General features: G+C 40.2%; 4 protein-coding genes and 1 long non-coding RNA gene across 16 annotated transcripts in view; 3 read left to right on the forward strand and 2 right to left on the reverse strand.

Annotated features, from left to right (window-relative positions):
* Positions 1 to 5648, forward strand: part of PLEK (pleckstrin) — a 56733-nt gene extending 51085 nt beyond the window's left edge. For all 4 annotated transcript variants that reach the window (XM_042816708.1, XM_042816699.1, XM_042816717.1 and 1 more), the window contains 4 exons: positions 1032 to 1136; positions 2222 to 2305; positions 3531 to 3600; positions 4296 to 5648. In XM_042816708.1, coding sequence (XP_042672642.1) covers positions 1032 to 1136; positions 2222 to 2305; positions 3531 to 3600; positions 4296 to 4435 — 399 coding nt within the window. In that variant the 3' untranslated portion in view covers positions 4436 to 5648. The remainder of the gene's footprint in view (positions 1 to 1031; positions 1137 to 2221; positions 2306 to 3530; positions 3601 to 4295) is intronic.
* A 10197-nt stretch (positions 5649 to 15845) lies between these two features.
* FBXO48 (F-box protein 48) lies at positions 15846 to 18857 on the reverse strand. 7 transcript variants are annotated; one of them, XR_006170539.1, is made up of 5 exons: positions 18781 to 18857; positions 18161 to 18497; positions 17172 to 17221; positions 16918 to 17049; positions 16706 to 16793 (listed from the first exon to the last, which is right to left on the reverse strand). XR_006170539.1 is itself a non-coding variant. In XM_042828614.1 (4 exons), the coding sequence occupies exons 2-4, from the start codon at positions 18464 to 18466 to the stop codon at positions 16986 to 16988; spliced, it is 420 nt and encodes a 139-aa protein (XP_042684548.1). In that variant the 5' UTR covers positions 18467 to 18497; positions 18781 to 18857; the 3' UTR covers positions 16701 to 16985. The 7 variants fall into 7 exon arrangements, 4 of the variants coding, with proteins under 4 accessions (XP_042684522.1, XP_042684533.1, XP_042684548.1 ...); XR_006170537.1 differs by lacking the exons at positions 16918 to 17049; positions 17172 to 17221 and adding an exon at positions 15846 to 16223 and having other exon boundaries at positions 16528 to 16793; XR_006170538.1 differs by lacking the exons at positions 16918 to 17049; positions 17172 to 17221 and adding an exon at positions 15846 to 16226 and having other exon boundaries at positions 16528 to 16793.
* Positions 18858 to 19067: 210 nt separating this feature from the next.
* APLF (aprataxin and PNKP like factor) lies at positions 19068 to 40342 on the forward strand. Of its 2 annotated transcripts, none has more exons than XM_042822788.1 (11): positions 19068 to 19167; positions 20654 to 20725; positions 22005 to 22168; positions 23469 to 23613; positions 24868 to 24994; positions 25299 to 25468; positions 28015 to 28400; positions 32255 to 32380; positions 35333 to 35379; positions 36224 to 36262; positions 38777 to 40342. In XM_042822788.1, exons 1-11 carry the CDS (start codon positions 19075 to 19077, stop codon positions 38974 to 38976), a joined length of 1569 nt encoding a protein of 522 aa, XP_042678722.1. In that variant the 5' UTR covers positions 19068 to 19074; the 3' UTR covers positions 38977 to 40342. The 2 variants fall into 2 exon arrangements, with proteins under 2 accessions (XP_042678722.1, XP_042678733.1); XM_042822799.1 differs by having other exon boundaries at positions 20654 to 20710.
* Positions 40343 to 40786: 444 nt separating this feature from the next.
* On the forward strand, positions 40787 to 55761 carry LOC122162494. The gene is made up of 3 exons (XR_006169569.1): positions 40787 to 40889; positions 50110 to 50278; positions 55628 to 55761. It is a non-coding gene; the product is annotated as an uncharacterized LOC122162494 (long non-coding RNA).
* Positions 47451 to 56057, reverse strand: PROKR1 (prokineticin receptor 1). 2 transcript variants are annotated; one of them, XM_042822814.1, is made up of 4 exons: positions 55907 to 56057; positions 53760 to 54436; positions 49063 to 49755; positions 47451 to 47979 (listed from the first exon to the last, which is right to left on the reverse strand). In XM_042822814.1, the coding sequence occupies exons 2-4, from the start codon at positions 54254 to 54256 to the stop codon at positions 47916 to 47918; spliced, it is 1254 nt and encodes a 417-aa protein (XP_042678748.1). In that variant the 5' UTR covers positions 54257 to 54436; positions 55907 to 56057; the 3' UTR covers positions 47451 to 47915. The 2 variants fall into 2 exon arrangements, with proteins under 2 accessions (XP_042678748.1, XP_042678756.1); XM_042822822.1 differs by lacking the exon at positions 47451 to 47979 and having other exon boundaries at positions 49059 to 49755.
* Between the last annotated feature and the right edge of the window lie 13838 nt (positions 56058 to 69895).

Here is a 69895-nt window from a genome sequence, read left to right on the forward strand (position 1 = left end):
GCGACTCAGTTCACACGCATGCAAGCAGAGTTTGCCTATGAGCCAAGAAGCAAAAGTTTTCAATATCTACCTTGTAACCCCTGTCCTGGGTAGCTTACCCAGTCTTTTCAGTTTATTTCTTCAAATCAGTCCACAAAATATGAAGAATTTGCAATACTGCAATCACAGCCAAATACTGCGTTTAAAAATGCTTGCCTTATGAACTTATGCTTGCAAAAAGTATTCTTACTGTCGTGTAAAATTGCTTCAGTTTTACAGTTCTGTTTATACTTACTGCATAGAATCACCCTACTTCACTGAAATGAATTTCCCATTGCTTGCTTTGTTTTCCTAGAGTATCTCTATGGTACCTGGGCAGAAACAGAAGCACTGGCAGTGCTAGTGAAGGAACCATGTAGCCGTTATGGTTCCTGGCTACCCATGACACTTCTGATAGCCATTGTGCATTCTGCTTGCTTTCAACTTGTTTTTAGTTTGCTTCAGTGATCTGGGGGAGGAAACTCCAGGTCAGCACCTGGCTTGTTTTCACATGAGTTGGAAGTACAAAAGCTTACTATATGCAGTACAAATGGTTACCTTCATTCATACCATTTGAACTACATAGTTTCACTAAGCAGCATCACAAATTGTCTGGTGTGGACAAGACAGCCTGGATGGAAACATTTTTTTCTTCTTCCCAAATTTTAGATGCTATGCTCGATGTAGGAAGAGGAGAGGTACATTGGGTTGGGAATGGGCAGCCCAAAATGTATTGGCTGTGCCAGCTTTGCTTCATGTAAACTGTGATGCGTGGAGGTGCTCCAGCTCTCTTCAGAAGCCCGAAGACCTGTTTTCATAGTCCTCAATCTGAAATGCTTCCAGTGTGACATGGAGAGGTCCTCAACTTTACTGGAGTGTTTTTCAGTAAAAGAGTTGGGTTTTTTTAGGTATCAGAAACAGAGTGGAAGGAAGGCAAAGAAGCCACACTCATACATCATGTATAAATATGTACCATTTGTGTAACTACTTCATGTTCTCTTGTGATCATGCAGCCTGACAGTGGATTTTTCTGTGAGGGGAATTCTAGTGATGATGATGTGGTCCTGAAAGAAGAATTCAGAGGCATGATAGTCAAACAAGGATGTTTGCTAAAACAGGTTGGTACCACGCACCTTCTACCCTTTCTAGCCTAGGATACAGGATTACTCTTTTCCTCTTAAAAGCTTTAAAGAAGAGAAAAATAAGCCTTGTATTTCTCTTGTTCAACCAAGTTACTCAAAAGCAACAGAAGAAATTAGGTATGAGTCTTTCTGCTAACACTTACCCTGTCACATTTACCTCAGCTTGGTTAGTAGGAACTTTTGCAAGCAGCAATAGTTAGTTGAGAAACCAATATTTTGAAATGCCAAGAGGAAATGATTCATGATGTTCTTTACTACTTAATCTGGATTTGGTCACCCTCAGTGAACTGTGGCTCACTGTAGGCACCACTGCTTCTGCTGATTATGTCTGTTTTCAAGACTGGAGTGATGGATGGGGGAAAATGTAGTCCTGCTGTGTAATGGCATTACTGCAGTTACATTGTGAGTGCTGTAAAATGAGTCAGTGTTTCAGCTTCCTGAAATGCTTCCAGATCTGATGCCCTGGGATGTCACCCAGTCTGTCTTCCCTGCAGCTTTTCTGGTGACTCATCGTGTTCAGGCTGAGAAGGTCAGGAAGGGAAATTTCCCATCTTCCAGGAAGAACAAAGGGCAGAACCAGATGAGCTGGATGTAGTCCATGCATGCCTAGGGTCCTTGTGACCAGCAGGAGTCCCTGAGGTGACCAGCTGGGCCAAACTGAGCTTTAGGATGAGATCTCCCAGAGCCAGAATGCACTTAAACAATACTGATTGATTGGAGGTGATGGACTAAAGGCTGGGGCAACTTTTATTAATATTTGGATGCCTGCACTGTTTGGAGCTAAATCTACATGCTGATATTATGCTCTGAGGGCAGCCCCTAGAAGTCGGGTGCAGTGCCTGGAGCCCTAGGAGGGCTGAGTGTCTCAGAATGGCATTGCTGTGAATTGGCATGAAAGCTTCCTCAGCCATCCAGCCAGGGATGCTGTGGAGAAATGTTAGGATCTGAGCCTGGCTGCTAAAAGCAATGATTATATATATGTGCAATTATAACTGCACCATTGGCCATAAGCATTTGCAGGGAGGGCAGTTCATGACATTTGTGTTTTTGAATTTTTCTAGGGGCATCGGAGGAAAAACTGGAAAGTGAGAAAGTTTGTTTTAAGAGAGGACCCTGCATATCTTCACTACTATGATCCTGCTGGAGTAAGACACGTTTGGTCAACTTTGAATTATTTTTCTGTTTGTTTGGCAGTTTTGCTTTGGGGTTGTTTTTTGCTGTTGTTGCTGAAGTTTGGTTGGTTTTTTGTTTGTTTGATTTTCAGGCTGCCCTCCTCTAGAAATATGAGTGAAGTATTTGCTTAGGAATATGTGATTAAAAAAAGCCAGGCAGGACAATGGGGCAATTTATGTTCACACTGCCTGGTCACTCTGGAAGAGTAAGAGGGAATGATGTTTTTGGGGGCTGGCATGTCAGGGTGGCAAGTGACATCCAGACCTGGGAGCAGTCAGTACTGAACTGTGCTCTCACCTTGTCTCTGTGGTCAATTAGAAGTGAACAAATTGAAAAGAGCAAATTAAGGCAATACAGTCACTTTGCAGTTCATAATTTTCCATGTCAGACTGAGACATGGCACTTTATTTTGCATGTAATTGTAATAGGCCAAATACTGTTCTGAGAAAGGAAGGAGCATCACTGCAGAAAAAACCTACCCTAAAAGCAGGCGTCCATATGGGTTCAGCCCATTATGTCAGACATCTGCAGGAGCAGTGCTGTTGTTGTGGGTTGCAGGTTCTGTGCCTGTCCTGCTTGGCAGAAGCAGCTTAGACACAATGGGGACTCAACACTGAAGAGTTTGACCTCCATTTCTGGTGTGTTTTCCCCACTCCTGGCTTTTCCTCCCAAAATACTGAAGTGTCAGCTCACAGGAAATGCATGTTTCAGGCTTAAGCTAATAGAAGTGCTTCTCCATGCATTCTTTGCCTATCACAGTCTAGAAGCATGAAAGAAGGAAAAATAGTCAAAGTTATAACAGCTCCTGCTGTTTTTGTTTTTTGTTTTTTTTCCTCTAATTAAGCAAACAAAAACTTTCTAAGATCTGCTCTTCTTTCTAATTAACCTTCTTTTCACCATGAAAAGGAAAGCCTGTAGTTGGCACAAGGTGGTTTATATTCTTTCCATGCCATTATTCAGGACATGCAAAATACTCTGCAGATCCTGAATTCCAAATTCCAAAAGGCTTCTTATTTATTTACAGATCTGTGAACGCCCTTACCCTTCATATTACACTGGCTGAGGATCCCTGGTTTTCTAAGGTGACGCCCTTAGTCGCCAAATGTTTTTGTTTCCACTGTGGAGCTGTAGTCAGTTACAGAGATGTGAACAGTTTCAGGAGTGTTGTATTTTATGCTGACTTTGTGTCTGTCTCAGGGAGAAGATCCACTAGGAGCAATCCACTTGAGGGGCTGCGTGGTGACTGCAGTGGAAGATATGCCAGACTGTAAGGAACCATAGTGGAAGAGCTGTTACAGGGTTTTGGTGCATTCTTTCAATCTGCCAAAAAATCACAAGTGTTTTTTTTTTTTTTTTTTTTAAATTTTTTTATTTTTACTCAAAAACAATTTGCACCAATTCATTAATTGTTCTAATTACTAATAATTCTAATTACTCGGTTATCTTTATCACAGTACCTTCCTCTAGTAACTAAAGGTAGCAACAGGGTATCTTGTGCTTTGTCAGTTGTTTAGACTAGTCAAAATGATGACCTGGCATCCCTATGTTAAGATAACTGGCCAGAGAAATAAGCTGAGTTCTCTTTTTAGTTTGTTTTTTTGGATGGTAACTTTAGGTTACAAATGGCAGTGCCAATGAATTTGCTGCTCTACAAATTCTTCTCCTTCCCAAAACTAGAAGCTGTGGGAAGAGCAATGGTTAGCATTGCTGCAGGAACAAGAAACATTCACTCTATGCATTCTCTTCTCCATCGAAGCAGTGGTGAAATGTGCAGAATTCATATTTTTTTACTCCAAAACAATGACAGATTTCATGGGCCTAATTTTGCAAACTGCTTACAAAGGTATGGCCAGGCACAGCTATAGAAAGGGGGCAAATCCCTTCACAGAATGTAAAGGAAGAAACATTTTAAATGCAAGACTTTGATCACTCATAGCTGACTTCCTTATTTCTTTCCTGTAGCCAAGAAGCATGACGTTGAAAACAACCTGTTTGAAATAATCACAGCAAGTGAAGTCCACTATTACTTGCAAGCAGCTTCATCTGCAGAGCGTACAGAGTGGATCAAAGCAATTCAGACAGTTGCTAGGACTGGGAAGTGAAGATGATCCACCAGCAATAAGGACAACTGAAACTGATTGCTCAAAACAAAACAGGAATTTTAGCTTTTCACTGAGATAAAGTCATGTCAACCAGAAAAACCTCCTAAGGCTTGTGGGTTGGGAGGGGGGAATAAGTTTCAGTTCTGTAGTGGGCACAACCACAACACAAGTGGAAAGTATCTTACTAAATTATAGCATAGAATGTTACGTTAGTGTGTGCTTCTTGTAGTATTCAGTATGCCTTGGGAAGGTTATACCTTATGCCTTTCCCTGCTGCCACTGCTGATAGCGAGGATTTCACCATTAAGAGTGGACAGGATCTTGTTGCTGTCTGTACACAAGGAAAAGCCAGTATGACTCAGCCTTTACTGTTTGATTATCCTCTAATAACTCAAGGGATTCCCAAGACAAACTTTACCCTTTCTTCTTTACTAGCCCATCTTTCTGCTGCCGTGTTCAGCTATCCAAGTAATGCAATAGAGCTAAGGAAATAAATATTTTTTGGAAATGTGATCCACACCTTTATAATCCTTCAGTGTCAAGGAAAGGAAGAGTACAGACAACTGTGGTAGCACTATGCAGAAAGCATAGTGTACAAATGTACAAATCAATGACAGCTGTATGAGTATCCATGCAGGAAAATTCTTTGCCCGTGATTCTTCCGAAGCAATCTCAGTTTTTCTGTACCAACTTAATTTTGACCTTCACTATATTTCTCCAGAAGAATCTGCTCCAGGATCATTGTTTTGCTTCATTTAGATGCCAGTGCAGCTGCTGGAGTGTTGTGCACTGCTGATTTGACCTGTATTTGAATTAAGAATCTTTCAGGAAGAGGAAAAGGATCCATATGTTGATACTTGAATTCCCAGCTGAGGTGCTGTTGATTAGGGTCTGTCTTAACCTACAGAAATGTACTCAATGCTTGGCTCTGTGCTTTAAGTCATATTAGAGGAGCCTTATTAGTTCTGCAATAAGTGTTGTTTGATGGTGTCAAGTTGCCTGATCAATCTTTGGTTTTTTTTGTCATACTTACGCCTCCAACCTTCAAGTCTTCAAACTTTAACTGGAGGTCATCATATGACATTCTGCACGTAGCCTTTTCTTAAAAAAAGAACTTAAAAAGAAACTTAAAAAGATAAATTAGATTTCTTATCCTTAAGAACTCTTATTCAGGTTTCTTGAAACTAAGAAATAAATATGGTTCTAAAGCTTATCTTTAGTTCTGTTTTCATTATATGTGTATTTACCCTGTTCACACATATGCCATGCAAACAGAGCCAGGAAAAGCTGCTACTTAAGCTTAGGGTAACCAGATTGATGTTCAGGAAGAAACTTCATCTGGTCCATGGAAGCTGTATTATCACAAAAGCTGTTGTTGTTTTGATAAAGCAGTAGTACAAACAGCTTCTGCAGTAACTGGACTGTGCCTTGGTCTATTGGACCAGCTTGGTGATGATAATCTCTCAGGGCATGGTGCTTTCATTTGACATGAAAACAAAACTTTGGTGATCCACTGCATGCATTTGGGTTGATATGGTTATCTGCACAATGGAAAGCTATAAATACAATAACAGATTGCTGATAAGTTTGGTTTTTGGTTTTTTTTTTTCCCCTTTTGGAGGGGAAAGGGTATTTATGTATCATCATCTCGTTCACACAGATAGCAAAGTTAATAGAAAGCAAGTCTGAAGAGATCTAATCTAATGTACCTGAAGGTTGATGGCCTAAGTATGGCTTGTTGCTTTCTAACATGATACCAATACTGTGCCTTTCATTCTTGCCTAAAGAACACTCTGCAGTTATGTTCATGTTATGGAGTTGTGGTTTGATATCAAACCACACCTGCAGAAGAACAGGTACCACTTTTTGCTGGGACTCTCTTGTGTTGGTGAATCTCTGCAGGTAGAAGCCAGCGTAGTCTGATGAGATCTGGACCTCAGAAGACTGTATCAGCCCAAAAGGAAAATATCTTGGGCCTTATGCTAAGCTCAAAGTTCAACCACACTTTCTACTCTGTTTTTATCTCACAGGCATCTCCATTTGTTTATTGATCTCTGGTGTTTTTTTCTTTTTTTAACCCCCAAAGTGCTTGGTTTTTCAGAAATTGCAGGCTTTGGCATATTTGTGACCTCAACAGTAGAGAACAGCGAATACTGGCAGTCAGCAGAGTCTCCATTATCCTAAAGGAAACATGGGTTTGTTCAAGAAGCTGCTTGTACCCTTGAATCTGGGTAATTTTCTACTGTGTGTGGTAGAGCACTCCTGGTGTCTTTCACTTCCTTGAATTACTTCTGGTAAAGGGTCAGATCTCGTTCTTTAATAAGCTGAGTTTCTTCTCAGAAATAACAGAAAATGCAGCTGTGTTGAGGCAGCAGGCTGGCAGACACAGTGTTGTCACATCCATTTAGGACATAGAGGAAATCAGTTTCTAGCAGGCATTTCCTGTATCTCATGCAAGCTGACAGGATCGCTGAAGCCTGGTCTGTTATTCTGAGGAAGGAAGCCTCACAGTGAAGAGAAGATAACTATTTGCTCAGCCCTGCTTTTTTGATAATTGCTTTGTGGTTTCTCAGACCTCACTAACCCCAAAATATCCTATAGCACAGGAAAATGAAAAACAGAAACTCGCCCAGCTTAGCATAGCAAAGGAGGAATGCAACTGTTGGTACAGTGACTACACATGAATGGTATTGTTGGAAAATCTCTTGGGGAAGAGAGCTGGTGTTTGTACCAGACAACGTTCTCTGACCTGCTAGGTGGCTCTTTATGACGTGCACCCCGAGCACTTATCTCAGGGGAAACATATAGACTGCAAGTTTATGTCTCATGCCACCCTGCCCTCTTTTCCTTCTCTGAAGACTTTTGTTTGCCTGAGAAGGTACTACGCAACTCCAAACCGATCTTCCTTTTATTCAGGTTGCCACACATCTTGACACAAATAATTAGCTCCGTGTTCCAGGATGAATGTGTGCTTTAAAAATAGACATGATAAGAAACAAGTACATCTCAGCAAAGCCCAAACTTTTCTTTTTATGGTGAGGCATCTCTGTGATAAGTTTTTCACAAGGGATGACCTGGAGACAAGGGTTAATATGGGGCTGTTATTCAAAGATACTCCATTTTCAAACACGGGGTAGTGCTTCTGAAAATCAAAGTGAGAATTTAAGTGCCACAGGTAATCTGACATTAAGAATTGTGCGTGATAGAATGGGAATTGTCACAACCCTCGAACTGAGTGAAGTTGCTCAGAAAACAGCTGCTGGAGCTGAGACAAGGTGCAAAGGCTACCGTAATGGATGTCTGCAAAGGGAAAAAAAAAAAGGAGGATTAGTTTTATGCCAGTACAATTTCCAGACATACCAAACGGATTTTGTCCAAGGAAATTAAACATTAAAATGCAATTATATCATAGATTATGAGGCAAGTCCAGTTACTCAGAAGATGGGGAAGGGAAGAGGCATACTGAATGCTAGCACTAGAGGAGAGAGCAGGCCTAGTACAAGGCCAAGTAAAAGAGAAAGAAAGGAGAGCAGATGCTTGTGATCCACGCTTCTTCCAACTGTTTTCACCTTCTATTTAAATCATCCTTCCATGCGCTCAGTAAATACTACTTCAACAATAATTGCTTTTTTTTCCTATTAAGATGAATTAGTCTTTTGTTATAGAATACAGGAAAGCAAAAGAAACCACTGAGAATCAGGATTATATTTATAACCTTTGTTTACTGTAAGACATGTACAATGTCATCTACAGTGAAGATCCTCATGTGTTTGATTTGCCATAGTTTTCCCTCCCCTGGCATGCTGCCCATGTACTCATCAGAGCTGGTTTTCAGGGGTGTCTATTAATGATGCACATACAAAAACACGCTTATAGCATGAACCTCCTTCTTCCACAGTTTAAAAGAAAACTGAACAAAACAAACTTGTAAATACATTGAAAAATATAGCATCCATGAGAACTGCAACAGCCTACTAATTGTTCAGCCACAGGTGGTGCTTTTTCCCATTATCCAATAGGGAAGGGACTATTGGATAATACTATTAGATAATACTAAGCAGGGCTGAGCAATAATACTATCGCCTGCCTTCCCCACGTGGAGGCGATTCTGTCTTAACCAGTTTCCAGCAGTGGTTTTCAAAAGATTTTTACTTGTTCTGTGTTCTGGCTTTCCCTTGAAGGGTAAGGTTAGAGTTCTTTGTGGTTCCGTGATATTTGTTTCTGTCTTTGTTTTCAGGGTGAAATAAAAAAGTGTATTTTGTTGATGTAAAGTTTGCTCATAAGGAAGACGGGAAAATACTTAGGACTTCTGAGGTGTAATCAAGTGTGCTGCCATACTTTTCTTCCAGAGAAAGTTGGTAGCTGTGCTTCCTATGCTGTAAATAATGCCTTTGTGCAGTAATCCTGCTTGTGGTTTTAGACTTCATTTTATTGCCAATGTTATATAACAAATATTTTTTGCTGATTTGTTCTCAAAAGCTTTAGAAGGTTGTAGAGATTATTTAAGTGTAAAACACTTATACAGGGGTCTAGGTAACTCTTTGTAATACATCTCTGTTTCTTCTGAGATTCAGGCTTGCACAGCACCAAAACTCCCCTTAGGAATTCTTTTTGAGAATTAAAAAAAATTAGTTTTTCTTTTTTAGAGCTCCGAAGGAACATGGGACTGAGCTTTCAGAGAGTGAGAAAAGTAGGCAAAAGTCCTTTGTTTTTGGAAGTTGGTATTTCTATTCATGTCTTCCATTTACGTTTCAGAAGGCGTGTATATATTCGTTTGTGACCTGTGGTCATAACGTTGCTATGTGGAGATCTAATTGTGCTCAGTATGCACTGTTGTGTGCAGTAGAAAGCCTGAAGCCGGGCTTCTAATTTTCCTCTCTTGTTTGGGTTTCCTGCAGGCTGTGAGGGCGATGCTCTGGGCCTTTCCTCTCACCACGCCGCCTCTCTTTGAGGAGTGTGGGTGTTTGACAGCTTTGGCAGCATGAGAAAGCTGTGTGCAGCACACAGAGAACTGCCACAAGTTCTTTAATAAACCTGTTTGGCTTATACGTAAATAAATGCACTGTGTTGAGTTTGTCTTCAGGTAGGTAAAAGTGGAATAAATGTGTTTGTACATATTGATAACGTGCCTCAATAAGCTAAGTGCTTCTTTTCAAAGGCTGAAATGTGAGGCTGTTCACACAGCCTGCATTTTGAAGGTTTGATTTCAGATTTTATGCAAGTAATTATATTTATACTGTATGCAGTTATTAATGAATAAAGTGCCAGACCTTTTCTAGCAGCAGGGGTCAGGATGGAAAACTCAGTCCTGCTTCTCACGACTGAGAGTTGATAAGCTCCTCTCCCTTGCTTTCTCTCCTACCAGTGTGGTTCCTGAGTAACTATGACCTTTCTAATTTGACTTGCATGATGCTGAGGAGCACAAAGGAGACTTAAAAAGCACGTGATAGAGTCAGGATCAGTGTTCAGAATGATGAAGTGCTGCTGCCTTTCCAGATGACTTTACCTGCCAACCATGCATGGCTTAGCCACTAAAAGAGAGTCTTGCTGCATTGTGGAGCCCTTGGAGTTCTCCTGTTCTCTGCAGTTGGTGGATTGGAGCCTAAAAGCGGAGAGCATCTCTTGCCAACTTAGAAAGTGTTCATTGGTGAACAAGGAAATAGAGATATAGAATATGAGACATAGTTCTGGGTGATTTGCAAAATGAGTGTGAAAGGGAGCCAACGTGCAGCCATGTGTATCTGTCAGGTTTTGGTTGTTGTTGCATGGGATGATAGTATGGCTGAAGTTTGAATCTGATGCATGAAAATAATTTGAATATGGTTGTTTTCATGACCCTTCAATGCTGTAGCTTATTTTAGGAACTCCTTTACATTTTAAAATGGAGGTTGGTAATTTGCAGGCCAACTAAACAGAAAACAGCCTTGATAATCTTTGAAACCAAGCTTCGTCTGTTGTTACTCATGGGACTTCTTGAAATAGAACTTCTGACGAAATAAGTGTTTTTTTTTTTTCCTGGATTAGAACATATAACTTCTTGCTTTGTGTTTAGAAGCAGAACTGTGGCTTTCCCCTCTGTGTTTCTGGCTCTGATTTCTTTTTCTTTTTTTCTTTCCCCTTTCTGTTTAGTTGAAGAGAGAGTAAAACTATATGAAGGCTGAGAAAACTGCTTCTCGTACTTCAGCTGTCTTCCATTTTAAGTGAGGTATAGTCAAGCTCTTCCCCATCCTTGCATAGATTCAGCCTTTAAGATGGCAACGTTTCCCTCTCGTGCTCCATCACGTTATAAGAAGATGACTGAGAACAAGGGAGGAATAGATTTTCATTTGAGCAATTCAAAGAGATGGAATTCATTTGGTTTGTTCGTTTGATTTTTATTCTGTATGTTTATCACTGAAGTCTTCTACCTCTTCTTCCCTGACTCTGGTGTATTAAAGAATTGGAGATGAAACAGTTTAGTTCTGTTTCCCCTTTCTCCTCTGTCCACCAGCTACCTCCCCTGTCTTAAAACTATTTTAAATTAAACTTCCTTCTTTAAAAAGAGTTAAGAGAACTTGTGGCAATTTCTGTAGGTATCATAGAATGCAATTCAGATACATAAATATAAATGTCTGGTGGTATTTTTAGCGTCCTACCACACACCACATGGCCTTTAGTCATCCTTCTAGAAGAGCAGAAATTTCCTCTAACGTCGTCATATCTGTGTGCCATGTATAGACGTCTGGTTACTTCATGGGCTCTCAGTGTCATGGACGTTTCCCTGTTTAAGCATTTGAGTTGCTCTCACTGTGGTTATCTCTAAGGACGTGTGTTGATAGAAGAGTTGTGTATTAGAGTGATTTTAATGAGCAGTACTACTTAGTGATAAAAATGTCCATGGGGCAGTGATCTTCGAGAATAAAGGTTCATTAGAAAAGCCAGTTTGGTCAATACATTAGCAGAAATAGTATAGGCAATTAAAGCCATTTATGGCATATTTCTATTTATAGTATCTTGCAAAATCTTGTCACCAGATCTTCCTAACTAAACTTGCAGAGTATTCTTTCTCTTTAGCATTGTGATGGAAGAATAGTGGAAGCTATTTAAAATACGTCCTCACATGAGTAGATGAACAAAGATTTTAGTGGGAGTATTGTCATACTTCTTTGCATTGGCAGTGTTGTCTTACACAGCTGATAAATGTTTTGCTTTTCTCAGCTTTCCCTCCCTTCCCTTTCACTAGGATTAAAGTGTCTGGTTTGTTAGAAATCTTCCTACTGTTTCCAGCTTGCTCAACCTATACCTTCCATCTGCCTTCAAGTTGAATCCTCGATTAAATACCTGTTACCACAGAATCACATATGGTTTGGGTTGGAAGGGACTTTTAAGACCATCTAATTCCAACTCCCTGCTATAGGCAGGGACACCTCCCCCTAAACCAGGTTGCTCACAGCCCCATCCAGTGGTCACACTTCTTTTGATGCATCCCAGAGGACACTTGGTCTTCTGGGCTGCAAGCACACATTGCCGGATCATGGTGAGTCTTTCATCAACCAACACTCCCAAATCCTTCTCCTCAGTGCTGCTCTCAAGCTGTTCTCTGTTCAATCTGTATCTCTGCTTGGGGTTGCCCTGATCCAGGTGTAGGACCTTGCACTTGGCCTCATTGAACTCCATGAGGTTGGCATGGGCCCACTTCTCAAGCGTGTCCGGGTCCCTCTGCATGGCATCCTTTCCCTCTAATGTATCAACTGCACCACTCAGCTTGGTGTCATCTGCATCTGCAAAACTACAGCTTGTGGTGTTCAGTGTTTGGTGTTCTGAGACATTCAAAAACAGTGTTTAGTACCAGTGCCAATACACTGTAGTGCCTTGTGGCATCTTTGTATTGGCAAACAGCAGGTCCTTTGGCTGCTACAGTTTTTAAGAACTGTGCATTAAAACCAGCACATGCATTTCTATGATTGCAAGGATATTAATGTGAATAATAATAATAAAAAAACAAATATACTACCTGAATTTACACACCCTTACAGGCTGTTTGTTTTTAATTCTTCTCTGTCCTGCTTTGTAAGTCAGTGGTTGCTGAAAATTGATGGCAATGATGAACTGGACAATCCTTATCAGTTAGAGGGGATTGCAAATAACTATTTGATACAGAGAATTATCCTCTTATTTTGCATCTTGGTAGGGCCCCTGAGTTTTCTGTCCCTCACTTCTCTCCTCACACTTCTATCCACAGACCTTGAGGTCTGGGAAAAAAAAAACAAAAACAACCACAAAACATGTTCTTAGGGATGTTCTGATGATCTGAAGCCACTGCTGAGTTTCAGCTTTAAGTGCATAGGGTGATTTCTTCCATGTTTTTTTTGAGACAGGATTTTATGAACGAGCAGTATGCTGAAAAACAACGGCCAAGTGTTGTAACACTCTCAGGAATCTGAGATGCCTTTATCCAAGTTCATCAGAGATAAGTGGTGAGTGCTTGGGACTGAGGTCAGCTGCTTCAGTCTGTAGGATCTCTTAGAAATGTAATGAAGGCACACTGATGGCAGGCTCCCAGCACAAGACAGGCATGGAGCTGTGTGGTCCCAGAGGTGACCACAGGGCTGGAGCACCTCTGCTAAAAGACAGATTGAGGGAGATGATCTTGTTCAGCTTGGAGGAAAGAAAGCTCTGGGGAGACCTCATTGTGGCCTTTTGAGGCTTAATAAAAAAGACGGAGACAAACTTTGTACATATTCTGATGGTGACACAACAAGGGACAAAGCTTTAAACTAAAATCTGTGTTAAACGTAACGGTGCTTTCTTTTTTCATTAGCCTGACTTGTAATGCCAGTGGCCCTAAGCCACATCCTGCACCGTGATAAAGCCAAACTTGCAGTTCCTTCCTCCAAAAATGGAGCTCTGCAGCGGTGAGTAGTTGCTGAGGAGGTTCTAAAAGTCATTTTGGAAATACAAAAATAAAATACGTATCTTGGGGGAACTCTGGTTGAGCTTTGGTGCAGGTTTTGATGCTAAGCTGCACGCAGCAGCTGGGGAAGTTTTTGTGCAGCAGAGAAAGGTCCTTTTCATCACAGAAACCTGGCTGGTTTGAGCTGGGGTGTGGGAGGAGGACAAAGTATTTGCTCTGTACTACACAAGTTTCGTGAACTCAAAGGACCTTTTGTGGGAAAGGGGTGGGAATGGTGAGAGGCAGCAAGGCCACGTAGCTATGGGGAATCCTGGGTGGTGGATGCCTGAGGCATCCATCTGCAGCTGAAAACGGAAGAGTAGCAGGGCCAAAATGGCATGCCAACATCAGGGAACGTAGGTGGAGCATACTGAATAGAACTTTCTGCTTCCTCAGAAGTTACGGGTAAGAGAGCTTGGTACTGAAGCAGAAAAAGGGCTTCACCAGTCACCCAGATGTGAGGATAGCTGGTGTGCATCTAGAGGAGGTAGGTGACTTTTGCATGAGTGGCCTCTGCTGAGGTTGCTCTCTGGGGAGGGATACCAAAGCACTAACAATAATTTAGGTATGTGTATATTGGTATGTTCTTCCTGCTGGAGTCGACTCAGCATTTTTGCTGGAAGCTACGAGGGTGAAGAGGCAGGTGCAAACCACAGATGGTTGGTGTACAAAGTGGTGCTGTTTGCACTATGGATGCTGCTGGGATGATGTTGAAAGCAAGAGGAGAGTACAGTCAGCCTTTAACTGGGCTGCAAGCTGAGTAGGTGGTATAAGGGTAGGGAGGGGAAAGCAAGACCAAAACTGATGAAACCATTTCTGAATGGAATTAAAACCCTCTAATAGGAGCTTGAAGAGAGGAGAGGAATCATGTTGTTTTGGTAATAACTTTAGTCACTGAAAGAAAACGCATGTTGAAAGAGTGAGGCCTTGTCTAATTGCATGGCTGAGCACTTTTAACTCCTAATGTGTTTAAAAAGGCACAGCCACCTGAAGTGGACAGTTAAAGACTGGTAATTCCTGAGCTCATAAGAGAATGGGGGAAGCACTACAGCTAAGTGCATGCTGTACATGAGACAGATACACAGAAACTGATGGCTGATGTGGAGGAAATGGGCAGCAAGAAGTGAAAAACAGCTGAGACATGAGGACTGGAAGTAATAGGAGGAGGCTGGTGAGAAGAAAGGTGAGGGGTTAGATCCATTATTGTGCATTTCTCCTGTATTACAATTAATAATTTGGGCACTCTTGAGGTGATGAGAATAATACTAAAAGCACATTCTTCTCAATTTATGTGTGTCTTTCCAATTTCTGTCTCTCTAAATTAGAGTAGAAAATACAGTGAATAGGGTGTGATGCAGCATCTTCAGTGGAAAAATTTGTTGGTTTTCCTTTATTTTCTTTCATTGGGTAACAGGGTATAATTTTAGGGCAGAATAGCTCATAATAAAGGAAGTGGTGTTTGCAGTTCATTGAAATTCACGCTACACCCACTGTACTTAGCAATATGCTTTGCTCTAAGTTACACTTGAGCCATGTCTGTGGTGGCTGTGTGATAGCATGAGGTTCAGTGAACTTTAAGTGTTGCATCCATTTAAAAAGGTAAAAGATAGGAGGTTGAGGGAAGTGGGTCAGTTCTAGTGGAGTCTGTGGAATGCTCCTAACTAGAAAGGGAATCAACGTATTGTTCTTGAAAGCATTTTAGAACTGTGGTGTTCACCCAGCTGTTCTGTGTTTCCTTGCCTTCCAGATAAAAGCACCTACAACAAAAAAGCAGCTGTGAGCCCAGGCTCTTACAAGGACAGGGGATAAAAGTGTGTCTTCACTGGATATTAAATAACTGTGAAAAAATAAATACACATAAACTGTAAAGAGTTCTGAACTGTTTGTTTAAACTCCAGCACCATCCAACAAACAGTGTCTTAACCCGGGCGACCGTGATACGTGCTTTTCCTGAACAAAGCTGCTCTACTGCTCCATCTTGTGTTACTGGGCACCACTACATGTAAGGGCTGGTCCTCGTTTTACCCAACTTCAGAGGACCTGACCTTGTCCTGAGCCTGGAGCTGTTGACATAACACACCTACCAAAGGGCCTTTTGCCACAGAACACAGTAGTCAATTTGATATGCTTTTGCTTTAAACGTAGTTAATAATAAACTGCGTTTCTAGGCACGGTAGAACTCTTTTTATATTGAATAGATTGAATAGGTTCCAGATCAGTGACTTGTTTTAGGCAATACTAAAAAAAAAATAAAAATAGGGACCTTTCCACCATTTTCCAATTACTCTTTAGTGCAGAAGAGTAGGTAAAGAAAGGTGACACTCAAACCAAATTGTAAAAAAGTGATCTTGCAGTCATTCTTTATGTTGAGTAATGCAATGGGCATCTCTTATTCTAGCAGCAATTTTTCAAGTCACTGCAAAGATTGGTGCAGGTAAATCAGAATCTGTCTGATAGAAGATCACAACACAGAAAAAGTTAAGAGTTTCCAAATGGTATAACTGTGTGAGGTAACTTTATTTTCATAGAGTATCTGAGTTACTTTGTCCAAAGTAATAAATGAAACGTGTTTTACTCCCTGTTTCACTGCCTTCTATAGAAATGAGACGGGCGTAGCTGATCATGGAGAGGCTGTTAGTGAAGTGGCTGCTTCAGCCCTGCTGCGCGAGTCCTCATTCACAAGTCCCAGAGCCGGGCAGTAGAAACGCAGTGCTGCTCAGCACCAACACCTCCAGATGTGCAGGCTCTGTCCCTTGGGGCAGATGTTGGCATGTTGAGCCACCAGGTGGCTGTCTCTTCTTTGCAATGTCTGCATTTGTCCTTGCCCAGTCTCTTTTGGTGAACTCCCACATCATGCTGCTGATACAATACACATTGAATCAAACACTTATACATATTTTTTACAAGTCTTTTTTAAAAAGTGCATATTGAAAGTACAATCAACATCTTTATATAATACAGAAGATTAAATTTACAAGTATGAAATTACTACTGAATACTGAATAAGACTATGAGTCTTATTTAGAATTTCACTCTTTGTATCAGTCAATCTGATCAAGTGCAAGTAAAAAGTTATTTGCATGTTTTGTTTTTTTTTTTCCCTGTGAAGCTTTCTTTGTATGTTTGCAAATATGACTAATTTAAACAGCAAAATATTTACAGGCTGGCAGTCCATGTGTTGACGTAAGGTTCTTGAGTTGCAAGCAGCAGTGGTGTCCATGTATTGTCCAAGGTTCTTGAGTTGCAAGCAGCAGTGGTGGTTTCTCATCTCTCTAGTTCTGCTTCCAGGATTTCTCCCCATGTGTCAACATCCATCGGATACATGCTTTTCTCTGGCAAGTTGTTTTGTGAGTGAACGTTACTGTATTTTCCACTGAGCCATTCTTGTTTTACTTTGCTTTTCCAGTAGTTTCTTAGTAATGTGATCTGATGGAAAAACAGACAGCTAAAATCTTGGAAGTAAACAGAATTAAGCTGCATTCAATACGGTAAGTTTTTTGCACTGGAAGAGTTAGTGCCAGAAAAAGGATTTGGAATGTGTCTTTGATACCTGAATGCCAAGCCCAAAATTGGGTCTACTTCCATCTTTTATAAGTTAGGTTGAGGATCATTTCTTGCCTAAGTTCTTAGAGGTTGAAAATGATGGGGAAATGAAAACCCTAAACAAGAATTCATCTTCCTCCTTATTAAAAAAAAAAAAAAAAAAAAGCCTTTCACTTTCTCTTCCTGTTTAGGTTTTTTATGACCTTTAAGTCTGGCTCATGCTCATAACACAGGCTGGTTGTATTCTTCTATTCAACCAACCTTTTAGTGCATGAAATGCTTGCTTCATCTCTTTGTTGCTCGTTCCCCCTCTAAAATAGAAACAAAATAGAGATCAGGTGCAGAGAGATTTGTAAACTGTTGTGCAAGAGCTGAAAGATGGCTACATTTGGAGGTCAACACCTTCCTGCTTAAGGTAGGGAGTGCAAGTCCAGAATTCTTTTAATTACTATTTTTTATATTTTGCTTGCTCTCTTTTCACACCTCACTGTTTGCAAATGCACCAGCTCAGATAAGGTGGGGATCACCCTCTAGCAAGGTCCGAAGAATAACTGTGAAACCATTCCTTTCCTGATCTGCTTCAGTTTGGAGGCTGGACTGTTCAGCACATCTAGCTGCTCTCTCTTCAGCGCAGCCAGAACCTGGAATGTATCTATGTGTGTGTAGGCTGTTCCAAAACAGCATCTGCAAGCTCCTGTGAGCTCCTTCTTTCTTTTTGCTTACCCCATGTTCTTCCTCCTGGATGCATGTTGCTCATGTATTGAGATAAAGCTATCTGGAATTTTTTCTTCACAGGCAGCATCATTCCAGTGAAGCACAAGAGCTCATACACCATCAGACAGACAGGCTATGCTATTTGGCCACCTGGGTGCTGGGCTGGCTCACATTCAGCCAGCTAATGGCCCCACAGCCTTCACCTCAATCCAGCTTTCCAGCCACTTTGCTTTGGTGATCTTGGGACTAACTAGAAATCAAAGAGCAAGCAAAGGAGGTTCTGTGTAGGAAAGAAGATATCGGAAGTAGAAAAATGATATAGATGTTTCTATAGGGGATATGTTTGTGTGTATTTAACTGGATTCCCAGTTTGGTTTCGCTGCTGAGCCACGCTGGCATTACAGTGGTTCTCCAAGCATCTGGCATTAGCCTCGGACAGATGAGAAACACAGATTTATGCAATCTATTTGCGTATTTCTGCCACGAACCCCAAGAAGCTTCAAAGCTGCCACCACCGTCACTCACGTTCCATTTACCTTCCACGAATATCCACTTCCCCTGTCGCCATCGATCTCCCGCTGGCAGACAGCCCTCACCGTTAAGCAGTGGTTTTTCCACAGCCAGTCGTTGCCGTCAATGGCGAGCCGCCAGCGCCTGCACGTCATGGCAGCGCTGCACAGGCTGCGGGGGTCGAGGGAGCTGAAGATCCGCACGCTGACTTCGGGAGGCAGGAGCGCCACAAAGTCGGCCGGAGCTCCTCTCCTCTTCTTGTCGGGAGGGAGAAGCGTCGGTTCGCCACAAGTCAGCGACTGCTTGTTTCTCTTGGCTGTCTTCTGCATCATTCAGAGCTCTGGCCGAGTCAGGTCGGCAAGCCTGAGTGAGGAAAGCGCGACAGTTAACGAGCATCCCACGTTACTGCCGCCTGTGTGGAGTTATGGATGCCGCACCGGTGGCACGGCAGTGCCATCAGCTGGCCCTCACTGCTGTCTCCTTCCACACCCTTTCAGCCCGCGGCCGCCGCTAGCCGGCCGTGAGCCGAGCACAGGTGCGCTGCGGCGCGGCGCTGACTGGACCGCCCGTTCCCGCCAAGCCGCTGACGGCCGCAGCTCGACCGTGACGGCCGCAGCTCGACCGTTACCGCCGCGCGCCCCCGTACCCGTCCGCCTTTGGAAGCGCTCCGCCATCAGCGCCGCGCCTTGTTGACAAACAGGGCGACCTCCGCGGCGCATCGCGCACGCGCGCGTCCCTTGTCGCAAGCCGTGCCGGGACTCGTAGTTCTCCCAGCCGCGCGTCAGATAGCGGCGAGTCTCGGCGGCAGCGGCGGCGGACTACAATTTCCGGGCTCGTGCTACCGCGCCGGGCGGAGCCGGGAGGGATTTAAACACCAACAGCGGCCGCGCCCTCTTGGTGTGCGGCTGGGGCGGGACGACGTGAGGGAGCTGAGCTCGGCATGGCGGGCGTGCGGCTGGCCCCGTGTGACGGGGGCTGCCCCGTAGCGCTGCCGCCCGGGGAGACTCTGCTGGGACGCGGCCCTTTGCTGGGTGTAAGTGCGGGCGGGGCGCGGCCGGGCCGTGAGCTGAGTGCTGTGCTGAGCCGAACTGCCTGCAGTCGTCGTTTAGTGATGTGGGGTGGAAATGGGTTCGGTGGTGTGGAAGCGATGGCAGCGATGCAGTAAATCAGTTGATTAGGAAGCTCTAGGACTTAAGGTGTCGTGTTAGAAAGCAGGCTTTCTTTATTATCGGTGCTGGGTGCGTGGGGGCTGAGCTCCTCCTATCGTGCACGCCTCGCACGGAAGATCTCCAGTTTATACACATCATACACAGGTTTTCCTGGTGTTTTTGTATTCAGTGTTACCTGTTCAGTCACTGATTCTAAGGAGAACATCCCTATTTTCTTTGTACAGAGGCACTGTAGAACATCCTTATTTACTTGGTCTGGAGTCACAGCTCTCTGTTATCTCAACAAACTGCAGGGCTGTCAACCGGAGAGCTTAACGGAGTCTTTACGACTTCTATCAGAACTGTCGTCTATAAAGACTGTTCCTGCCACGTGCTGAATGGGGTGGGAGTGGTAGGGGGTTTGCAGTGTTCCTGCAAATGCAGGTCGTCATAGAATGGCCTGGGTTGAAAAGGACCACGATGATCATCTGGTTTCAACCCCCAGCTATGTGCAGGGTCACCAGCCAGCAGACCAGGCAGCCCAGGGCCACGTCCAGCCTGGAAGATGTCTTTGCAGCAATGCAAGAGGTGCATTCTAGCAACTCTAATTTGTCCTGAAAGCAGAGTGTTACTGTACTGTTATTTCTCATTTTCTTTTGAAGCAGACTTCTTCTTTCCTGGTCAGAGTGTTTTTTGTGCTGACAGTGATGCTGACATCCCATAGCACATACTGGTAGCTATTTAAAGCCTATACACAACTTGTGTTTTTCTTTGTTGTGAGATGTCAACAGTGACTTCAGCCACTTATGCCTACTGCATGATTGTGCAGTCATACAATGGTTGAGCTTGGAAGAGACCTTAAAGCCTGCCTGGTTCCAACCCCTCCCATGGGCTGGCTGCCCCCCACAAGTTCAGGCTGCCCAGAGCCTGTCCAACCTGATCTTGGGCACCTCCAGGGTCTGGAGTCTGGGGTCTGAGGACCCCACCTCAGGGTCTGTGGGGCACCCACAGCTCTGTGGGCAGTAATGGTGCTTAGCAGTGAATAGAACAGTATTTAGACACCCTGCCCCATCCTGTGTAAATGAATTAACTAATGTAAGAATGAAGTATTCATTAAGAAAAAACAAAACAAAACAAAAAAAGCCACTTGGAGTTTCAGTATGTTCTTGTGAGAAGTATTTAGTCTCTGGAGCATCTGGACTTAGGCTTTTAAAACCAGATCCAAGCAGCTGAGTTTCAGATCAGAGCAGCAGATTTGCAAGCGCTCAAGTGAGAGCTTGCTAAGATGTGCTGGATTCCTTAGGCTTCTGATTCTGAAAATTGGTTCTTAAATATATGCATCTCACATCACTTTTTTTATCTCCTTTTCAGATTACTGATAAGCGAATATCCCGAAAACATGCCATATTGGAAGTGGTGGGTGGCCAGGTTCGCATCAAACCGGTAACTTCAGTCTCTTTATTTACACCTGTAAAGCCAAAATACAGCTGCTGCAGTTTATTTTAGGTTTTCTTGTGATGTTACACTTGTGATTTGAGAACAGTGTTCAGTTTTCCTTGCTCTCATTTCATAACCTTTACTTTCACATTCAGTGTCATTCTCAGGTAATATTACTAATGTTTTCATACAGAATAGTGATTGGGTGAATTAAATAAAACACTGCAGAGGTTTTGTATGTTACTTTATAGTCCTGCTTTTGCTTTTGAGACAGAGATGCATTCCCTTTACTGATTTTCCCCTGATTCTTCTCCATAAAAAAATCTCTGAATTTACAACCTTTGCTCTTCAGCAAATCAGAGAATGATAGAATGGCCTGGCTCAAAAGGGACCACAGTAATCACCTAGTTTCAACCCCCCTGCTATGTGCAGAGTCACCAACCACTAGACCAGGCTGCCCAAAAAAGTCTTCTTTTCTTCTTTTCCAAATAAACCCATTTGTTGTTAGAGGGAAGTTTTAAACTTGCTCAAACGCTTGGCTTTCTAAAAATTGGAGGTGTTTTTGCAGTAATTAACTCATCAAGTCTTCATATAGTTACAGTGAATTGGAGCTTGTGCACAGGCTATGCTAAAACATTTAAGATATGTGTAGATGCTGCTGTTTCTGTTAGAACAGAGTTGTGACTGTTTTGCTCACCAGTGCTGTGAGGGCCAAGAGGAGCTGCTCTGGTGCCACAGGTTTATTTGCTCTGGTATCTCTCAGTTTCAGGCTTCATTATTTCAAAGACTTGGCTGAGTGTTGTAGGAGTTGTGTGCCAATGGCATTTGTATCCTAGTTCTTCAGTCCACGTGCTGCTAACTCTGCAAATGTGAGCTGTGGCCCTCGGTTTTAGGTCTGGAAACCTGCTAAGACCACATTTACTTGTGTTTTCCCCACTAGTTTTGAAGTTTACCTTCCCACCAGTTCACACTTAGTTTTGTTTTACATTGTTTTGTTATATTGGGTTGTGTTTGTTTGTTGTATTTTTTAGAATCCAATTGGATTGAAATGTTAAATATCAATTTTAGATATTAAAATAGCAAACCACCTTTTCACTAACTAGTTCAGTTAATTGTGCTATCTTGTGTATATGCCTATTTTGCCTTTAATGTTTTGCTATTGCAGCTTTGCTGTAGCTATTCCTATGGCGAATCTGCTTTGTATGATAGAGCTTGGTGTGTGTTATCCAGCCATGTTATGTACATGTGTGCTTTTTTAATGCTGGCTATTCTTTCTGTCTCACAGATTCATGTAGATTCATGCTTTTATCAGTCTCCTGAGAACGGCCGTCTGCTACCATTGGAAGCTCATGAATGGCACTCATTGAAATTTGGTGATAGCTTTTCTCTGATGGTTGACAAATACATCTTCAAGGTCCTTTCTGCTCAACCTGTGGAGAGTGCAGACAGGTATCAATATCTGCCAATTATGATCCTGTTCTCAGCGACAGCTTTTTTTTTAACCATTAAATAGAGTCTTTTTCACATAGGGGCCCCACAGGTGATGCCCAGAAACCACTAAGCCTAGGAGGTGTATATGACAAGTGGTCTCAATTCTGGGAATATGGTGTTCTGTATTCTGTGTGCTTCAGTGTTATTTAGTTTAATCCTCTTCTTGGAGAGTGTTAACAGCATTGCATGAAAGTGTTTAAGAGTGAAAGCAGTGGTTTGATATTGCTTGAAAGTAAATTTAAGTACTCCAATAACTATATCTGTGCTCATCTGGTATTATGCTTTGCCTATGTAACGATAAGTTCCCTTTTCTATCACATTAGTTTGAAATGATGTTAATTACTTGCCTGAAGGAAGAAGTCTTAAGTACCACTGCCAAATGCTGAGTGCCTTCCATAGTCATCCCCATGTCCACGTTACGTGATCCCACCATAACTGAAAGTAACTACATTCATGACATTTCGACTTGGTATCAGCTTATCATGAGTACTATTTTCCAACATTTGGAGAGGAAAAATAAAAAGAAATAGTGTCAGAAGCATAGTTCTCATTTTGATATTAATCAGATTTGTTTGCTTGCACGCTCATTAGAATGTTTGATTTATTAGGTTGTGTTATTAGATTATAGTATTAGGATTGAAAACTGGTTAAACTTTTCTTTAAATAAAACTTAAGCAACATCCACATCATTGAAAGCTGTTAACTTCAGAAAAAAAATGGTTTGCTGTGTTCTAATATTTGACCAATGGCAAATAACCTCAATGCAGCATGATATTTACATCAAAAAAACTCAAGTCACTAAGTCTAGAAAGTCAAATACACGTTTTCAGTTCAAAGATGACAGTGAGAAGTAAATGAACATAATTTGAATAAAAATTGTGTTGTTTCTTATGTAGAAACATGGCAATTTACATTTGGGAGGGAGCTAATACTGTAAACAATTCAAAAATGGATTTAGAGCGTAGCAAATTGCAAGCAATGACTTCAAGTTTTGTTGTGGCAATGGCTATTATGTATAATGAACTTAAAAAAAGCTAAAGCACTACAGCAGGGATCAATAATTATTGGAAAATCACTGGTTCAAAATTCAGCAGAAGGTAGAAAGACATCTTTATTTCCTCTAAAAATTGATGTAAGAGCATGTTAGGTTCACTTTGTAAGTTTAATAGCAGAAGTTCAGATTGGCTTCTGTGTAAAAGAAGTGCATGTTCATATTCATGGTGGGTTTGACTACTTAAGAATGATTTTCTTTCCTCAGGAATAATGAAGATGCAGAAGCAGCAGTAAGTGTTCGCCCTGTTGAGATATCTCACAGTCCATCGTTACCTGAGCCAGCATGTTCCACCTCTGAGATGCAAGGTAGCACAGAAATAAGAAGCAGTGACTCTACTTCCACACATCTGGTGAGTGCTTAATTTTTTACAGGAAAATGTGGTATGTGTAAGGATGTGTGTCTTTCTGCTTGTCTTCTTGAGAAGTCAGCTCGGGCAGACCAGGTTATTTGCTCAAAATATATTTGTTTATCGATTGGCTTATATGCTATAGAAGTCTATAAATTGATACTGTAGATTTGTGTTTATGGCAAGTCTGTTACAGTCATTTGTTCTCTGAAATGCACAAAAAATAACATAGCTGTTACTACAGGAATATTTTGAGCTAATATTTTGAGCTCAGTGCTAGAGCTGAATGTGGCACTACAGAGCCGTGCCAGGTTCTAGTCTCTAGTCAGTTACTGCCTGCAAAGGGAATTATTCCTAGGGGAATAAGAGGTAGTTCTTTCAATCAACCTGAAAAACCTCTAAAATTCATATCTGGAGAAATTGTATTGCAGATGCCTTGAGCTGCCTGTTCATTGGAATCATGCAGCAGTGATGGAGTTGTGTTGTCAAAATCTTCACAGGCGCGTGTAGGTAGCTGTGTTTTTAGAGCAAGCATTGTGTGTTGTTTTTACTGTCTGTGAGTAAAATTGCCTTCAGACAGTCTGAAAAATTCCTTTGGCTCCATGAACTGTTTTTCTTAGAGTTTCTGTTGTGTGTAAAGCATCACAGTGCTTGCTAAAAGGGACACTTTGAGTGACATGGTTATATGGTAGGTAGTAACTAAGTACAATGAATGAAATGTTGGCCTTTGTCGGAGTAGGGATTCCTGGATTGTTTACTTACCTTTTAGCAGATAGTGCCAAATTGGTGGTATTTCATTAAACAGGTGCATATTAAACATAACTTTGATGTATTTAACTTCTTACAATGTTCAGAGTGTGATTTCTTTCTGAAGGAAGCAATTGAAAGAATGCTAGCGGAACTTTTTTGACAAAAGTTTTTTGACAAATAGGCATTTGTTGTTTGTTAAACCCATTTACTCCTATTGTTTTTTGGAAACTGCATAGAACAGTTATTTTAGGATCTTGCTATGAAACTTTCAGTCTTCAGTCTTTTACACGTTTATTCCAAAGGTCTGAGGAACTTTGTACTGAATGAAAGCTTTTATAAATGCCATTTCTCTGTGGATAAAAACTATTAGCGTTTTCAGGCAATGGGCACTCCCTGAAAGTTAGTAACCCAGGCTACTTTTGAAGGATCTAACTGATGACAGACTTGTGTTCCAGTTTTACTCTCTTGTAAGTGACAAAAAGTATTAAAGAGTAAGTATTGTTCCAGGTTCCTTTTTGTGATGATAGTGAAGGTGAACAGTCAAAATCTATTCAAAGGAGAAGGGTCCTTCCATCATGGATGCTGGAAAAAAACCTCCTGGTTCCAAGGATTTCTGAGCCTATAATGAAAGGAGGTAAGTTCACAGTGTAGTATGTTTGCATATCAATATTCAGTATATGTTGATGTGTATCTTAAAGCACAAGTATTACTCCTCTAAACAAAGTCCAGTTGGAGTACAGGAAGTGGAAGAAGTTGTTGAAACCATGCTTGCACATCTGCTGATAGTCCTCCTGGCTTTTACCCAGTGTTATACTTAGAGGTAACTTTAGATTTCCACTGCGTTTGGGGTTTTATGTAAAAACCCTCACTTTTACTCACAGCTTTGAGTAAAAGCTGTGTTCCAAAAGTAACTTTTTTTTTTTTTTTCTTCTTTCAAGGTGATAGAAACAAAAAAAGCCAAGGAAGGGGAAAAAGCGATATGGAATCTTTAAAATCAGAAGTAAGTATTCTGCAGGGAAAGAGATCAGCTTCTGAAGAAATTAAAGAGAATTTTGAAGATGAAGAGCAAGATGAGGAGGAAGGGAGACGACTGTCCTCTCCATTACAGGTAACATTTTGCTGTTAGCAAAATGATGGTATTTCAAAAATGTAGTTGGCAATGTCACAGTGTATGGTTGGGTTTAGAATTTAACTATGTGTTCTGCTTGTAGTTTGTGTTCAACACTTGTCCAATGAGCTGGCATTTCAGAAACAGCTCTGTAACAAGGAAGCTTTCAGAGACTTGATAACGAGTGTTTTTTGTGCTTCTTTTTTGAGACCTGGGATCTGGGCTGTGATTGTTCCATAGAAACACCATACTTCCAGCTTTGCAGCAAGAGATCTGGAAGATGGGACAAAGTACTGCTCTAGTAGTCTCACTTCAAGTGGCTTTGGAGCATGGTTTGTTTTTCTGAGAAGTCTTTAGGGGATTAGGTGATGGATGATGATGCTGATACAAGGCAGCTGTGGACTTTACCCAAACTAGTGCCATTCTAGTTGGTTAAATTTTGTGGCTGGAACACTGGTACAAGCCCCATGAAACTGCTACGTTTTGAAGGAAGATAGTGAGGAGTGTAGTAATGGCATTGCAGTAAGAGTCAAAAGTGGAGGGGAGTAAATCATCTGAAATCTAAAATTGTCTGTGATTGTGAGCAAACAGAGTCTTCAGTCCAGCTAGGCAATGAGTCAGTGTGGATTCAAAGTAAAGCTGCATTTTTAGGGAATTATGTGCTTACTGGTAGTATCCTGCTAATAATGAAAAGATGTTTGTTGTTGATAATGACCCTCAAAACTCATTCTGGTGGGAACAAACTAAGGCTTGTACTGATTTTTAAATGAACTAGTTGGTGTTTCAAGCCTCTAACACTAGAACTGCTTGGATCTGTTACAAGATTTGAAAAATAGTTTTCATTTGTACGCTTCATCATTTTTCATGCTGCAAAACGTGTATGTGGATTGTTTTTGAATCTTTCTTATTGAAATTACCTACTTGTGGAGAGTTTGAGCTTAATTGTGGGTAGTTTGAGCTGATTACTTGTGGGTAGCTTTGATATAATGTAGTATCTCTTCATCTGAAAATGTTTTCTTGAGTAACGTTAATGCTAGTGAGTGACTGTATAATAGAAGCCTCATTTCTTTCTGCTATTAAATAATTTCGTAAACGTTTATCTCAAGTACAGTAAAAAAAAATTGACTCCTGAACTCTGTAGGAGGAAATAATGATTACTTTTGCTTGCTCAAACCAGTCACAGAAAACTGAAACATTGAAGTGTTGATATTGCAGGTTAAGAGCAAGACCCTCAACTCAGCTGTCGTGGCAGCCAGCCGCCAGGTGGCAGTGCAGTCACACACATGCCAAAAATGAATGCAACCTGTGCTGCTGTCTCATTTTTTTTCCATGCTAACAGTATTTTTCTTCTTTTAATAACTCATCACAAGATCTGATAACATGTGACTAATTTCCTGTGTTTTATCTAGTGAGGGTAAAGCACGTGGTAGTGGGAGTCCCCACATGGGAGAGGCAAGTTAGGAAAAAGTAATTGAGTCATATTTCTGCATATGAAAGCTCATTTCCTTAATTACTATTGTTTGAGCCTTATGTTGGGTGTCACAGAAGAGTCATTTTTGACCCTGAGTTGACTTATTTAATATGGTGCTGCAAGGATCACTTGAGATTCCTGCAGAGTTTGCCACTTCTTAGTAGTATTGCTGCTCACTTACAGTTGCCTCAGGCTTTGGTGAACTCGTTAGTTTTGCATTGAAAAAAGCAAAATCAAATAGGAAGCAATCAGTCCATTTTCAAAGTGTGCTGAACACATCAGTGCAAACTCAGTATGAATTCACACAAGGTGGCACATCAGGTAATAAACTCTAGAGAGTAGAGACGTTTGAATAGTTACTTTACAGTGTCAGGGTTGTTGAGCTTTTAGTATGGGTATGCTTCCAGGTTACAGCTTAGTTATGTATCTCCTGCCTCTGAAGCACTCTTCTTTTAAGTGTATATTCTACTTTTAAGTGTATATATTCTAAATCTTGAAATGCAGGATTTGTCAAAACTGCAATATTAGCCTGATGAGCTGTTTTATGCTTTAGCTCATGACCTTAAATCATTCCAGGTGCCTTAGAGGTGAGATTAAGCTCAAGGTGTGTACTTATTGATTCCCATATATCTCTTATATATAGATAACCCATGAATCTTGGTACTTAGGTATTAAAATTGGTTCTTGTAAAGTAATGTATGTTCTTCTAGAGTCCGCTGTATCCTGACATGTATAACCCATCTTAATTTTTAAGGAGCAGTACTTTTAAATTTAATTTAAACTAAAATCCTTAGACTACTTAGAGGCCAAGGTGATAGGAGAGAAGCATCTACTTGTGAAGGAACTGAGGCTGAGGATGTAAACTCTAGGATAAGGTTTTCTCTGCATTCTGTGCATGTTCTTAACCTCAACTTTTCATTTGGCAGCTGTATGTAGCAGCTAATTGGACTTTGAGAAGTGGAGAAGATGATTTTGGAAACTGGAATGACAACACAAGGAAGAGTTTGACCTTAATGCTTTTAATTCTGTAGAGTGTAGATTTTCAAGTTGTTCAAAATGTAACTTTGTTCCACAGAATGCATCTGGATTTCCTCTTGAAAGTACCATGGGAAACATGGAAAGAAAAGGCAAGACTGAAACAAAAAAAGCTGGAAGTTCTGTGGAAAAAAGTAACAGGCAGCTGCATAGTAAACGATCTAAACCATCAGGTCAGATGTCCAGTAAGATAAATAGACTTGAGGAATCAGAAAACAAAGGACAGCTTACTTGTTCTACAAGCCAACAAGCTCCCCGGGGCAGGACTTCACCTACTGGTGCCCAGGAAGGTGCTTATGAGCCCAATGCAGATATGGATTACGACACTGAGATTTCTTATACAACCAAAGGTGCTGAGGCTTCAGAAAGCTCCAGAAAGATAAAGCACAAGAGGACGCCTTGCATGTATGGAGCAGCCTGTTACAGGTAAAGTAAACTTAAAACAAACTTAAGCTGGTATATAATTGAGAAGTAATTTATTAGCTGTGGAACAGAAAACAGCGAAATCATCACAAGGTTTGATATTGGGGGGGGGGAATCTTCTGGTAAGCATGGGAGTGATAAAATTCTTTTCATGTGATTTGCTTCTTAAAATACAAAAGGAAGAGCCAGGTGGTCTTGTTAGCTGCTAATACAACCTAGCAGGGGATGAGGTACTTCAGCAAGTTAAAAGATAAAGTGGTAAGGGAAATAAAGGAAATAGGCAACAGAAGTCCATTTTAAAAGAACAAATTAACAAACCTGTGCGTGCCAGCCAGGCACAAGTAGCAGCGAGGAGAAGAGGTGTAAGTGGTACAAACCCAACCTAGACCCTGTGGGCTTGTTTTATTAACAGATAAAAATTTTATAAGAGAGTTTTAGTTGTGGAAGTAATTGCATGCCTTGTGACTTGAACATTCAAAATACTTTTTATCTGTCTTTCCTAAGTAATGAAGAATTATGTTTATTGTAAGTTGACCAGCCAGGTTTCTTATTTAGCTTCCACTCACTGCCTAGAAATACAGCACAGCATACTTAGAAACTCCATGTTAACCCTTATCTGGTTCCCTTCTTTGGTATATTTCAAGTGAAGTGCATTTCTTTTGTTCTCCCTCTCTTTTTGGTGACTGAAGATATGTTGTAAAAGTTTTCTGTGAGATACAGATGTAACAAAGAAGTCCCACAACATCAGGATGGAACATTTGGGTGTATGTTCTGTTGCTAGTTTCTTCTGCCCAGAAAAGATTTGGCATGCCATGTGTTGCTGCATCAAAGAGAAGATGCAAACTCAGTGGTGATCTTGAAGTTAGCTAGTGAGCACTGTAGTAGAAGGTGTCTTTGAGCTCTGAATTCTTCCATGCAGACAGGAATGCGAGAGAAAGCTAATCTAGGAAATAGTCAGTGGGTCCAGTGATGTTCAGGAAGCTTGAATATTAGTGAGAACAATCTAGCAAGAGTGTATGTTTATTGTGTCTAATGCCACAGACAGCAGGGGAAATCAAAAGCTCAAAGATGCAGTGTTAATGATTGTGTCAAATTACCCCTTTTCATATCTTTTTCATGTCTGTTTTTGCCCTTAATCACTATCTTGAAAATATTTTACTAGTCCAGTAAGCTGATCCAGTAATGCAAATGCAGCATCTGCCTTGCTTTTTGTTTTTGTCTCAAACTAGTTTTCCTGCATATGTGAGTTGGGTGGAATTAAACATTAGGAATCCTTCAGTAAATCAGAGGATTAAGAAAACATGTTTTAGTTACAAATAGTATGGAATATTGGTTAGCAATATTGAGGCAAAGTATTGCATCGTAAGGAAAAGGATGGTATGGGACAATGCACAACAAAATCTTACTCAGTCTGGTTGCTAGCAGATCCACTTTCATAAGCTTGTTGGTTAGGGGGATGGGTTTATACCATTTATACCTTCCAGTGTGAAGGTTTTTCTATGTCATTTCTGTAAGCTGGTGGATTCAGAAGAGACTGCCAGATGATGGATAACCAAGGGTGATGGCTGCAGGTGGTGACAGCTGCATTGGAACCTTCACATTCTGGCCATTACATCCTATATGCTTGTTGCTCTTGCTTTGACCTACTGGTGCTTCTCTCAGCATACATCAGGCCCTTGTGTAAGCTGTGGTAGCCAAAACCTGATCAGAAGTGGAGTGAGTAGTTAGAGAAGTACAGCTCACATAGCACATTTAATTGTAACAGGTGTTGTGCTCCTACTGATCAAACCTCTAGTGCCTAGAAAAAATAAAATTCAAAATGTTCAAACGAATGAAAGCCTTTATAAAAGGGAAGAGATGTGCATGTAAGCTTTAGATTTTCTGCAAGGAGGGCTGTTGATACAAGCTATGCACATCTCTGCTTATATTTGTTTTGCTAGATATCATTGGACAGCACCTAGGAGTGGAATAAGCACAAGTTATCCATGTAAAGGTAAGATAAAAGATGTTTGTACTAGTTTGAGCATCTGAAGTACACGTTTAAGATGCTTCACAGACAATGTGTAATTTGAGGAGCATGATCTGCTGGTCCAAAAAGCCCTGAGCATATTGGAAGATACATCAAGAATCTTTCCTTTTTCTTCCTTTTCCATTATTCCTTTGGAGTTTGTTTGATTTGGCTTTGAGGAGGAAGATCAAAGTTCTGTTGCTCAAGTAGGGTTTGAAGAAAAATTTTGGAAGAAAATGTGCATCTTCTAAAATATAATAGCTTGTCTAAATGGCAGCTATTAGGAATTCTTTCCTTGGTAAAAATAATGAAGTACATTTCTTATTCTAGGAAAAAGTAGAAAAATGATTTCGCAGAACACTAGTTGCTTCCAGATCCCCTTGAGGAGATGAATTATGTCTTAAATGATTTTGAATTCTTGCAAATATCGTTAATAAGGTAGTTTTGTGCACTTAGAAAACAGAGCAAGTAAAATGATTTGGTTTCATCTCATTTATTTTTAAATGGGAAAGGAAATGAGCAGCCAGCTCCACGGTGCCTGAATTTCATTTAGGAAGTGATGTTTTCTGAGAACTTGTGGTAGAATAAGTGACAAGTAAATGCAACCCTGCAGTAGTATCTACTGAAATAGTATTTATTTGTCCTACAGCTTGCAAAAATTAGCAGAAAAGACCAGGTCAAGAAGGCTGTCACCTTTGTAAATACACAGAAGGGATGCTGTAACTTCTTATAAGTAGCTCATTGAAGAGCTTATCTGTGGTTCTTGTGTACTCAAAGGAGTTAGCGTGATAAGTCACTGATGTATTTTCTGGGTGTCTTTGGAAAAAGCATTTGTTAACATATCCCATATTCCTTGCTTGTAAGTGTTATATTTGGAAAAAGTATCTCTAAAAAAGAAATCATAGGAAAAAAGTAAATGTGCTTCTGGTAACAGAATGTTAACTGTGTCATTTTTGTAGTGTTTATTTTTTATCTGTGTCCTGAAATCACAACTCATTTTTCTGTTTGTTTTAATATCACTTAGAAGTTTTATAAAGCTTTAAAGTTCTTTAAGTGGTGTTTATAGCTTCCTTGTCTTGCGTTGTGCGCATTCCAACCTATTGACTAGAAGCAGTTACACAGAGGTCAGTTAATAAACCATTTTGTTTGCTACGTCTTGGATCCTTCCTGTGTAAACAGATAAAGCAGAAGGCTGTTTATGCCAGAGATGTGCTCTCACTGCTTGCATTGCTGATTCAGCCACATGCAGAGCTGTTATGTCTTGTAGTACAGCTTCATTTCCTCATTGCTCAGATTGGAATGGGATACTTCAAATAAAATGCCAAGGTAGCCGAGGCAAACTGTACAAACTGTAGTAAGTGAACTATTCAGTAGACATTTGAAGTAAAGTGACAGCATTTAAGTAAGAAGTTGTATGCATAACAGAACTACTAGTTGATACAGATTGCTTGAAGCAAATATATTATCCCCGAGTGTACGTGGAGTCTATTACTGCAGTGCTTTGGTTGCCATGCATTGGGCCTTCCAGCTCAAGCTGAGGCTGCAGTAGTAGTTTCTGTAACTCTTCTAGTGCTCCACAGGGAGCCAAAACTGAGCAAGTCAGGCTATGAGCAGGATTGGTGCTGTGTGATTACTTTAGGAGATGGTACATGGGCTGGAGGTCTTGAACCTTGATATACTGAAGGCAAATAGGAAAATTGATGTTTTAACTGTTGCTGAGACAAAAATATCCTTCTGTTACCCTGAAAGTAGGTCTGATGTGCTGCATAAACATTAAAAAACTGTACTTGTGTACTCACAGAAGAATGAGTGTAAATGGGACCTCCATATATGTATTTGTCTTCTACAGGAGGAATCCCGTTCACTTTCAGCAGTTCAGTCACCCTAATGATGATGATTATTATGAAACACACAGTGTAACTCAAGATGACAACGATAACCGCCCCGAATGTCCATATGGAACTGCTTGCTATAGGTAAGAGGCACTGCATGAAATGGCTTTACTTATTTTATAGCTTAAGACTGTTCTCTGCAATTACAAAGTGACACAAAAGCAAAGAGTGGTATTTGAATTAAATCTTGAGTAGAGCATATCATTGTGGCTCATGTTCTTGTCTTGGTGCCTTTTGAAATTTACTGTGGATAGGCTGCTACCTTCCAAGCACTAAAGTCTGTGCAAAATGTTTGGTAGTGATTTCAGCCTAGCAAACATGGAATCTTAACTTCTGAAACTATTGACTAACATAGATTTTTAACTTTTAACAGTAACACCCTTTTTAACTTCTCGCCATGTAGCAAACTCCTTTTTTACCAACACTAATTTATTGCTACATACGTTGTTCATGCTGAACTTTTAGTTTAAATTTTGATAAAGTGTATTTTGAGTTTTTTTTCAAAATCTCTATGTTAATTATTATCTGACTCCCTAGAAAGCATAATTCAGGTAGCAACAATAACATCCAATTTCTAGTTTACTGCAGTTTAGTTTAAGTGCTGTTGATTTTCTGAAAGATTGTTCTATTTTTTTCTTCAGTGTTTAGATTTTAAGCATTTATTTAGCAGATCTTAGCACAGTTCAGTTGGAAGGGACATACAGAGATCAGGTACTGCTGCCTGACCACTGCAGGGCTAATCAAAACTTAAAGCATATTGTTAAGGGCATTACCCAAATGGCTTTTGAACACTGGCAGGATTGGGGCATCAACCCTTCTGTAGGAAGCCTGTTACAATGCTTGACCTCCCATTTTTTTTTGTTAGTGACTACTGAGTAGTTGACTATATGGACAGAAGAATATATTTTGAGGAAATAGCACTTCTGCTCAGGCATATTGAAACTTACAGCTGCTGTTAATAGAGCGAGTGTATATATAGAGAGCAGAAACATTTTCCACTTTCTCTTTGAGAAAGCATAGGTGACTCTAAAGAATGTGTTCTCTATGAAATACAACAAAGTGTTGTGGATGAGTTTATTACTCAGAACAAGAAATCTGGATTTATACCAGTAGTGAAGTTGCCAAGGTGCATTTCAGCAGTGCAGTGGGTACTGAATACAAAAACAAAACACAGAGCACACAGAGCGTCTTTGTAAGTTAATCAGTTCTTAATCTGTTTAATTATTTTGAGGCAAAGGATATGAGGCACCTGTAAAGCAATGCTAATTCTTTAAACTTACCAACAGATGTGGATTGAAGAGTTTTCAAATAATTTTTGTTGTTGGCTACAGTTTGAAGAGAGCGTAATCAAGAGAATGATCTAAACACTATGTCTTAACTTGTGATCTAATTGTCTGATACTGGTGATAGTAAAGAGTACTGAAATAAGTAATTCCTTCTGTTATTGTAGCAAGTATGTTGTAGGAAGCAGTACTTCCACTTCTCACTCAGATAAATATGACTTTTAATGCATACGTAATGTACTTCAGGATGGCAGTAGCTATGGAATTGTAAATCGAGTTGAAATGCTTGAATTTGTCACAAGTTGTGACATATATATGTATATACATAGCGAAAGTGTGTCTGTATTACTCTGTTCCTTGAAGAATAAAACATAAATAAGCAACTAGTTTTACAAGGCAGTTTTTGTAGCAAAGATAGTTTGTAAAATACGCAGTAGCTGCGGTTGCAGACTCATCCTATAAGTTTCAAGCAGTTCCAAAGGGAGTGTCATAATTGAATAATGGATTTTAATTGTTGTTCAGAAGCAGAAATTAGGATAACTGAACTGGTTTTCCTGAAGTTAGAAACTTCTGTACAGAAAAATGGAAAACAGAGCAGAAAGAATTTAAGCAGGCAGTCCCAAGAAAAGCCTGCAGTATACTAACAAAATAAGCACAATGCCAGCTATACTACACTCAGCTAAAATTTATTAGAGCAGCGTTGCTTAACAGTTTGCAGAGGGATTGTGATGAGGGGGAAAACATTGATGTGTGTTAATTACCTGCGGTAGTCACAGCTTGGAGGAGAGGAACGTGCTGGCAGCCCAACAGTGAGTTAAAATTCTCTTTCGTTGTTCTAAAGCTATTTGTTTATTTATTTCAGAAGATGTGAGAAGTTGTAAATTGAACTGCAGTAACATCCTGCAGAAATGAGTGATTCTTCCTGTGGTCGCTCTGTGTGATCCTTCAAAACAAGCAGTTCTTTCCAATGCTTCAGTTTCCCAAACTATTTTATTTGTATCCATATACTGCAAATCGTGGAAGTTACACCTGGGTGTTTCAGACCTGCACTGTGCTTTAATGCACCACAAGTTATATTCTGTTTTCATTCTTCATTAGAGTAAATAATTGGATCAGGTTTTACTGTGTTGAACCAGTGCATGTTACGTGACTTTGGAGATGCATCTCAATTTTGATCAACCAGCAATTTTCTTAATAAGAAATAGTTCTTATTCAATCTGTTTTTAATCTTCCACCTTCATTCTACAAGCACAAAGACTGCAGTAAGGTACTGATCACCAACTTTTATTTTGATGAATGTTGCTTAATGAAAATGGGTTTTGTGGCCGTAGCTGAGATGTAACATAGAATTTTGTGCAGCAGAACAAATTGCATGATAGAAAAGGTCTGAGGCTCTGCAAGTCTGTAACGATTCCTTGATTTAAGTCTGAAAACTGTATTAAAGAGAACAATAAATTATAGGATTGTATGATTGTATAATTATATCATTCTTGTACAATTATGCAATTTTATGATATTTGATATTTTTTTTTCTTATAGTAAGTTTTCAGATAAAAGGTGAGGGGAATATGGGGAGGAGGCTGCTGCTTAATCTTGTGTTGAGGATTCAACTAACAAATCAGTTCATTTCTTCATTCAGGGTGTTCACCTTTCCCTGATCTGTGTTCATATCCAAAAATACCATGCAGTTCTGGGCTGTTTATATGTTGAGCACAGGGGCAAATCATGCTTTTGTTGTTTTCTTCTTTTCAGGAAGAATCCACAACACAAACTTGAATACAAGCACACTGTACCTCCAGGTAAGCTAAGCTATTCAATGTAATTAAGGCTGTATACATGTATACATAAACCAACAATGGATACAAAAATGTGAATAACCAGACAGTTTGGATCAGACAATTCTTAGCATGTAATATACAGGAGCATAAAAACCAGATAAAAGGTGCCATGTGGCAACTGGGCATTTCCATGAGCATAGTAATTTTTTTAATGAGTATTATATAGATATAAATTTATAAATTAAATACAGTACAAATATGGTATCTTACATTAGCAGATCTTTCCTATCTATTCAGAGCTGTATCAAGAAAATGAAAGCAGGGAATATATTTCAGTAACTGTCAAAAAACTCAGGGAGATGCCCTGCTTATATTTTGTGTGCTCTTAAAGAATTCAAAGAGGTACTTCCTGTTTTTTTGATTATTGGACACTTTTTTTTTTTTTACTTGAAATCCCAGTGCTATGAAGAAGTCATCAGAGCAAATCTATTATGGACACGTAGTGATAATGTACTTCACCTAAAGAATTAGAATTATGACATTATTAAGGAGTAATTTATTGAGGTAACTGTAAAATATTTAAATACTTCAATTTAGGATTTGAAAATATCAATCTTAAAGACATTTTTCTTGGGGAAGGAATGGCTTATAGTTCCAAGAAAAGGTCATCTGGTGAATTTCTCAGCAATCGTTCAATACAAAATAGTTTTTTGGGGGCTGTGTGTCAGGGAGGAATTTTTCTGTTTGTGAGCACTGCATAATCACTGCAGTGTTGAAGAGGTCAGTCACTTATTGTAGCAGCTTCCGTGAATGACACTTCTCCTGGGTTGTACTCTGTCCTCATTAATAACCTTCTTTTCTTTAGTAACTGAAAGACGAACCCGACAACGAACTTCCAAGAATGGTGAGTGTGTTCTAATTCTGTGAACGGATACATCAGCGTGGGCCATAACCTACATGCTTAAGTTTTTAGGCACTTAATAGTGCTGGAGATGCTTGATAAAACCAAGAGAAAGTCATTGTTGTTTCATTTTTAGTGAAAACCTGCTTGCTTTTTCACAGATGAGAGTGCTGAAGTTCAATTTGTGCTAAGCTTCTTGAATGAGCATGTCTATTGCTCTCTGGAAGCAGACAAGAGATCAATCTGATGTTTTACATTTAAAAATGAGGATGGGTTCTGAGTTCATAAGTTAATGGTGTTCTCTCTTGTACACTGTGCGCACACAGCTCAAGTACCTGAAGCTTTGGTCTGAGGCTGCTAAGAAATGCCCATGGTTAATATAAATATTAGTGATCTGGACTGGGGTATACAGTGAGGAAAAAAAGATGTATGACTTCAAATGGAAGATAATGACAAAAATTGCTCAACAGACTTAGTTGTTAGGTTATCTTTAGATGAAATAAAGGAAATGACTGTCTGGGAGGAAGGCTCTGTACTCAGCCCTAGTAAGGGCACACTTGAGGTGGGGGAATCATCATCCCTAGAGGTGTTCATGAAATGTTTAACATGTAGTGAGGGACGTGGTTCAGTGGGAAATATTGGTGATAGGTGGATGGTTGGATGTGACCTAAGGGCACAATAACATGATCAGAATACTAATGCAGTGTAACTAATGAGAAATTGTGGACACACAAGGAAAAGGGAGATAGCGTAAACTTGTAGAGCATGAGTTATGCATGTCTATCAAAATCGGGAAACAAAGAAAATAAACTTGTTGAAGATTTGCAGCTGCTAACAAATGAAAGAAGAATGCACTGCTGCCATGGTAGTGCCAGTACAATGTTGCTGCCAAGACAGAGCTTCACATGGCAGAATTGGTTTAAATGGGTAAATTTGCCAACGCATTTGAGCAATAAAGGAACACTGCAAGACTATCCATCCAAAAGAGCTTGGGAATGTAATGCAAACAGCATCTGTTTCTTATAAAAAGACGCTTTTTGTCTTTGATGCCTGCCATCATTACAGAGTATTGTGAAGTACTAGGAAAGCAGAAGGCAATTTCATCACATAGAGGTAAGTTTTTAAGGTAGATAGAAGACATAGAATTAGAAAATTGCGTAATAAAATAGCCTAAGTGAACTACGGAAAAAACAGGTAGACTACATTCCTCTTGGAAAAGAAGTGTTTAGCATTTCCTTAACCCTTGTTCAGAAAGAAAGCATAAACTATCCAGCATGGATCTTGGTTGAGAGCTTGGGGTGTGTCATCTAGCAGGTTGTTGTCTTTTACTTGACACTTATGAAAGAAGTGAATAGGAAATAAAAGCCATATAAAATTATTGAGGAATTCGAGTATAAAATAGCCAAAGGCAGAAAATGAAATGTAATGTAAATGTAAAAAAGCCATCTACCAGTAGCTAGAGATTAAATGGCAAGGAAGATGCATAGTTTAGATCCAGATGTAGTCTGCAATGTGTATTCTTTTTTTTTTTTTTTTTTGTCTTATTTTGCTTAGATAGTAAATCTGGTTAAATAACTCACATTGTTAATACCAGTGATTTTTTTTTTTTTTTTTTTTTTTTTTTTTTTTAAAAAAAAAAAAAAAAGGTTGGGACTGCATGAAGAGCACAGATTAAGCAACACCAAAAACTTTCAGACCCTGAGATCCAGTCTTGGGTTGTATGTAGTTCTTGAAAATCGTGAATAATTGATATGATCATAGAGACTAGAACCAGAGAAGTTCTTGCTTTCCAAAAAGAAGCTACGGAGCTATATGCTAGTCAGCTTAAATTCTGGTTTGGGAATGGGGAGGTCTGATACTGATAGTGAAGAGGTAGAAGAAAATGTGATTTTTTTTTTTTTGCTTGTAATTGTATGAAACCAGCTTGGCTCTGTGATGTATCATTATGAATTATGGTTAGAGACAACAGGTAAGTCACAGAACCATTGAACAAAACCCTTTGGCTGTGTCCAGCCAAGCAATTCCTAATACACTGAACAGTCCATCCTTCAAACCCACACCTCTTCAATTTAGAGAGAAGGCTGTGGTGAGGGACCATGTCAAAGGCCTCGCAGAAGTCCAGGCAGGTGACACTGATCACCTTTCCCCTGTCCACCGATGCTGTCACTCTATCATAGAAGGCCACCACATTGGTCAGGCATGATCTACCTTTGGTGAAGCCATTTCTGACTTCACTGTAAAAAGGAACTCTGCGTAAACCCAGTAAGCAAAACTTGAGGTGATCAGACACCTTAGTGATAGGTGATAAAGTTCTGCAGTTAAGTGTCAGAGAGAGATAACATGGTTCAACTTGTCACAAGGCTTTTGTAAATCTAACCAGAAATTGTCAGAATTAGGTAGGATGCTTCAGTTTATTCTCTGTCTTCTTGGGACAGATCAATTAAGTAGTCTCTGGATTAAGTTTTTAGTTTTATGGTTGTGATTCATGAATGCATTATTACATTTTTGTCCTTCCAGGAAAAAGAGGTTTAGAGGAAGACAGTGATGATGATGGTGGGCCAAATGAATATGATCTCAATGACAGCTTCATAGATGATGAGGAAGAGGAGTGTGAACCGACTGATGAAGATTCTGACTGGGAACCAAGTTCAGAAGAAAAGGAAGATGTTGAAACACTTGTGAAAGAAGCACAGGGATTTGTTAAGACCAAAAAGTAGCTGCACTGAATAACATTAAGAATGTGCAATCCAGTTGTATTAAAATTTGGGTGTGCAAGAACAGAAATTGCTTTGAAAACTACTTTTTCCTCAGTGATATAGGAACTATGGGGAGAGATTAGCTTAATGGTGGTGAAGGGATTCAGCAATACCTTTCTTTTTGTGTAAATTGCACACTTTAAGTGGTGGAGTTAAATGATTGAGCTCTGGGATTCTACTGTGTGTCAGCTGAAGTAGGACTTTGTGAAACAGAACTTTATCAGCTATTTCTTCTCCAGCATCATTAGTTTGGCTGTACAAAATACAATTTTAAAGGTTTATAATGCTTTATCTCTCTGTCTAAATATTGACATTAGAAAAGCCTTTAGATTTGCTGAAACACAATATATACTGTGTTAAATAAAGAAGAACCAGACTTCGTACCTGTCATGTCACAGGCGGATTCTTGGCCATCACTGAGGAAATCTGTCTAAACCATTTTACTTTTCAGTTATTGAAACTTTACATTCCATTCATCAGCTACTAGCTTTCCTTTTAAGCTTTACTTCAGTTGTCTTGATGTACAGCAGTTAAATACTGGTTGTCTGAATAACTTCAGAATATCTAAGTGTACTGAACGTCTGATGATGTCCCCACACAAATTATGGTGTATTTGCTTTAATTACGGTACCTTTTCAAATACATGTACATCCCTGGAGCTGTTTGGCTCACCAAAAAGCTGAAATAAAATGACCATTTTTGCACAATTAAACTTATAATAAGCCATGAGGGGAAAAAACCTTATAACTGTGTCTCTGTGGATTTTCTTTAAAGGCTCTGTTGGAAGATCCTGCCTTCAGTGTGTTCGCAGCTTTCCTGAGCTTAAATTAAAAAAAAATTTGAATGTGTTTCTGGCAGGTGCTTGAAGCCATGTTAATTTAGGAGGTATTTTTATTATTTTTAATATGGAAATTCAGCAGGGATACTGTTCTTGTGTGACTTCGTGAAATTTTTCCTAATTATGGTTGAATAATAGATATCCAACTGCACTTGGAGCATTGTAGTTGGGTGATGAAATGCTCTCTGCTGGTGAACTTCCAGGAGTACTTCTTCCAGCTGATCACTTTTCTGCAGCATATTCCCAGCATGAAGAAAAACACTGTTTTCTAGGGCTTCAGAAGAAGCAGATATTTGTAGTAATTTCCTGTCTCTTTAATATGCTTTTGCAGTCTTGTGTTTGTTAATCATTTTAATACTGTTATATCTTTGCTTGAAGAGACTGAGTGCCATGGAAGCAAACTGCTGTTCAGATCTGTATTCTGACCATGTAATCTTTCTTGCAAAACCCTCATAAAGTTACTTAGAATAAATTGGATGCTACTGCAAATTGGTTTGAGGCTAATTTTGGATACACAATAGTAACTTGCAAAGTGTGACTGCAGTTTCTCTTAAAAATAATGAAAATACAAATGCTTATGATGGGCAACCGTTCAGTTTCTGTTGGCCGAGGACCTGGGTGATACATACAGTGTAAGATAATTCTGTGACCTTAACATTCCTCAAGTGGAAACATTCATTATTGTAATGTTTTCCTGTGAATGGCTATCTAAGCTGCTCGAAGGAGATATTAGCATTTGGAAAATTGAAATAGCTTTTTGTCACAGGAGGTTCCTGATGAGGTGTGTAATCACAAAAGCACGTGTGCATATGATTCATGGTTTGTGTGATAGTTTAAGATTTACTACTGATCTTTTAGGACTGAAAAAAAAGTGTCAAAGGTATTGTGTAAGGGTAGGATGAAGCTGTCTCTGTTCAAGAGTATTTCCCTCATATTTTCTTTTGACCTCAGTGTATGTTTTTATTCTTCTAGATGGAGAATCTTCTGACTGCAAGATATTTGAATGTTGATTGAAAGTATTCAGTTTGTGATACAGGTAAGATCTCTCAGTTAACAAGAGACTAAATGCCAAGTTCTCCTGTGTTTTCAGTCTGTCAGGTATGCACTGAAATTCAGTGGAGTGAGATACAGTCTAATTCTCTCTGCCTGGGCTTTATTCTGTGAATACACTAGTACTGCTTTGGGAGGAATTTCAAGAATTTAAAAACTAAAATGAAACCAAAGTATGCCATCAAATGTTTTAAGCCGTGGTTGTTAATAGAAAATGTGATAAATTAAGTTTAAAGCTATGGGTTAACACTGTTATGGTTGCTCTGAAACCTCTAACTTTGAGGCTTTGCTTGCCAGTAAGACAATAACACATAAGAAATGAAAGGGGTGCCTACGTTAATGAAAAGTTCCTGTTTCTAAGTGAGCATTTGGAATAGCAAAGAGTGCAAAATACAGCACATGCACTGACTTTGTCTCTTTCACTGTCTGTGTTTCTGCCTCAATTGAAATTAAAAAATAGTTCACTATATCTATGCCTAATGAGGCAAAGATCAAGTGCAAAAAAGCTTTTGACTGAATACTGAAAATTAACGATCCATGGCAGTTAAAGCTATTCAAACTGTGCAACTGGCAGACTTTTCTGTAGAATTATAAATTTTCTGCATATGAAGTGTAGAGTTTTAGGGAATCACCTGGATGAAGCAGCTTAATCAAGGACTGCAATAGAAAATAGTGTGGGTGAAGAAGTAACAGAAAAAATGAATGCAAAAAGTGTTTCTTCCTCCCCATTACCGCACCTGAAACAAAACCAAAATCACAGCAGCAAGTTACAAGAAAAGGTAAAATGGTTATAATAAAACCCAGGAGAGAGAAGTATGGCTAAATGAGATGGTCAGACTTTAACAAGAAACCTATTACTGATGCTTCTACAACTATCATAATTTAAATAAAACAAGTTGTTACTTTAGGCTGATAGCAGTAAACATACATTCCTTCATAAAGTTACTGTATAGAATCTCGTAACAGATTGGATTGTTTCAGTCTTGAGGAAATTACTACAGCTCAGTAACAGGAAAATGTTGTAACTCGTTAGAATTGTCTCAGAGTCACATTGAAGTAGTGGTGTGTTTTGTTTTGCTTTTCTATTGGTGTGTGTGTGTGTGTGTGTGTGTGTGTGTGTGTGTGTGTATTTTTCTTTTCTAAATTGTTCTGTCCTCTGTTTTCTAAGTTTAAGTTCTTCACAAGGCCACCAAAACCAACAGAACTGTGCAAGTCTGCCCTTGGAGAATGTGTGTTCTTTGGTCTCGCTCTGGGAGCGCAGTGTGATTGCGGACTCAGAATGGCTGGGATGGAAGATTTCCTGCCTAAGTAATATGGACATTGTGGGTGTCCTCTGAGTCCATGTGTCACGTTCTCAGAAACAGTAATGTTTGTTGCAAGCACATTGCAATGTTGGCTATATCTGGTCATTGAAATATTCTTCTTTTTTCTTAAGCCAAAACAAGCATGAAGATCATAAAATCATCAAGGGCCAATTTTCCGTTGCTGTTGTCTTTCTGTACACACACTATTAGAATTTGTGAAGAGCTGTTGGTTGTTAGGAGTGCCCCTCTCCTCCTGTCTTAAATTCAGCTGCCACAAAATGTGGTTTGGCTGTGCATTCCTTTAAAAAAGCTGAATGAAAAAGGCCTTTTCTTCTGCCTTTTGCAGTCCTGTTCTCTGCAGTGCTCTACTCCATACTAGGATGATGCTTCCTAAAGTTGAAGGAACTGTGCAGTGCCCATAAGTATAATATATTAAACAAAAAAAATTGCCATCCGTGCTCACTGAAGTAGTTTCACAGATTTTAGCTCATCTAGAATTATCTCTTCCTGGCGCAACTGCTTCTATGTTCGTACTGCACACTGTTTGAGATGGAGCAAATCCTATAACAAAACAGTTAATTTTAATCAGAACTACTTGTCCAGTCCATTTTGCTGTACATGTACAATGAGAACAAGAAGATCTCTCCTAGTCTTGTGTTGCTTTTAGGTTGTTTACACTTACTAGCAATTTTGGTCGTCTTGAGACTTCAGATGAAAGCAAATTCTACCGTGTGTTTCTTTGTTCGTTAGTTAAAAAAACAGAGAAGTTAAGAAAGTGAATGATTCTTGAAGAATCTTATTTTACATGGAAGGATCTTTATATAAGCATTTTGTAAGTATGGGAAAGAAATCCACACAATTTCTTTTGTTCAGGGGCAAATTCCACCTGTCTATTGATAACTACAGTAAAAGAATTACTGCAATCACATGTCCTTTACAATTGTGCAATACAGGCTAAATTTTTTTTTCCAGTAGTGTTGGAATTCTTTTAATTTTTGATTTTGATTGAGCTGAGGAATAAGGAGCATAAGGAATGATAATTTCATTTTTTTTTTTAAAGGACCTGCTGTTGTTGATCTGGTATCTGTCTGAGAGTTGTTTTCAGTAAGAACGATTGATATAAACCCTATGGACTCTTGTTTTTATTCCTGTTGGAATGTTGCTGGTGTACAAAATCCTTCCTATGGTAAAAGAAGAACAAGTCAGAAACTGCCTCATGAGGCTGTGATACGTTACAGGTGGGTCAGGGTGATCCCTGATAGATGTACAGAGTGGGAGAAGAACTCCTTGAGATCAACCCTGCCCGGGAGAACTTAGTGGGTCCTGGTAGATGAAAAACTTAACATGCGCAATTACTGCTGGTCTTCTGGGCTGCATCGGAAGAGATGGAGAAGAGAAGGATTTGAGGAAACTTCGTGGTGGTGTGAGGGGAGTTTATAAGCAGGAAAGAGACAGACTTTGCACAGTCTGATGGCTTTAAACTGAAAGAGGAGAGGTTGAGGTCAGAGGAGCGCTTCATCCTGCGACTTTTGATGTTTTCTTCAGATCACCACTGTTGAGGAGTGCTTCACTGTGCAGTTAGATACTTTCTTCTGATCACCACCCTTAGGAGCTCTGAAGGGTCTTGAGTTGGGCATGTGATGCTGCATAATAGAGGAGGCAGCTGGAGGGTGCTGTTGCCACAGGGAAGGCTGTCACACTCAAAGAAGTGGGTACAGCATTAAAGCTGAGCTCCTGAATGGATCAATTCTCAGAGAAATTTCACATCTTGACTATTGCAACCCACCCCAGCCTGGAATCTTTCAAGGCCATCCTCCTTTGGTAGAGGACAATGGTTGTTGTTCCTTCTCCTGCTATTTCTTTATTGAAATACTTTGTTCTTTTTGCTGGGAGTAGCTGCTGTTTTGTCTCTTAGTCATTCCTGTTAGTTCTTTGGTTTCATCACTTCATTTTCTAATTACAGCAGTTTCTTAGGCTTTTTTTTTTTTTTTTTTTCCTTCAATTTGTTTTTTAATGACCCCGTGTGATGGAGCAGAGTAAACTTTAGGTCAGTTCTTCCTCTCGGAGGGGATGGAGAGTGAAGTGCTGCCTCACTGTTTTCCACAGCCCTCATACTCCTCACTGAGGAGCTGTACCAGAGAAACAGCTGAGCAGGGATCAGCAATGACAGCATCACATCTTTGCCCTTGGAAATAAAAACTGGACAAGTCACAGTGTACTCATGGTTGCATGTGATTTATGAACTGCATGTTTGATCTAAACCCTCCAAGCAGCTGTAACATGGATGCATCACCTCCAACTCTCTCATCATCTTTGGCACGTCCCATAGTTCTTGCTGAAGTCATTCTTGCTGCTGGAGCTACTCAGGGGCAGCCAATGGCTCCTGATGTTGTGCTGCAGTCTTTACTGTCTTCCAGTGGGTGAGAGCTTGTGCTGGAACAGGCTGCTTCTTCTGCATGGCAGATGCTGCCTTCCTTCCAGCTTATGCTTTAAGGCTCTTACAAGCAGAGCTCCAGAACGGTGCAGTCAATTTTCAGTTCCCTCATTGAAGTTTACCATTCAATGCAGATGAGAAAATATTTCTCCAGGGAAATGCAGGAATCCAGAGATTAGGCACAGCCTGACAGAGAAGCAAGGAAGCACCCAACTCTGGAGCACCTGCATGTAGACAGCTGCACTGCCTGGGGCATGGATGCCCAACTTTGGCTTGCTGGGCCCCACTGAGTGAAAAGAAATTATCTAGGGCTGCATATATGTAGGTTGCTCTGAAAGTATCATGTGCTCTTTATTTCCGTGGAAACTACCAACAGATACAAAGAGCACAGTAACACTGATAGAGGAGATGCTCAGCTAAGAGCACTATTTTTCAACGTAGTCACCACCATTAGTTGTGCGTTTTTGCCAGTGATGAATAAGAGCCTGCATGCTGTGCTTGTAAAAATCTGCATGAGCAGAGGTGCCACTGCTGAAATACACTACCTACCACCTCACTGTGCTTATATCCACTGTTTGGTCTCCACAAACATTCAGCAAGCATCAATGTCAGTAGGTGCCATTTTTCCTGTATTCAGGGAGTTCAGTGCCCTCTTTGCTTCATACACACTTCCATCTCAGACACCATTCTGTCAGAATGGGAAGGTTCAGCCTCTACTGCCATCCCATCAACATCTGCCTCTGATGTTGTGGGCCAACATAATAGAATAGGAGGCATTACTTTCAGAGCAGCTCTCATAAGATATATAATTAATGTCTGTAAGTAACAAAACTTATTTTAATGTTTAATATTTTATTATTACAACAAAAAAGAGCAACAAATCTATAAAACCAGTGGGATATGTGACCCTGTTTTTGTGACACTGATGCATCAGTTTGGTTCAGTGGCAGTGGCTGCAATTTTCAGTGAGCTCACAGGTGTTCATCAGAGATTTCTGGTAAAATTTTACACCTCCTTGAAAATAATTGTTTGCAGATATATGCACTGCCAAAAGGCAGTGACATGAATAAGGCTGCAAAGCGAGGGCTGATTTTCTCTGGTGATAAAGAGCTTATATAAGTCTGGTGAAGAGACATGATCAGATTTTTGAGTTGCATGTCTGATTGCAACTTGATACATTTCATTTTAAAATGTGAGGAAATGTGTTTATGTTGACTGAAAATGGAGTTCCAAATATATATAAAAAAAAAGTCTTTTTTTTTTTTTTTTTTTTTTTTTTTTTTTTTTTGCATTCTAGAAACCTATTCTCAAATTTCCTTCTCAAAAGAGAAAGCCTGCATACTTTTCACTGTTTGCAGGACTACGGTTAGTTGATGTATCGCAATGCATACAATTATTTGCCCTAAGTGAGTCGGCACTGCACGGTGCCCTCACCATGCCCTGGATTCAGAAGGAATGGGTTTGGGAAAGCCATGTTTGTTTTTTGTTTTCTGTTTTCCTTTTTTGCTTTCCATTTTCTCTAAGCTTTTGTGCTGGTGAGTTCTGCAGTGAAAGCAAGATCTTTGTGCTGCCAACAAGCACCCATTCTTCTTTGGTCTTTGGACTTTGAGGGATGAGATGGACAGGGCAAGACAGAAGGCTCCAGGAACCGGGGCAGAGAGGGCTGGAACCAGGAAAATGCTCTGAGCTGCCTGCTGACCCTAGCATCTGGGTGCAGAAGTCAGAACTGCTGAGTTTTGCTTGACTTGGAAGGAATGGGACAAGGCTCAGAAGGGACAAGACCAATTGTCCTTGTCCTAGTTGAGGATGAAAAGAGATCTCCCTACATCTAGAAACTCAGGATGTACACAAGAGGTGTTGCGCATGGAAGGCCCCAAGCTGCACAAAGACGTACATCCATCGGGAGTTTGGTGGAGGACTTTCTTTCCTTGCACAGCTCAGGAGAAATCTATCACCATGTGGCCCTGGGGGATGCTTTTGAGAACGTTTCCCTTTGGAATTCAAGGAATTTCCTCTTGTGGGGCAACAGAGCACTCAAAGTGATCTCCAAAATTTTAAAGCGTGTTTTTTCCTGTGACTTTTGCTTGGCATTACTGTTGGAGGTTTATTTATTTTCTAGTAACTCCTCCTGAGGTGAATTCCCAGATGTGGAAATTGTTAGTTGCTTGGCTCTCTGTCACCAAGAATAGTCAAGGAGAAATAGGTGGGAGGAATATGAGGACACTCTAATAGCAGGTAACATTCCTAGCTAATTCCTGATAGCTGCAACTGATTCTAGAAGATATGGGCAGATAGTTTCAGGAGAAATTACAAGATTAAAGCTCTTGATGATGTAATACTACAATATATACTATATATTAGTATACTAATATATATACTATATATATATATATACTATATATATACTATATATAATATATATACTAATATATACTATATATACTATATACCTTGATATTTTTTTGGTAGGACGGGAAAACAGTAGGTTTAGTACTTTTCCCTGTTTCCCTAAAAATGCCATTTAAAAGAATGACTTCATTAATGGTTTTGTCTCAGAGAGGAAATTATGCGATCTCTCCAACACATATTTTTTAAGAGCAGCTAATGGCAAGAGGATTTGAGCACATTAATGGATTTGAATATCCTTTTGCCATTAAAATTAATTGGTCAGCCTGGCAGTTTTTCTTCAACAGACACTGGATAATTCATGTTAATCGCTTGAGTAGAGAAATGATGGCTAAGGGAAAAAATAGAAAAAATAATTCAGAATGCTCATAGTGACTCTGTGTTTGCTGTTTTATTAGCAAGATTTGCTGCTCACTTAATATTCACAAGTAAACAAATTATTTACAAAAGCCGTTTACTCCAAAAGTAGATGCCACCACATACTTTAAAACAGGAAGCATTTGTTGTCACAATAGAAAAGACTTGATTTCAATACACGATAGTCCATGGCATTTTATGTGTAGTTAAATTATGTGCCTTACTCCTATTGTCACCTGTTTTATCACAATTTCCTGTTAAGAAACACTCTTTGTGGAGTTGCACAAAATGAGAATAGTAAAAAGGGCATTGCAGGAGGCAATGCAGAATTTGTGTTGAGTTGTTGCTTCATGTTTGGCCAGACAATGAGCTGCTCAGCTGAAACAATGATCAGCTTGATTAAACCAAAGTCTGTCTCCATTGCTTGCAGGACACATCACCTCAAAAATCCTTGTAATTTTGGCCTTACTTGTATTTTATTTGGAAGGCGTACCCAGACTGGATAAGCTGTTTAGGTATGGTTCAGCAGGGTGGACTTTTTCCCACCAACTTGCTCTTCTTCCCAAAGTGTCCCACTGAAAAAACAAAGTCCTATGAGCACAAATTGAAACACGTGAAATTCCAGCAAAGTAAAAGGAAACAATTGTACTTTGAGGACTGAATACTGTCAGAGGTTGCCCAGAGAGGCTATGGAGTCTCTGTCCTTTGAGTAAGTTACTGTTCAATGGAACACAATGCTGGGCAACCAGCTCAAACTGTGGCCTAGATAATCTGGAGACATTCACCAGCCCCACAGTTTTGTGATTGAGTCTGTGATTCTGTGAAGTGCTCAGTGACTCAAGGCAGCAACAGCTGGCCAGAGGGTGCCTGGAAGTGAGAGAAGGAAACTGTCCCTCTTTAATTTCCAAATACTTAATAAACAGAGTAACACTCTACAGAAAAATACAGGGTGGAATGCTGATAATGCTGATATTCTTAAACCAGATAACACATGAAGAGACTTCAGGTTTTTACCAGACTGAGAAGCAGTGTTCAGCTCTGTAAACTTTGTAGAGAATGTGCCTTTCATAAGAGCATGCTGCACATTGGACAACTGGAGCTGGTGGTCTGTAGGCTTCAAGGAGTTTCTTCATGAGAGGTAAACTGAGAGTAAAGAGTGACACGAAGCAAAATGGGCTTTCTGTGCTATCCTTCCCATCTTGCCCATGAGGAAGCAGAAGGAAAAGGACCCCAAACAGCTTAAAGATAAGAACAAGAAGCTCAAAGAGAGTAGAAGATTTCTGTTCTGAAGAAACGAAGAGACATCATGGCTAGGAGTGATGGTCAACTCTCCTGTCTTTGTAATATGCTTTAATGCATTCACTGATTTTTTTTTGTTGTTGTTCTCTATCAGTTTTAAAGAGCTCTAAAACAAGTGCCTACATTCCAAATTTATAGATGGGTAAACTGACGCACAGCATCAGTCTGAACTGTGGGATTATATAGCAGTCCAGTAGAAGGATTCCAGTGGAAATCCATAGTATGCTGCCTTCTTCAGGCCTCTCAGCAGTAGGTGTTTGCATGGACAAAGGAGAGAATCTTCTGAGGTGGTACTATTTCCTCTTTCCTGCCCTTCCCCCTCCCCCCCAAATAAGAGATTAGAACCACCTAAAACTTACTTCAGTTTTATGCAGTCTACCTCCTCTGTGACTGGCATTGCACTTGTTCTGAGATCTAAGTCTGTACTAGATTTACTTCCGTGGTATGTTGATCTCCATCTGAGCAACATGATCTTCTTGAAATACTTCATGGTGTTATTTTTTACAGTTACAAAACACATTGTGTTTATCATGCTGTTACTCATAGCAATGCATTCAACTATGTAAAAAGCAGTAAGATAATGCTTCTCTTTCACAAAGATTGTGGGGAAAAAGTCACGGACAATGGTGAAGCCATAGAAGGGTGCCCAGCAGAGAACATAGGCGGTCAAGATGCACATCAGTACCATTACAGTTTTTCTTCTGCATCGAAGCCTCTTCCTGATTTGTTCTGTCTGAAATCCTGGTACGGTTTTAAACCAAAGCTCTCGAGAGATTCTGGCATAACATAAGGTCATGGTAATCACAGGTGCAACAAATTCAATGCCAAAGATGAATAGGAAGTAGGATTTGTAGTACATCTGTTGGTCAACTGGCCAAATTTGACCACAGAAAATTTTCTCCTGATTTTTTACTATAAATAATACAGTTTCAGTAGCAAAGTATGCGGATGGGATAGCTACGAGTATGGAGACAATCCAGACCAAGGCGATCAGGATGGTTGCTGTTTGGTAATTCATGCGTGGTTTCAGTGGGTGAACAATGGCCAGGTACCTAGAACAGACAAATACACTCAAAGTGAAGTCTGTAAACAGCATTAACCAGAGCACAGTTCAAAATACATGTGGACAGAATGAAGCAGAAGGGAACTGCTGTGATTGTTGGAGATTGACATAGTCATCTATGAGGAGTTAATAAATTTGGCCAAAGTATCAGCCTAGAATGGAGATCCTAAACCAGGACAGGAGTTCTGGAGCAAGTAGCTGAGGAGTTTGTTAAGATAGCAGGTCTTTGGCAATCTGAAAACCTGACTGCATATTAGGAACCCAGTCTTAAACTCCCACCTGCTCACAAAGTCAAACTGAAAAAGATGTAATGTTGTCTCATAAACCTTTCTGGTTTTAACAGGAATCATGCATTTGGGAGTTATGGATAGACTGGAAGAAAAGAAAGAGAGGGAATATTCCTATTACTGACAAATACGTTAGCAGGAGCTAACACAGTGTGAGGTGACAGTGTGTCCAGGACACAGCATGATACAGCATCTGGAATACTTTGGTGGGCAGCACACCTATAGGTAAGTGTTTAAAAATGTACCTAGTCAGGTCAGGTAAAAGCACAAATACATGGAAGGAGGAGAACAATTTGCCTACGCAGAGAACTATTTGAATCTATATATATATATATTTAACATACATGACAGTGCTTCCATTATTTGCTCTGTTAATCCTTGAAGTGAAAAGAGTTGAAGCTGACACTAGCAATGGTTACAGGTGGTTTTCCAGCCACCAGCAAAGGACTGTATGTCCATTTTCTGCTCACACACATTTTTGTTTAGAGTGCTGGAGGTGATTGTTGCTAATAATTAATCTCAAATATGCTTTGTTAAGTAGTATGTGCCATCCTGTACAAGTTGAGTTAGGTGCTAGCACTTCTTATTACTGTAAAGCTGCACAATGCACTGCAGAGCATCACCAACAAGTATAAAGAAATGGAAGTATGATGCTTGCAAGACCAATCAAGTGCCCTTGATTCAGTTAAAAAAGGGCTTAGGACCAAATTGCATTCACTCTGAGTTGCAGGACTCTGGTTTTTTTTTGTTTTGTTTTTCCTAATATTTGGTAGAAGTTGGGAAGGTTATTTTTTAAGAAGCTGCAGGTATAAGATGAGCTTACATTAGAATGCTCTCTAACCCAGACAGATGAGATATACTGCGAAGAGGAAATTTTTATCAGAGAAATTCCAGAGCTCCCAGTGCAGTTGTATTTGACACAAAGGACTGTTTGAAACAGTGGCATTTCTCATTCATTCAGAGGCTCTTCTGTCCATATATATCATATACACAGATAGCATCCACAGGATTTATTCATTCTAAAATAAAATGGAGAGTCAGTAGGGCTTTTCACAAGACAGATCTTGGAAGCAGATAAATTGCTCATTGCTTTTAACACCACAGGCTAGATGTCAAGGGTCAGCAGAATTATTCAGCTTCATTGTGGAGCTGATAAATGAGTATTTTTAGATCAGGTCTTGTGGAAAGAATATTAACTTGTGGGATAATGTGTATGTAGTCATAGGTGTGCATATCAGCTCAGCACGTTTGGCTGAATGGGGAAATCTCCACGGCAGAATCAGAGGAGAGCTTTTGTGATGGATTTCCTGGTTGCCATTGCTTACCACACTTTGCTGTCACTGTGGAATGGTGCTGGAACACACAAACTGGATTTAGATGAAACTGCACTGGAAGATGTGATCCAAAAGAGCATTTAAAACATGCTAGGTGCTCGTGAGTGTTCAGTCCAGGAAACCCAGCTGCAGCCAACCTCCCCTTCTCCTGAACATTAACAGCATGGACATTAGGCACTTAGCACAACATTCTCCTCTTCTGATCTTCTCCATTCACACTGCATTATTCTTTAAGTTTTTGAAATTCTTGCATGTTTTCTGCAAATAGACATCCAGGTAGATGAAGAGGAGTCAGACCTGTGGCAAGTCCTACAGGTCAGGATTACCCTCTCTATACAGGGAACCTTTTAAAATGGCCTAAATATGTGAAGCGAAATTTAATAGGGGCTAAAGTTCACTACACACACGACATAACTAACATGGCTGTGAAATGAATTGTCTTTATGTTTACTAATTCAAAAGCTCACACATAACAGACAATGAAACCAAAACAAAGTGAATGAAGTTCAATGATTACACAATGAACTTCAGTGATTAATTATTAATTATAGGGTTGTTTTTAAAGATGTGTGGGGAGATATGCTAGAAATCTTATTTCCTTTCAGACATAAGGGCTCAGTGACTTCTATTACTTCCTCAAACTGGGATGCAGTAGAAGGGTTTTTTTAAAAAATAAAAAATAATAATTCAGAAGTAGAAAAAGTAATAGAAAATGGTGATGTGCACATGACAGTGCTAAGAAATTAAAGTTTTATTCCCTAAGATTATGCAAAAGGTACTGTGCTGCAGGCTGATCGAGGATTTGTTTCATAGGAGCTGACTGTCCTTTTCCCCAGAGCAGGCAAAACATTTCAGAACTTCCTCAGAATCTTTCTGCAGATTTTGTGTTGACTTCAACAAAAATTAAACCAGCTGTGCACAAGTCAGCTCTATAACTATCAGCAGGGTTAAACTGATCCTGAGTTATCTTTTGGATCAAGTGCCAAAACCTAGGCAACATTAGGCTAGAATATACAATAGCACATGAGAGAAACTGATCAAAGGCTGGTGGTGGAAATGCTAGTGCAATGAATGGTAAGAAGCTTGAAAGAAATCATACAGCATGTAGATGGATATACAGAGGATATACAGAAATATGTATGATCATACACAAGAGGTGACTTGTAATGGTCTTTGTGTAAACAGTTTACTGTACAGGTCTTTCTGTGAGTTGGTCATGTCAGGCTTATATCAGCATGAAGCTGATCTTCAGCACTTGGGTCTGTCAGAATCCACAGCACACAGGATTAAGAGAATAGGAGTTGTAAGAAAGAGTATAGTTAAATGACTTGTTAAAATTCCTGGAGGGAAAGGCAAGCAGAGAAATATCTCAGGACTACAGCATAAAGCAGGTGTGCTTTATTTTTATTTATGACTACAGCATAAAGCAGCAGTGCATTCAGCTCACACCATTATGAAGGCTGTAAAAAAACCTCTGGAAGGCTGCATTGATGGAGTATTTTATCATTTCCTGGACACTGCAATCACCACTGTTTCATGGGTTCTGTAAATGGCATTTGGATATTTCCTAGCCTGCTGCAATGTCACCCTCAGAGAGCCATGTAAATAGAGAGGAGAGTATTTCAATGAAGAAGGGTGCTAATCATACTTACTGAGCATCCGCTTCTGGGTTGGAGCATCCAGCTAAGACCTCAGTACTATCAAATGTTTAATGTATTGACTATTGAGTTTGCTCAGTAGAGCATGACAGAGAATAACAACCCCATTTTGCAAGCTAGATAGAGGTCTTACCTGTTATTCTCTTTCACACAAAAACTGGGAAAAATACTTTAGAAGTGAGAAAAACATATTCTGTGGAGCAGTAACCCTATTAGGAAACTCACCTGTTAAATTCTGTAGTAACCAGTCAACTATTTCTCTCTCTGAAGAATACTTACTTCACATTTTGTAGTAAAGGTAGGGCAAAAGGAAAAGCTCTGTAGCCCAGTAATGGAAGTTCCTTAGAGATACATAGTTTGGAGCAGGATTTGGTGAAACACCTTCCTTTTTGGTCTATTGACAGTTTCCAGTTTTGCTGTCTCCTCTTTCCTAAATCTGTTTCAACATTTGAGTTAGATATATTTTTATGGGGGGTGGAGGGGAAGGCTTTAATAAATGAACATTCTTTTCACCTGAAAAGTTTAATCAAGAAATTTCCACTTCGTTTTCTTTGAGATGATCTTATGACCTCATGCGATTAAGCTGTTGCGAAACAAGATACCCAGGTCTGTATAGCACCTACCTTAACGTGACCACATCCTACAGAACAGCTGAGCTTGGTAACAATCTAGAAGTCTGGCTTTCTCCTTGTGCAGTTGTAACTCCTCACCTACCTGTCAACAGCGATAGCCAGGAGAGCGTTGGTAGAAACATAGAGAGAGACAGTCCGTAGGTAGTTGACCGAGGCACAGAGGACATGGCCGTGCTCCCAAGACAGCTGCCGTACCACATAGTAGTCCATCTCAAAGGGGCAGCACACGATGGCAACAATGAAGTCTGAGATTGCCAGGTTGGCAATCAGCAGGTTGGTGAGGTTTCGCAGCTTCTTGTAGCGGGCAAGGGCAGCGATGAAGATGAAGTTGCCGATGCCACAGACCAACATGATGCCAACGAGAGCCACCCCGATCACAATCTTGGCTGCAAAGAAGGTGCGCGTTTTGGTCATGTCATCTTCGCTGTCCAGCGGCAGGTCATAATCACTGTAACTGAAATTGAAAGGGAAGGACAAATTTCGCACGGAGGTTAAATCTCCATCATGGAGATTGTAGATTGCAGCAAAGTTGAGACTGACGGTAGCATTTGGGTTATGTTCGTCTTGCTCCAGGACCATGTCTGTCTTCTTTTGACACACGTGGCTTGGCTGACCCTTGGATTTGTGATAAAATTACCCAGGGTGTCAAGGCACAACAGTGGCAGGCAAGAGACCTCATCTAAAGTTTCCTTCTGAGCAGTAAGTCAACGTTCCTTTGTCCCCACGAGATTATAGAGCAACAGCATCATTTATCGTCTTCTGTGGGAACAAAAAGAGGAAAGCATTTCCTGAGAGGAAATTACAGCAAAAATAACGTTCATAGGGGGAAGCAATATCCACCAGATTGTCTCGCAGCTCTATTGCTGTCAGTGCACAGTGGGAAGAAATACTTTGTGAAAGGATGCTTCGGTTATCATAAAATACCTAGAGTTGCATAAGACACTGGTTGTTACACCTGGCAGTTTTATTTACCAAACATGAAATTTTGTTTTTAGCACAGTGTAAAGTGACAGTACAGGAGTGTGCAATCTGCTTCAAATATCTGCCAGCCTTCAAGTCCATGGTGTTGACATCTCTGTGTGAGGTAGAAGAGCTAAAAGGAGATAGCACCTTGGTTTGCTGAGAAGCATCTGATGTCTCTTCAGGGCAAGGCTTTTGCTTTATGCTGGTTGTCTCAGTTAGGGCAATACAATAAACAAGAAAGAAGAGAACTGATGTCCTGGCTTATAAATACATTTCTTAATTAGTAAGAGTTGCCAAGACCCAAGAAAAGAGCAAAGCCAGCACTTTCTTTTTTGGCAGCCATGTAGTGAGTGCTGGGGGAGGGACAACCAGATTTCCAGCCCGCACAATCTATCATTGCTTCTCTCAAACCAGTGTAGTACTGCCAATCTGCATGGACAAGAATTTATCCCATGAACCTTCTTGTAAGGCTTTGCTGCAAAGGCAAACCAGCTGTTCAAAAGGAGTGTGCTTCCACAAACAGTTTCACCCTGAATATTTGAAAAGAGAGAAAGGATACTTCCCTCTTTGCACTGTCTGTTGTACCAAACATTAAAAGCAGGTTTATTTTCCACACTGAGGAAAATATCTAGTCTACTCCTTAATATTGCCTTTCCCTCTGGACCAAAATGCTGAGAAGACTGTATTCTTGCATCCTCCCACATTATGTCTGGGAGTCCCCACACCAGACTCCCAGTTATCAGGACAGTCCTAACCCATCCCAGAAGAGAACTGAGGAGGATTGCTGCTTCTTCTGTATTACAGCAGTGGGTCTTCGGCTCAACAAAGGTACTAAGCAATGCCCACAATGGCTACAAAGGACAGTGTACAGTACAGCTGTTGTTCTCCTTCCCTCCCTAGAGCCACCCTCAGCCCCTCGCGTATTAATGCTTCATAGATTTGAGAGAAACTCTTCTGTACAACTTCTGTCTCCACATTGCTTTTCAGATTGAGAGTTGCAGAACAACTGAACAGCAGAAAGCCAAAGCCTGAAACTAAACAGCATTTCAAACAATTAACTGACATCCCCAAAGCTGACTGGAAGCATGAACCTTCACGAAACACTGGTACTAAACAATTACTTGGACGCAAAATCTGTATATTGGTCATAGCAAGGAGCAACATCTGTTTTAAACAAATGTCTCTGCAAAATATCAGGAAAGATAATTACAATAAATAAAAACAAACACACACAAACTGACATAACACCATCAGGTAACTAACTACCTGCAGTTGCTCTTATCTTCTTCAAGGTCTCTGGGACTCTGGGTGTAGTCTCCTGGATTCTCCCCTGCAAATACGTTGCTGTAACTAAAGCACAGAAGGGATTACTACAAAAGCAGCCAAAGGACTTTGCTGAATGATCATTTCTCTGCCCCGTAGCTCAGAGGGAGGATAGCTCTGCTGTCTCCGTGCATGCATCTAAAGCCTTTTCTCAGTGGGAGGCACCTTGAAGCTGTCCATGCATTTCTAATTTTAAAGAGGCAGTACAATACAGAGACAATACAGCACAGGTCCCCAGCCTTATTTTTCCGCTCTTTAAGTCGCCTGAAAGCAGCGAACAGCAGAGTGTCTTTGTTAATGAATCTGAGCATGGAGGGTATAAAACCCCAGTGTGTGCTTGTTTTTTGAGTTTTGTCTGTGCTGGGAGGCAGCTACCTATACCTGGTGTGAAACAGAAGCAGAATACAAAGCTCTCATTGGGGAGGAGCGGGAGGAAGAAGAGTTTCCCAGGGACCTTTCTCTATGGATATCTCTTGCAGCCATTGTCCTGAAGACTGCTACTGTGGCAGCTTGTGCAGAAAGGAGGGTCAAGAATTGAACAGCCATAAATCAAAGGACTTCTGACAGCTTCCCTTGACCTCTAAGGGAGTTAGTCAGAGTAGCAAAGAGGCAGTGAATCCTTAAGGACATGGTATCCTTTGCTAATGCTGCCTCCACGTTTCTCTGAAGGGTGCTCACCCCAGCAAGAGGTCTTTTTGCTTCCCAGTTCTCCAAAAGAAAAGGAAACACGCTGCAGATCTCCTGTTCTCTTCTGCACCTCTGGTCATCTTCGCCATAGCTGGCATTTTTCAAGGTGTGGAGTTGGAACACACGGCATAGTTCTTGGTATGTGAGACTGTAGGAGGCTATAGGAAGTCTAGAAGAGTGTTAGTTTGCGGAGAACTTATAATTTGATCTGCAGTACACACTTAACGAGACTTAGCTATTGTGAGCTAGTGAGGTCCTACCTCTGAAAGAGGGAATTAGAGCAGTCTGTTAAATGCCTACAGATATGAAATGTCTTTGGATGAGACAGTAATGTGACATTTGTACTAGAAAACCTGTGGAAGGTCAGAGTCTGCACTATCTAGAGCTAGCAGACATCATTGTGAATTTTGCATCCCTTTCACTTGGTTTTATTTTAGCAGTCATTCTAGTAGGTGAAGAGCCTCTGTAGACGTGTTTAATATGCTAAAAAGGTCCAACCAAATGCACAGTGAGCAAATTAGATATGGTCGATTTGTTGAATTCTATCACAAAAAACAATCTTTGAGGAAGAGACAAGGTAGGTCTTGTACATCAGAATCAGGTCTAAAACATTCCTAAAATGGGCCACATATGCTGGAAATAGGCCGTTAGAAAAACTAATGCAAGCTAGCTTTTAATATAGCTCCTGCAAGCTTTACATTAAGAATGCTCGTGTTCTCTTTAAGACTTGTTCAGCTGTCTCACATTAAGTTATCTAGTGGGTCACCCAAGTAACATGATATCTAAATATTTATATTCCTTTAGGCCAGAACCTCAGCTGCTGTAGAACAGTCTATCCCCATTGACTCAAGGCAAGCTGTTGTTGGAGCCCTGTTAACTGCAGCTCCTCCAGATCTGCACTTCATGCTCTATGTGTAGCCGCTGTACAGCTGTTCATCCACCACGGTCCAAATAATTGTGCTATATGTGTCAAGCTGTTTCTTAGAAAATACTGGTAATACCGTGAAATGATGCATTTGGCAAGTACTGTACAAGGCAGTGTTTTGTGGCTGTTGAATTGAAATTGTTGGATAGTGAAACCAAAGGTCCTGAGTGCTGCCTTAAAGATACACAAGTATGCTGAAGCTTAAAAATGGGGCCTAGGGCCCCAATAACTGCCAATAAGGCAACATGCCTTCCTACAGCAAAGGCTAAGGTGGTAGTAGAGGGACTCTAAAGCCACCGGGTGTGTGCAGGATTTCCCAGCTGCAGATGTGGTACAAGAAGTCAAAGGCCACCTTCCAAAAAACCAGAGTCTTTGACATAAATGTGCTCAAAGAGCAGCTCTGTGAGGCATCCAGGCTGCAATATGGGCAGCTATCTGTGCATGGCTGGGACTTCTTCATCCCAGTAGCTTTGTAGCCAGTGAATCTCTTCTAGAGAGAGAGCACTGGGAGGCTTTGGTGTGCCTGAGGGCATTCCTTGCCCACAGCCCATATATGATGATATCCATTTATCTCATGCTTACATTCTATTACGTTGTTTTTCAAAATCTGCATGTAAGTCTGGTGTTGGATTTCTGCATAAGAGTAGGTTTCTCATTCCTAGCTACTTCCCCAATGGTGCCACAACGTTTTAGCAGCACATTTTCTGAGACCAATCAGTTTGACAAATTCAGTCAGAGGAAAAAAAGTCTATTCTTAAAACTATTATGTAAACAACTTGCATTCCTGGGTTTGGTTGGTGTCATTAATATGGTGGCAGTTTGAACAGGGAAATTGTTTGCAGGCTAAATTATGCAAAAAAAAGATTGCAATGCAAAATACTTGTTTAGGGACTTTCAAATAATGAATGTCTAAAGCTAACATTTAGCCTGGTAACAGAGTTAAGGACTCAGGCCTTTTATTTCAAAACAGCAAATGCACCATCTATTGTCCGAATTTTCTTAATTGCTAAATAAATTGGACTCGGAGCTATGTAATTAATCCCTGGAGACTTACATAAGCTTTGCATGAAATGTAACTGGAATATTACGGAGATTGCTAATACAAATCAGTTTGTGAAATGTGACAGGAACTCAATAGAACAATAGCATCAAATATCCTGCTGGTATTCTGGAAAAATGAACAAAAGGTAGCAGTGCACATGGGTTACCACTGTCAGTGTATCTTTGCACAGCATTCCAACCAGACACTCAATTTAGGGACGTTACTGAGAGTGTGCATACTGAGCATACTGGTATGTTCAAGAAGGTTACGTTCAGGAGAAATTATTTAAGATATAAAGGGCTGACGAGAGTTCAGTATCAATCCAAGAAAGAGATTAATGTCGTGTGAAAGCCTTTCAGCAGGTAACGTATGCTGATTATTTCTGCATGCTCTTGAAATGAATCTGGGCCCAACAGAATGATGCTTAATGGCTGTTTCATTTGATGCTGCTCAGAGCATGAAACCACAGTCCTGGTGTCAAGATGAGTCACGACAAGCTGCTATCACACATTATTTCTGCCCTGAAAAGGTTTTATGGTTCTTCAATGTGATTTCACAACTCCAGGGTCAAATCAACCTTCTTCTCGTCATAGTTTTGAAGTCTGAGAGTATCACTGTTGAAGTGATTGCACTGAGAGGAGACGAAAGGTATGTCTCTGTTCCACAAACTAGCTGGAAGTGAAGCAAATCCATCCCAGAAGGTACACATCCATGTTTTGATGCAACAGCTGTGCCCACTCCCAGACACCCCAGGACTGACTGCTGTGTGAGCTACCAGGAATATGGTGGAGCTCATGTGCTGTTGCCTGTCCATGGCACTCTGTGAATACATGCTGGGACTCCCAGTATCTGTAGGGACATAATCACAGACCTGTTGACTAGTGATATCAAAATAAATTGCTAGTTCATTGTGAGAAATAACATTCTGTGGCATACAATACAGAGACCAGCATAATGCTATTTGAGAATCAGAGCATAAGCTGGGAGTTGTGCAACTGGAGCAAGCAGGGTGATTGAGCAGATCACCAGACTGGCACGTTAGCTGCTGCTCTGGGGCTGCAGCAAGATGGCTTGCTGGTGGACTGCCTGCTTTTTTCCACGTTATTCTTCTGAACAAGCTTTTATTTAAATGAGATTGAAATTTTAAGCTTGAAGTTTTCCCAGAGGAGATATCTAATGTAAGGCCAGCTGTCCTTTTCAAATGAAATTATTTATTAATCAAATTATTATCATTAACCACTGGGAGGTACACCTGTAAAATCACTTTAACTGTACAAAAAAAAATCAGTTTCCCAGTCTCGTAGTTTATGCAATCTTGCTGCAGGCAGTTCATTTTGAAGAGAAAAGGATGACAGATTGGAGATTTTGAACACAATTCAGGAAGATTTTTAAAGTTTGTTTCCTCTACTAACGCTCTCTTAAATCACCTTCAGATGCTTTTCTGTCCAGTATCTGACAGAAATACACATACCATCAAAGGTTTCTGTCTTATGAATACAATATTTTACCTTTCACTGTCAGAGATGGCTGCATATTCCAGGTTGATAGCTCCATGTTGAACCTGACCCTGCCGTTAGCCAAAGGTAATTGCAGTGAAAGGTGCTAAAAAGTTGTCCCCTCCTCATTACACAGGGACATTACAGTGGTTTTTTTCTTCCAGGGCAAATGGACTTTCTTGAGCTTTCTGTGTTTCTATGGGCAGAATACTTTTTGGCTGTGTTCTCCTTATGTTTGGCCAACTAGTTAGGGGCTCATTTGCCAAAACCCACAGAAAACTAGACCATGCATGAGTTTACTTCAGCCCACTTAGGAAGGCACAGACACGATGGTGTGAAACACTGTGTGAAAGAGACTTTTGGGATGCAAAGAGCCTACTTCTGTCCCCATCTAAAAAAGACCAGCTTCAAGGCACACTTTGAAAGGACCAGTGCTCCCAGAATATCTCAACTGCCTTTTGTGCCTCAGGGCATAATTTTTTTACAGTGAAACTTGGCATCCTCCAGCCCCATCTCATGTGTACATCTGACTAAAGAGATTAAGTCAGAAAATTCAACATCAGCCAGATGGAAATGTGCCAGCCTGCTCCTGTGAATGAGAGTTCCTCCTCAGCGGCAGTTGTACCAACCATGGAGTCTGGGTATGGCAGATGAGACAGATGAAGAATAAAATGCTGAGAAGTCTCAGCTATGTCAGGAGCAAGTCTTAAACATACTGGCACTTCTTGTGCACCAGAGCAACTTAGGAAGAAACTGCTCTAAGGTCATCTTGAACATTTTAAGGGTTCTTGCAGCTGTCCTTTGGAGTTCCTTCCTCCATCTGCAGGTTGACCAAATCTCTGCATTGATACAGCACTGTCCTTTTCATTTTGCCCAAGGCAGCCTTTTTGCTGTCTTCTGATGCTGATAAGGAAATCTAAAGCTTGAACCATGGCATTGCAAGGCAAGAGTCTAAAACAGTTTCTGTAACTAAAACCACAAGCTGTTGGTCATTGACATCACTTTCCTGCTTCCTAAAGGTGAACTATAGAAAAAGATCTAATCAGAAAAAGATTTAAAAATTAATCAAAAGAATTGGATCACCCAGAGTTGCTCAGAGGTGGTAAACACTTCAGAACTCACATAGAGAAAAATGTTGCTTCTGAGCTGAGTGAGGAGGGAGGGTGATGCAAAGGCACTCTTCTGCTATAAGTGTTCTGTGAGTGCTCCAGTACTATTGTAAGTCTGCCGTGGTAACTCTGTGTTATGAAATGATATATTTGAAGGCACATTGAAGCCCTCATTGCCTATCAATTCCTGCTTGACTCCTCTGCCAAAAGAAGTGACAATTCCTTTCTTTAAAAATATGATGTGATTTAATGTTTACAGAAAAGATATTTCAACTCTTGTCCAGCAAATATGACACAACAGATTCCAAGAGTAAGATGTTATCCATGACATTATATGTCCAAAAGCAAAAAAAAACTCCAAACCTTGAGTTTTCCACAAGTTTTTGTATACTGTCAATTCTAGATCAAGCATTTCTGTTTATCTCCTGAAAGGTCAATTTATTTTTTTTAATGTGAGGATTGCTCACAGTTCCTCAAAGATCATTTCAGTGGGTCTGACAGAATTGGGCTTAATAGAGCCTGTCAGGCTGTAATACAAATAGCTGAACAGTTCCTTCTCTCCACCATTTACCATATGCTGAGTATGGATTTCCCATAGTACTGAATTAAGTATTCAGGTATTCATAACTTTTAAACATTGTCTTATTTTTATCACTCTTTTGGTGGTTACAAACAATGAATGATGGGACAAAGCTTGTGTTCCTCATTCCTCTCTTGCTCAGGGCAAACCACTAAACCAAGATTTCTCAGAGCAGCTAGTGATGTTGATCACGTTGAGCTTCAAGGCATGCAGAGGAGACAGACTTGGTAACTCTGGCTATGCAATCACTGCTCTAGGCATGTCTGCTCTCTGAGCAAGGATCACATCTTTGAAATGAGCTCCTAAAACAGAGAAAAGCTGCTGAAACAATGGCACATGTTTTTTATAACATTAATTCCACCAACTCAGTGTCAGGACTCTGTAGGCTCTAAGGGCTCTTAATAGCCCTGACCAGCCTCACCAGGAGGCTTACATCCACACGTCCAACAGGTGTATGCAGGAGCCCAATTTTAGCTCAGTCCTATGCAAACCTCTCTGCCCTACCCCAAGAACCCTACAGCTGTGTCCATTTCCCATCTTCTTCCTGGGTGGACCTTGAATTTATGCTTTTGCAAGCTTTGCTTTTGGAATTGTCTTGAGCTGTTCTGGCTTGCCTTTCAGGTTTTGTCTGGAAAATCATCCTTTGCTGAAACTCTTGCACTGAGAACTGTGGTTTACAAATGTGGATTTTATCATGACTGTTATCTTCAGGCACAAGAAAGATTGAGGTGCCTGTTTTCAAAGCAATTTCATATGCTCTATGACCTTGTGCGTGCAATGTTACAAGCAAATATAAAGTCACATATATGTACCAGCTTTAGAAATTGCATTAGAATAGACAAGTAATCAAGTATTTTTATGGAAGAATTGTGAAGCTTAGGGGAAAAAAAAAGATATCCACAGTTATTTCTGAGATTAAGATTTAGCAATATTTTTTCTTATATCTGAGGAAGTTCAGTAAAATGCACTTACTTGATGTTGCTGTAATCTGTCATGTAATTTTGCCGAGAGGCAAAGATTCCTCCCAAATCAATTCAAAACTCTGCACAACAAAGAGGAAAAATACTAAAATATGCCCCTGTATGTCTTGAAACATGAATCAAATGTGTGGCCTGAGGCAGGGAACAGAGGTCAGAGACCCATGTTGTTAGTTTTACTATTAGTGTTAGAATTTTCAAGTCACAGAAAGTGATGAGGACTCCATCAAAATTGTATTTCCAGTGGATTCTCATCAGAGGAGTTTGGGAAGGGAATTTCACAACAATTTATTCTTGGGCTGGTTACTGGCTTAGTGAGTAGCTGTGGTTAATTTGTATGCTTCCTTGCTTTCCCACCCCTGAAATGAAAGGATAATATCAGTGTCCTGTGACAAATGTTTCAATATCTGAAGATGACAAGCACCATACAGGACATCATTTAAATTATGAGATTTCCAGCATGTTAGTGCTTTATTCCTTTTAAGTCTGTTTTAAGTTTACTGTTCTCTTTGAAGCAAGAGCATGTAGTCTCAACTGGCTGAAAGTTCAGGGTAGTGTGTAACTGAGCTTGACCTGTATTTAGGTGGTAGTAACAGCAACAAAAATGTGCAATGTTATATGTATTATGATTAGGGATTTGTGCTGGTCTGTCTGTGCTGGTGCAGGAAAACAGGGAAGTCTTGGGCAAACCTTGATCTGGGCTGGGCATAATTAGTAAACTAACCCATGCCATCTGCAGGAGAGAACAGCTGGCCTAGAAAGCAGTGGCTTAAGTGAAATGGGTTTGTATTTGGCAGCATATAGAAGTGAATACCATTCAAATATGGTTTTCAGATTGCTGCAGTATCAGAAAGGGAGATATTGATTTTTTTTGGATGATATGCTGAATCAGACCACCACTGACCAAAATGTGAATCCATCTCTGAACTGCTAGATCAGCAAATAAGGATTGGGACAGAAGCTAGCATTCAAATTGATTTAACATTTATTTTCTAATAGGTATCACGGCAGACATAAATATCTTAGCAAATATTTTTCTATAATTATTTTGCCTGGTACAGTAACATGCATTATTCTGTCCTGAGATTGAAATTGGCTTGCACAATTCACAGAAGAAACTGCTTTTTCCTTTAGAAAGACTGTGGAAGGAAATTTTCAGAAGCAATTTTCCTTAAGCTCTTCAAGGTCTTTCAAAGTTTAAAATTATTATCTTTTTTTTTTTCCCAATTGAAAAATAGCTCTTTGAAGAGATTTCTCTGTCGATGTGATGGCTGGCCTCTGGAATCACTGTAGAGGCAGTGAGATGCAGTGACAAGATAACTGGATATGTAAGGTTGCTCAACCTCTGGTAGTACAGTGAGTAGCTAAAGTCCTTTGATATGAATGCCAAGGATTTGACAATGTGTCTTGAAGAAAACCATTGAAGAGGATGATGAAAATGTGAATTAAAAAGAGATTAACAGTAGATCAGTAGGTTACTTTGTTGTTCTACAAAGCTGTTCTCAACAGAAGGCAATTTTTAATGTTTTTCCCCACAAAAATCACTGTTGGGGAAATTAACATTTTCCTGGCATTTTGAAATAAAGGAAATTATTTCATCATTTGCAAAAGAATTGTGATATGTAGGAATTTGGCTGACTTAACAGGAGAACTGAAATCTATTTGGGAGGGGAAGGCACAGCAAATACAAGCTGCCAGTTGGGGACAGATTCTGTCCTTAATTTTATACTTAGGAATATATTGTTCACCATCAAAAATTGCCTTTTCAAAATGTGCTGCTGTGCTTTCATATTTCAGAGCCTAATTCACTGTTGGGTTGTCTTCTCCACTGGGGAAAGCATCTTCACAGGGAATTGTTTATGCTTGGTGGAAGGAAATTATAAAACGTTTTTTGCCTTGATGTTAAACCTTATGCTTACAGAGTATTGTCTGTACCTTGAGAAGAACTTGAGCCAAAAAACAATGTCAGATGTTGATTTCTGGTGTTATTATTTTTATAAAGGTATAATGGGGAGTCCCCTCAGTTTGTGATTTGGCAGCTATTGCCACACAAACAAAATCACAGGCGATTGTCTTTATTGAGGCCAAGCAACTAGAGAGGCAGAACAGATGTAAGAAGGCCATCTGCTTTTGTTGGGATTCTGATGAATCTCCACACCTGAGGAGTACGGTAACAGGTACTGTGTTTTCATAATAGTCACTAGAATGTAGCTAAAAACCTAATAGATTATCAAGCAAAAAGCAACCATCAGTGAGAGTGCTTCAGCTTTTCACTGTAAGTTTGGTATGGGGGACTTGCAAGTATCTAATTCTGTGTGTGAAGGTCAAAATGTCCTTTAGGTTGGTCTCTCTCCACTTGAAACTAATTTTGCTTCTCTTTGTCCTACCATGCACAGGATTTGGTAGTCCCTGTGCTTGTCTCAAGTGATGGGTGACTTGCCACTGATGCTGAGTAATGGTGCACATGTTTCCTGGGTAGCAAACATCACTGTGTGTGTTGGGGAGATGGGGTCAGAGCCTGGCTGCTATTGTCAGGCAGTGTCAGGAAGATTTTTGGAAAGCTGGCAGTGAAATGTGCATGTATCAGTGACTTAATAAGCCTGTACTATGTATATGAAAATGACTATCATTTTTAAGCACTGGAAAAAGATTTTTCAGGGAATGAATTTGGCTTTAAATAAGACAGTTGGTCATATGAACGATGGTTAAACAAGTACTGTTAGAATGAAGCAGTTCTTATCAATAGTGTTTGATGGTGCAGTTGAAGGTACCTCCGAGCAGATCTGTTCTAGTGCAGTTAATGAAAATGCTGCTAAATGAGACAGTCTGAAAACAGTGTGCATTCTCTTTCTTGACAGAAAAAGTAAAATAGCATCCACAGAAATCAGACCTCTGATCTGCCATATTTGCTCGGCTTCTCAACTGCTAGTTCTATAAGCCTCTTCACTGTGATGCAGCTCTCTCTTTTTGCCTGGAAATTTCCCTTATATCACACAAGTTTTTATCAAGTAAGCATCTATGTGCTCTAGTATGACTCCTTATAATTGCTTATCCCACTTTGCCTATTAATTTAGTAGTTACACTCTTGAAAAACAGGTCAGCAGTACAGGAAGAACTGAGAAGATTGGAAGGACATCCCAGTCCTGATCTCAAAGGGACTAAGGTCTAATTCAGTCTCTGCATCTGTTTAAGATGCCAAATAAACAGCTCTGTACCATGAAAAACCATAGCAAGCCATTAAGGAGCCATTTTAAAAAGCTGAATAATGGAGAAATTAGTCTAGAAAGTGGCTTTTTGAAAGCTTTTCAATTGACAAAAGCAGAAAAAAAAAAAAAAAAAAAAAAAAATCAAAGAGCAGAAAGAGAAAATTATGTAAGCACTGTTAATCTCAAAGGGTGACTTGTCAGAACATGAATTGCTTGGGAGATAAACGTGGACAGTGGAAAAGTCAATGTACCATGGCAATGGGGACAAAGTACAGTTCAGGCTGAAGATTCAGAACCCTACTGGGGCAGATAACCTCCAACAGAAATTTTCTTCAATTAAACTTCTGGCGTACTATGAAGGTGACTTTGAAAAAAGCAATCAGAAAAGAGGTTTTGTTCTTAAGGTGCTGATAACTCTCTTATAGAGACTACATCTAGTGGAGCCAATGTAGTATCAATCACGCTTAGGGCTGGTGGCACAATGTCAAGCTGACTGCAGCTTCTGTTCAGGTCATGTGTTGTTGGTTTTTTTTTTTTTTCCCAAGCTCCAAAATGTCAGATGAATCATTGAAGGATACATAGCAGCGTTTGACTTTTCTTCTGGAGTTATCCCAAGACTTAGAAATACATTGAGACTAGAGTCTCTATGAAGTCTCTATGAAGGCTATGCCTTCTCTAGTGGATTTTTGGGGCTTTTTCAGCAGCAGTCAGATCCTCAGTGACCTTGCCTCTGCGGCACATTTATGCCTGTTTCCAATGAAGGTGAGCATTGCCCTGGCAGAGCAGCAGCTGCCTGTCCTCAGCTGCTGCTGCTGCTTTTTCTTGAGCATAATTAAACAGACTGCAGACATAGGGAGAATCAGCCTCTAGAGCCATACTTGCAGCTCTGACTTAATTTGCAAGATAAGAAACGAAATTTATAGAATCATTCCAACGCTCTTAGGAAAGATTAAGTAAATCCACGATGCCATAACGTTGAAGCAAGTTGCACTCTTCCCAAGGGCAGAGAGATTTCTATAATGCCTTCATGTGCACCCTGTAAAACTAAGATGGTGTTGGTAGATATGCTATTTAAAATCTCACTGGTAATTTTATATTAGCTTCAGTACTGCAGATGATTGGTTTAGCACAGTGTGATCCTGAACATTTAATAGTGGTGCGGAACACAATTGATTAGAAGAGTTGGTGTGGAGCCATGGGAATAAGGAGAGGGTTTGGTCTGCTGAAGACTTCATCCCCGTTTGCCTGTTTCAGAAGAGAAGGTTAAAATTCTCAAACATTAAGGCATGCATAAATGCCAATTCAGAAGGCTGCATGCGGGTTAAATTAAAGGGAGATTAAGGCTGTTTGGATAGCATGTTTCTTCCCATGACGTGTTTTCTGTGCCATTCAGAAATCTCATTGTCTTGATGTGACCATGTCACAGTCAGGACTCTCTTCATTCTTACCAACACCTGGCTATGGTCTCTGTGTCCTTTCCTACTGGGTGAAAAGCTTGCTGCTGTTGTCCCTGTCTTGTTGTTGTATGGTTATCCTGGGGTTTACTTCAGGATACATTTGGAGGTATTAGAGTGAAATTTTTGTAGCTAATAAGGTTATCCATAATGCTCTGTCAGCAAGGCATGTTGTCTTATCAGTGAATAGTTGCAGCTGGTTGCCTCTTGTTTCAGGTAGTGAGAATGGTATTTCTCTACACTTATATCTGTATTTTGGCATTGTTTCCTACCCGGCCTGGGAGTCCAGTTTGTGTGGATGCTCCCTTAATCTCCAAGAGAAACGCCGCTGAATGGTGGGGAAGCTCCATGGGACTTTCAGTGTTGTGTTTAATGCAATAGCCCAGCAATGCACTCAACACACTTGGTCATTCAACAGGACTGCGTGTGGAGAGACCACCAATTCTTTAAGATTTGGTCTATATGACTGTGGAACAGACATTAGCACAGTACTTACAGATGGTCTTTGTCCCAGCTGAGCTACTGCTTTAGATTATGAATGTTTTTTTTGTTGCATTTATCCTTTCAAATGAACACGATTGTGTTATGACTGTGCCACGAGCACACAACTGGCAGAGTGGTGAAGGCAAGCCAGTGAAATTTTGCATTGAGAAACTGTGCATATGGGAAAAGTGCCTGAGGGAGTGCTTTGAAACCAATGTCAATCTTTTAAAGGTTGAAACCCTCCTAACTTCTTAACAGGAATTATTTACCAGGATTAGAAAAGCTACTGCAAAAAGAAAACAGGGTGCAACATGCCTGCTCCTGTACTGTATCTTTTCTTTCCCATGGGCTGTGCATCAAGCATTGGAGTCCAGCTGTAGTTCCATATTCTGCACCTGAGTGCAACGCCTGTCCTCCATCCGCTCTGCTTGAGGCCCCTGTGCTCACCAGATCCCAGTGAGGAAACTCCAAGTCCTTGGGCTGTGAGATGGGGCAGCATGAAGGGAGTTTATGAGTGATGATGTCTTTCTGTGTGAATTTAAGAACCTTAACTTTGAAGTGAGAGAAGCCTATGCAGGTCTTTGGAAAAAAAAAAAAAAAAAAAAAAGCCTCCATTACTTTCCTCAGCAAAAAGCATGTGACTTAATTGCATGTTTGTAATAACCTGAGTTTGATGATTTTGTAATCCCTTAAAATGCTGTTTGGAAAGCAAATTTTGGTGGATTAACTCATTGAACTTCAAATTCGCTGCAGTCTTCCTTAAAGACTATTTTAAACCTGATTTACTAGATTGTTTGGAATGGCACATATCAATTTTGCAGGGCACAGAGCTGTGAATCCATTACTTTGTTCATTTTGCGTCCCTGCGGATGCTTCCAGGGATTGTTCATGTAATCAGTGCAGCCATTTTACACAGGGAGGATCTTGTGAATTTCATTAGATGTAAGATAAGCTAATCAGCCACCACCTGTGGCTTTTCCTTTGGTAATGCACCGTAAAAGCTAAATGTTCCACTGCTGTGAGTTTTATTTTGGGCACTAAAAATACCTCTGGTAACACTGAAGTAGGACTATTCATCTTATGCTTACACTGTTTACTCCCGCTGCAGAAAAGAAAAATGTCAGTGTCTCATTCTCTGTTAATCTGATCTGTGTATTTGCTGCCTCCCCCATTAACTTTTGAAAGAAGTTAATGAGAGAAAACGTTCTGCTTTCTTTGTTAAGATAAATCCATTCTATGTCTTCAAGCTGCCATCAAAGATTGCTGGATAGTTAATCAAAGCTGAGGCTTAACATTTCAAATCCAGCTGTTTTCAGCAGCAAATGCTTGCGGGTTGCTAAATGCACTTGGCCCCGATTAACAAGCCTTACAGCAATTCTCTTTGACTGGGGAGAGAACAGTCTTCAATTAGCATTTATCTTCTGTTTATCAGTGGCTTTCTGTAGAGTTTTGAGCTAGGACAGTTGTACAGCACTCTCACAAGCTGCCTGGCAGGTAGCTTGCTGCCTGTCAGACGCGATGGTTCTTATCATAGAGGGACAGGGCAGATCTGCTGATGGCGTAAAACCATTATTGATTTGTTGTATTCGCAAAGCAGTCTGTCTACTCTTATTGACACACGTGACTTCTGCCATTTTTTTTTCAGTGCAATTTCCAGAAAGATGAACAGCGGAATTGGGCTTTGATTTTTCTGTAGTGCAGGGTTGTTCACTGGAAAACTGGCTATCTTTTAGTTAGATAACTTGTCACTTAGTACAGAACAAAATTAGCTTTCAGCTTGTTAGCAAGGGAGTGCAGGGAGGGATTCAGCATTCACTCATTTCCAACATTAGGGAATGGTAAGGCTCAGCTTGGTTACCTTTTATCCACTTGTTATTTGCTGGGTGATGGGGAGAGCCAAACAAAATAGGGTACCAGTTTCTCTATGTTTTTTCATGTTGTTATAGCTTTATTCTGCTATGACTTGCTAACCA

Source organism: Centrocercus urophasianus, unplaced genomic scaffold (assembly GCF_019232065.1).
Source record: "Centrocercus urophasianus isolate 14NV4802_14NV808 unplaced genomic scaffold, USGS_Curo_1.0 seq_10, whole genome shotgun sequence".
Lineage (NCBI taxonomy): Eukaryota > Metazoa > Chordata > Aves > Galliformes > Phasianidae > Centrocercus > Centrocercus urophasianus.

Bases quoted from the DNA above. Each gene is read 5' to 3' on its own strand.
- FBXO48 (XM_042828588.1), bottom strand. From the start codon at position 18,466: ATGATGCAGAAGACAGCCAAGAGAAACAAGCAGTCGCTGACTTGTGGC. The intron at 16,794-18,160 runs GTAAATGGAACG...TTTTTCCATCAG, and splicing joins GAAGTGGATATTCGTGGAAG to ATCACATTACTAAGAAACTA.
- APLF (XM_042822788.1), top strand. From the start codon at position 19,075: ATGGCGGGCGTGCGGCTGGCCCCGTGTGACGGGGGCTGCCCCGTAGCG. The intron at 22,169-23,468 runs GTATCAATATCT...TTCTTTCCTCAG, and splicing joins CCTGTGGAGAGTGCAGACAG to GAATAATGAAGATGCAGAAG. The intron at 35,380-36,223 runs GTAAGCTAAGCT...TCTTTTCTTTAG, and splicing joins CAAGCACACTGTACCTCCAG to TAACTGAAAGACGAACCCGA.
- PROKR1 (XM_042822814.1), bottom strand. From the start codon at position 54,256: ATGGTCCTGGAGCAAGACGAACATAACCCAAATGCTACCGTCAGTCTC. The intron at 49,756-53,759 runs GTAGGTGAGGAG...TGTCTGTTCTAG, and splicing joins CTGGCTATCGCTGTTGACAG to GTACCTGGCCATTGTTCACC. The intron at 47,980-49,062 runs GTAAGTTTTAGG...TTGTTTTTTCAG, and splicing joins GTAGACTGCATAAAACTGAA to TGGGACACTTTGGGAAGAAG.